The sequence below is a fragment of the Eulemur rufifrons genome, chromosome 8 (assembly GCF_041146395.1).
Source record: "Eulemur rufifrons isolate Redbay chromosome 8, OSU_ERuf_1, whole genome shotgun sequence".
Lineage (NCBI taxonomy): Eukaryota > Metazoa > Chordata > Mammalia > Primates > Lemuridae > Eulemur > Eulemur rufifrons.
Genome location: NC_090990.1, coordinates 95248397 through 95306016, shown reverse-complemented (window position 1 = coordinate 95306016; position 57620 = coordinate 95248397). Strand labels below are relative to the sequence as shown.

The window sequence follows — 57620 nt, the reverse complement described above, 5'->3', positions numbered from 1 at the left end:
AGTAGAACTCCATTGTATACATATACCACATTTTATTAATCCACTCATGTATTGATGGGCACTTGGGTTGTTTCCACATATTTGCAATTGTGAATTGTGCTGCTATAAACATTCTAGTGCAGATGTCTTTTTTATAGAATGTCTCTTTTTCCTTTGGGTAGATGCCTAGTAATGGATAAAATGGTAGTTCTACTTGTAGCTCTTTGAAGTAGCTCCATATTACTTTCCAAGGTTGCACTGATTTGCAGTCCCACCAGCAGTGTATAAGTGTTCCTATTTCAACTCCAAGTCGGAAGAGAATTTTCTCAGCTAAAGATCCTCAAAATTGTATCCTATCCACAGAGCACAGCAGAGCTTGCAGCCACCTGGCAAAGGGCCTTAATTCAGCAGCAGGGCCTAAAATGACAAGAGTTGAAGCAACCATTTCTGGGCTAACAAGCAAAGGAAGACCCAAATCCAAGAGGGTCCTCTGGGCACACACACAAGCAAGGGTAAAGATCCAGGACTAAAGGCCCAGAAGCAGCAATATAGCAGGACGGTTAGGAAAGCAAACCTTTACCATCCCCTTGGGGAAGCTCCATTTCCTCATCTGGAAATCAAGGGTGTTAACACATCTCACAAGGTTATCAAGAGGATCACATGGGATGGTTTATGTGTAACACTTTACAAACTGTAAAACATTGCGCAAACACTAGATAACATTAACTCCTTTGGAGTTGTGGAGCATAACATCTGCTCCCTGGTGCCTGATCCCCAGATAATGGGGCATCAAAGGGGATATCCACAGCCAACCCAAACTCCCCCTGAATAAGCATTGTTGTGTCCAGTGGTCTGTAAGTTCAGGAGAAAGAAGCATGAGGGAGAGGGTACAGGTTAGAAGCTGGCCTAGGATCTCTTCTGTAATTCAGAAAAGTTCCTGTTTCCAGGAATCACTTATCGATCCTTGTGTCTGCTAATTAATGCCAGCCCTTCACCAAGACTAGGGTTGGAGTGAAATATTTCAGTATCTCCCTGGTAATAAAATGTTTTAAACTGGACTTCAAAAAGTGTTTCACCAGCCTGAGCAAGAGTGAGACCCCGTCTCTACTAAAAATAGAAAGAAATTATATGGACAGCTAAAAATATATATAGAAAAATTAGCTAGGCATGGTGGCACATGCCTGTAGTCCCAGCTACTCAGGAGGCTGAGGCAGGAGGTTTGCTTGAGCCCAGGAGTTTGAGGTTGCTGTGAGCTAGGCTGACACCACAGCACTCTAGCCCGGGCAACAGAGTGAGACTCTGTCTCAAAAAAATAAATAAATAAATAAATAAAAAGTGTTTCAAAGCTTTGTTCCAGTTTCCTCCACTCAAAGTGGTTGACCCATTCCTTCTCCAGAACGAACTATGCTTTAATAAACTTTGGCACTTTGCCTCCTTGCAAAAAAAAAAAAAAAAAAAAGGCCAGGGGCAGTGGCTCACGCCTGTAATCCTAGCACTCTGGGAGGCCGAGGCGGGTGGATCGCTCGAGATCAGGAGTTCGAGACCAGCCTGAGCAAGAGCGAGACCCCGTCTCTACTAAAAATAGAAGAAATTATCTGGCCAACTAAAATATATATATAGAAAAAATTAGCTGGGCATGGTGGCGCATGCCTGTAGTCCCAGCTACTCGGGAGGCTGAGGCAGTAGGATTGCTTGAGCCCAGAAGTTTGAGGTTGCTGTGAGCTAGGCTGACGCCACAGCACTCACTCTAGCCCAGGCAACAGAGTGAGACTCTGTCTCAAAAAAAAAAAAAACTTTGTTCCAAACTTTTAAAAAATATTAATCAAAATAAATTAAAATGATTTTAAGGCAGCACAAACAATATATACAAATTAAATCATCCAGGTTCAACAAGGCCCCAAGATGTCAAACTACCACAATAAAAAAGGAATGGTGGCTGGGCACGGTGGGTCATGCCTATAATCCTAGCACTCTGGGAAGCCGAGGTGGGAGGATCGCTTGAAGTCAGGAGTTCGAGACTAGCCTGAGCAAGAGCGAGACCCCATCTCTACTAAAAATAGAAAGAAATGATCTGGACAGCTAAAAATATATAGAAAAAATTAGCCGGGCATGGTGGCACATGCCTGTAGTCCCAGCTATTCAGGAGGCTGAGGCAGAAGGATCGCTTGAGCCCAGGAGTTTGAGGTTGCTGTGAGCTAGGCTAACGCCATGGCACTCTAGTCTGGGCAACAGAGTGAGACTCTGTCTCAAAAAAAAAAAAAAGAGGAATGGTTAATGCAGCCCCACTCCCATAGACTGAGGTAGGTGTACCCTAAATACACTTCTATCACCAGATTTCTTAAACTCCATTGTTTTGTTGGTCTTTTGGCTGTTTGACTTAGTTCTGGTGGACAAGGATTCTGTCTCCTTCAACTTTGTATTCCCAGCTCACAGTACAGTGCCTAGCCCAGAGCTTCTGAAATCGCATATCATAGGACCCTGGTATGGCATGAATGGGTCACAGGTGTCCCAGGAGATGCTGATAATGGTAAATTTGCTACAGTGATGCAAAACCCACAATCATGTTTTCACAACCATTTAAATTTTTACTTCAGGCCGGGCGTGGTGGCTCACGCCTGTAATCCTAGCACTCTGGGAGGCCGAGGCGGGTGGATCACTCGAGGTCAGGAGTTCGAGACCAGCCTGAGCAAGAGTGAGACCCCGTCTCTACTAAAAATAGAAAGAAATTATATGGACAACTAAAATATATATATACAAAAAAAAATTAGCCGGGCATGGTGGCGCATGCCTGTAGTCCCAGCTACTTGGGAGGCTGAGGCAGGAGGATCACTTGAGCCCAGGAGTTTGAGGTTGCTGTGAGCTAGGCTGAAGCCACGGCACTCACTCTAGCCCGGGCAGCAGAGTGAGACTCTGTCTCAAAAAAAAAAAAATAAATAAATAAATTTTTACTTCAGCTAAAATTATATTTAAACATTATTTGTATGGCTCCCTCTGTATACTTCCTAAATTCAGTTCTTATTATATTGGCGAAAGACTTTAGGCATAACACTGACCACCCAAGAGTTTTCTCTATTGGCTACACCAAGGAGCTTGTCCCCAGGAAATACCAGGCAAAGGTTATCCTTTTATGCGTGTCCCACAATGCAAAGGTTTGGAAGCACTAGTCTAGCAGGATTCAAAAAAGGGATATAAATGAAATCAAATAAGATTATATGAATGAATTGATGAAAGAACTCAAAGTGTTTGCTTTAGCTCTTAGTGACTACAAATCACCAGCCTCTGTAAACCTTGATTTTCAAGCTGCAAAGAGAGAACAACACTTATCTTATAGGATTATGAGGATTAATAAGGAATGGTATAAGTGAAAGTTCAACTATAAAGCATTTTACAAATCTAATTATTATCACCTTTGGCATGAACAATTACACTACCATTTTCCTAACTGATCACTCTTCAACCTCTCCCTTTGGCCGTGTATCTTGCTCTCGTCAGCAAATTCTTCTTCAGACACTTTTTTTTCCCCAAATCACTTGTTGGATTAAAAACCTTTGGCAGCTCCCCTTTTCCTGCTCAGTCACAAGAACCTTCAATCACCTGGCTGCAACTTCCATCTGTTCTCTATGACAGGTCCTGGGGGAATCCAAGGCCGACCTGGCAGACACACCAGCTACCCAGAGCCAAGCTATATCAGGCAAAAGTTTACACAGAGAAGTCAGAAGCAACAACATAAAGGGGCAAGTTCAACAGATGAGGCAGGGAGCCAGAAGTCAGAGCTGCAGAAACAGCACTAGTGTCAGGTTTAGGGGCAAGATAAGGACATAAGCCATACGTTTTCATCAAGACAGGCTCGGTTATGCTACCCTGACAAACTTCAAAACTCCAGTGGCTTAACACAACAGAGGTTTATTGCTTGCTTTTGCACACTCTGTAGCAGGTCTGAGTGACTCTCCAGGGTAATTGTCTTCCACAGAGCAGCTCAGTAATTTCACCATCAAGCCTTTTTGATTGCAGAAGGGGATGACAGGGGGTGATAGATCTAGAGGATCATGCAGGCTTTTTTTTTGTTTCCCAACCTGGAAGTAAAAGGGTTGCTCACAGAAAAATTACTAGTCAAAGGGCCCTGCCTAATTACAAGAGGACTGGTAAATGTAGGTGTGGTATACAGAATCCAAAGATGTCACCTACAATCTCTCCCCTCCCTATCCTCCCTATATGCACATGCCACTTCTACCAGCAAGAAGTGCAGTCCTTTTCCCCTCTCCCTAAACCTTGGCTGACATTGTGACCTCCTTTGACCAATACAATGTCATGGAAATGATGAAAGGGAAGCCTAGCTCTTAAGAAGTGGTACCTTTTGTGTGGCTCTCTTGGAACCCAGCCTCCAAGCTATAAGGAAGTCCAGGCTATCCTGCTGAAGAGAAAGGGGCCATGTGATGAGGCCCTGGAGGGTGAGGCACCACATGGAGAGGGAAGTATGTAGAGGAGAGCTGAGGAGGCCCTGCCCAGTTCCCAGTTGAATGCACCCACAGGAGTGACCCCACCTGACAATTTGTGTTGCTTCCTCAACACAGAAATAGAGAAATAAGCTGGATGCAGTGGATCACACCTGTAATCCCAACACTTTGGAAGGCTAAGGTGAGAGGATCACTTGAGCCCAAGAGTTTGAGGTTGTAGTAAGCTATGATGATGCCACTGCATTCTAGTCTGGACCACAGAGTGAGACCCTGTGAAAGAAAAGAAAAGGAAGGAAGGAAGGAGGGAGGGAGGGGGCAGGGGGAGGGGAGGGGAGAAAAGGAAGGAAGCAAGGAGAGGAAAAGAGAGAGGAGAGGGGAGGGGAGGGGAGGGGAGAGGAGTGAGGGGAGGAGAGGGGAGGGGAGGGAAGAGGAGAGGAGGGGAGGGAAGAGGAGGGGAGGGGAGAGGAGGGGAGAAGAGAGAAGAGAGGAGAGGAGAAATAACCTACATGTCCACTAACTGATGAATGGATAAATAAAATATGGCAAATCCACACAATGGGATGTTATTTTGCGATTAAGCAGATACATGCTACAAAATGGATAAACCATTGATATGAAATGTCCAGAATAAACAAATCCATAGAGAGAGAAAGATTCGTTCAAGTCCTGATGCTATGGAAAAAACAATTTAAAAATTAAAAAATGAAAGAAAAAAAATTTAACAAAGATAAAATTTTTATATTAACAAAAAAAAAAAGAAAGAAAGAAAGATTTGTGGTTGCCTCGGTCTGAGGTGGGAAGAGGGGAAATGGAGTGTGACAGCTAAGACTGAGCAGAGACCCCTTTGAAGGGCCTGCAGGGCCCCCCAAAGATGGAAATAAAAGAAAATCTTGAATTCCTGCAGGGGAAGTTTGAGGCACCTGGGTAGCCTTGAAATGTGAATGTTCAACCTGGTAAGAACAAAGGCCCTCCAAGCAAGCCAGAGTCACAAGGTGCTTTAATCAGAAATTATCTTCTTATGCTGAGACAGTTCTTGGGTAGAGAATCACAAAAACTGTTGAGTCAGTTCCCACAAATGGCCACTGGTCTGGTTAATGTCAGTCAGTTCCCCCAAATGCAGAGGCTGGAAGATATCTCAAAGACCAATCTTAGGTTTTACAACAGCAATGTTATCTATAGAAGCAACTGGGGCTGTCACAAATCTTACACCAGTCAAGGATACATGACTCTTAAGCAATGAGCAATTATAGGAAAGTAAGCTACGAAACAATTGTTAATTAACTTTTAGCTATGTCTGTACTTCTGTAGAAATCAGACTTTCACCATGGTTCTTGCCTTATGGCCTTATATTACTTTAATATAGGTGATTTTGTTAACATGTGTTCTTGAGTTGTTTTTCAGAAACCTTCACCACATGGAAAATGCAGATAAGGGGGGACTGAGGAACGGAACTCTGATCACCATTGTTCTAAATTTCCCCCGAAGAGGCCTGTCATACCCATTGTAACATTCCTTTCTGCTAATCCAAGAATCTCTGAATCTATTTATGTGCCCCACTTCAAGATAATCCACTTTTTGGGGCCAGGCCTGCCTCAAACGCATCCCTGCCTTTAAAATCCCTGGCTTGTGAGCCATCAGGGAGTTGGAGTTTTAGGTGTTAGCTGCTCATTCTCCATGCATGGCACTGTTACCAAAAGCTGGGCCACTTGTCCTCAAAGCCACATCAGAAGAATGAGAACACCTGTTTTGAGGAGAAAGAAAGAGAAATTTTATTATTTTGCGGGCAAAGGAGGAGGATGGAGACTCCTGTCTGAAATCCCATTGTCCTAATATAATAATAATAAGCAGAAATACAGAGCTTTTAAAGGATGAGTTCTCAGTTTCAGGCAATTATTGTGCAACTACTGTTGGTGATTCTGATCATCCCATCTCCACTGAAGACAATCTTGTGACCTGGGGGGCAGCATGCCACTAGCAGGCCTTGTTCAGCGCCCTCTGCTGGGAAGCTCCGGCTGCCCCCAAGCCGCCGGCTGCTGTCTGCCCTTCACGACAATGGGCGGCGGCTCCCCCAGGACCACACATTTGGGTTTGGCCTTGGCACCACTTACTACCCGCGCAGGTTGTGGAAGCGAGGTGGGGGAAAAGCAGGCAGTGACCTGCCAAAGCCAGGAGCCTTGGCAAGAGCCCTGGAGGCGAGGCACATCAGAGACCAGAAGCAGGGACCCACAGCAACCTTCCCCTGGCCGCCGGCTCCCAGCTCGCCCCCTTACTCTCAGCCCGGAGCCACAGCTCTTTAGCAGCGGCGGTGATTCCCTGGGCGGGATCCAGGCGGGGGAACGAACCGCTTCCCTGGCAACCTGCAGACCACGGCCCTATAGTGCCCCAAGTGCGGTGGGCACTGGCACCTCAGCCCTGTGGAGCACACGCGCCTGGGACTGGGGGCAACAGGCCCTCTCTCCCCCAGACCCCTCACGGCCTGGCGGCGGGCCGTGCCCTGGGTTCCCCTTTTGCTGGGGAATTCAACTGTTTAACTGAACCATTAAGTTCATCCCAGTCCTTTAACCTTGTATTAGGTCACTAAATATGAAATGTCTGACCCGGAGAAAAAAACAACGGAATCAAACATTTTCTACCCAATAACCCAAAACATATGGGATCTTGTCTCTTTTACCTGAACCTTTGACAAAATAATTGTTACAAGACAGGAGTACAATTTAAAGTTTGATTTAACAGCACTTTTCCTCACACTCCAGCACATACATTGGGATATGATAAAAACCATTTCCCTTAGACATAGATTCGCAGTTATAAGTTAACCATCCAGCCAAAATTTTTCCCAAGGCACTTTTAGACAGAACTTTCCTATGTTGCAACAAAACTTTATAAACAAACACAGACAATATAGGGAATCCCTAACACAAAATGCCACTGCCAAACAAATGGGAACCACGAATGAGAACCATATTCTCAATTGAGAATCAGCATCTCCTAATCCAAAGGGGACAAACACGAACCAAATTCTCTGAGACAAGAGAATCAACATCTCCCAACCGGCTCTGGTTCCCTGGGAACCACAAACGAGCTCAAACTGGTACACGGAAAATTATTTTTCCTCCCCTGAACTCAAATTCTCTTTGTATCAACTTTACTATCTTCTAGTTCCCTCATTAATGACTTAAATAAACCTTTGACATACACTTACTTTATAGTTGTATCAAAGTCGTGTTTTTAACGTTTTTCAGACTTTATTTTGACAGAGCCCACCAGCATGGTCCTATATAAGTTATTCTTTTAATATCAAAATTATAACATAATATATACTTTAAATAAAATTTCTAGAAGAAAAAATAGTTTATAACTTTGCCACCCTAAGAAAACTGTTTTTATTTATTCTTATCCTCTATTTTTGCCCATAATGCATATTTTCACATGGATGTAATCATAAAATGTATGCTATTTTGTATTTTGCTTTCTGTTAATATTATATGTCAAAAAAATCATAAAAATTTGTCATGTTCTTTATAATTATTTTAATAGCTATGTAATATCCCATTGGCCTGTGTGCTCTAACTCAACAATTTGCTCATTGTTGAGAATTTGGTTTCTTTCAAATTTTTTACTCTTACAAATCATGCTACAATGAACATCTTTCACATGTATATGACCTTTTGCTTCTGTATAACTATTTCCTTAAGGCTTATTCCCATGAGAGGGATTACTGAACTTCAGGGTATGGACAATTTTATGGCCATAAAATATGCTGCTGTGACACTCTCCAAAAAAGGTTGTGGCCATTTATACCAACACCAGCAGACCATTAATGTACAGTTTCCCAAAAGCTTCCTGCCCCAGTGATAGAGTGGTTTTGTTGTTTCTTGCTTCGCTTTGGAGGGGTTTTTTGCTATAAATTAATAGATGTAAAATGTATTCTCATTTTATTCTTTTTTTTTTTTTTTTTTTTTTTTGCCCTTGTCACTTTTCTGTGTAGATTTAATGGATTCTGATTTTAAATGCTGCTTGTAATTTCTTATTTTGTTTTTTGTCAAAAGAAAAACAGGCACTCTGGGGCACCTAACACAAGTATAATTCCTAAAGCAGAACTGCCACATAGCCCTCAACTATTGTAGAACAGGACTGAAACAATATTTTAGTTAATTCTGTGATGACTTGTTTTGCTTATCACCCTGTGTGAGGCAGAGTGGCCGACCTTCGGGGTAGGATGGCCACAGGAAGGAACATTTGATGCTGAGCTTATTGGAAAAATAAAAGGGGTAGTCTTTGGTCATCACGGCCATCCGGACCAAGCCCCCTATATTATAGTCTGGCAGGACTTGGTCCAGGATCCGCCACCTTGGCTAAAGACCCTCCTGCCAGCATCAAGGAAGAAGACACAGCCCTAGTTACCAAGGAGGTAAAGAAAAGTGGGGTGCAGGACCCGCAGCCACGGGATCACCTGTGCTGCCAGACTCTAATCTATATCCAGCTTTAATAGACCTAGAGTGGCATACACCCCCACCTTATAATCCTAGAGTGGCCCAGGCGGCCCAGGGGAGGACGGGACCTCCGACGGGGGGGGGGGGGGGGGGGCCGGCTTATGGCACTAGACAACGGACTGGACAAACTCCAGGTCTGCAACCCGTGGGGGCGCGTCCCTTGAGGGCCGTAGGACCCCCGGGAGTGGATGGGGAGCAGGCGTATCAGTACTGGCCCTTCTCCACCAGTGATCTTTATAATTGGAAATCTCAAAATGCAAATTTTTCTGAAAATCCGAGAGATCTAATTAACCTTTTAGATTCAGTCCTTTTCACTCATCAGCCCACATGGGACGACTGCCAACAGTTGCTTAAGGTTCTTTTTACCACGGAGGAGAGGGAGCGAATTCAGGGAGAGGCACGAAAGTTAGTCCCTAGAGAGGACAGCAGACCCACCATCAACCCTCGAGTCATCGACCAGACCTTTCCTCTTGAACGGCCGCCTTGGGATTACAATGAGGCTGAAGGTAGGGAGCGTCTCCGGGTCTACCACCAGACTCTAATGGCCGGTCTCCGGGCGGTGGCACGGAAGCCAACCAATTTGGCTAAGGTAGGGGATGTTCGGCAGGGGCCCGAGGAAAGTCCAGCGGCATATCTAGAGAGGATTATGGAGGCTTTCAGACAGTACACTTCCATAGATCCTACGGCAGGAGAGAGCAAGGCGGCAGTAATGATGGCTTTTGTTAACCAGGCAGCCCCAGACATTAGGCGTAAGGTGCAGAAAATAGAGAGGTTAAGTGAGAAAACTCTGAGGGACCTGCTGGAAGTAGCAGAAAAAGTCTATAACAATAAGGAAACACCGGAAGAGAAGTTAGAGAGAATGAGACAGGAAGACAGAAAGTTCCAGGCAGGCGAGGCACGTAAGGCAAATAAGGAAATGGCCAAGATCCTACTTGCAGCCATGGGAGGGGGTCAGTTAGGGGCAAACGACCGAGAACGAACTCGGAGGGAGAGGCTAGGCAAGGATCAGTGCGCCCACTGCAAGGAGCATGGACATTGGGCTAGGAACTGCCCCCAAAAGAAAGGGGGACATGGGGTTGGACCCTCTGGAAGGGTTATGGTGCTGGGGCAGGATGAAGACAAATAGGGGAGACGGGGTTCGGTGCCCCTCCCCGAGCCCAGGGTAACTTTGCAAGTGGAGGGAAACCAGTTAGCTTCCTGGTGGACACGGGGGCAGAATACTCGGTGATTACCAGAACTACTGGAAGACTACCCAATAAGACTAGCTGGGTGCAGGGGGCGACTGGAACTAAGCCCTACCAATGGACCACGCAAGGAAACTTAGATTTAAGCTCGGGGCAAGTGAGTCATGCTTTTATGGTCATTCCAGAATGCCCCACCCCATTATTAGGAAGGGACATACTCACCAAATTAAAGGCCCGTATCTACTTTGAAGAAGAAGGAATAATAATAACCGATGATAAAGGCAACCGTATCAGTAGCCCCCAGGTTACTCAAGTCCTAGACCTTGGCTCAGGCAGAGGAGTACTGACTGTATCAGCCCACGAAGATCAATCAGGAAGGGGAAATGGGCTACTGGCTTCACAAGTTTCCTGAAGCCTGGGCTGAGACAGGGGGAGCAGGATGGGCAAAGCATCAGCCACCTCTCTATAGTGAACCTTGGAGGCGGCCGGTAGCATACCTATCCAAAAAGCTAGACCCGGTAGCAGCAGGATGGCCGGCGTGCCTGCGCATCATTGCAGCTACCGCTTTGCTGGTCAAAGACACCGACAAGCTCACCCTGGGTCAGCATTTGTACATTACCACCCCTCACGCCACAGAGGGGATCTTGAAGCAGCCGCCGGGGTGATGGATCACAAACGCGAGGCTGATTCACTACCAGGGACTGCTGTTAGACACCCCTCGCATCGAGTTCTGGACTCCTGCCATCCTGAACCCAGCCACACTTCTGCCAGATCCAGTGCCAGCAACGCCTGAACATAGCTGCCTTGAGATTCTGGCCGAGACCCAGATGGCCCGGAGTGACCTGCAAGACCACCCCCTCGCAAACAGTGACCTGACCTGGTTCACGGATGGGAGCAGCTTTGTCCGGGACAGACACAGGTATGCAGGGGCGGCCATAGTAGATGAGCAAGGCAGGCTTATCTGGGCCACGCGCCTTCCACAGGGGACCTCGGCCCAGAAGGCTGAACTGGTCTCATTGACAGAAGCCCTTCGCCAGGCCCAGGGGAAAAGGCTGACGGTATATACTGACAGCCGCTATGCCTTCGGGACAGTGCATATACACGGAGCCCTCTATAGAGAAAGGGGCTTCGTTACAGCTGAAGGCAAAGAGATTAAGCACAAGCCAGAGATACTCCAACTACTAGAAGCCATCCTGTTACCCAAGGCAGTGGCCGTAGTCCATACCCCGGGGCACCAGAGGGGGAACTCCCTTGAGGCCAGAGGCAACCGGGCCACGGACGCTGAGGCAAAAAGGGCTATGGAGGGACCGGTACTAACCGATGTTCTGCATCTGAGCTTGCCGCCCCCTGGGATGGGGGAGATGCTCCCCCAACCAGACTATTCCAGCATGGACATAAGGTGGGCCACAGAGAAGCTGCAAGCAACACCGAACAAGGACGGCTGGTTCCAAGATGGAGGGCGCCTGATAGTCCCTGAGACCTTAGGGCATCACCTACTAGGGCACTTGCACTGGACAACGCATCTTGGCAAAAAGAAGATGTTACAGCTGCTGGCCACGGCACAACTTAGATTCAACTCACAAGAGAAGACAGCAGAAAACATCGTCAAAAACTGCCGTGTCTGCAGGTTATGCAGCCGGGGAGGACTAGGGAGACCCATACAGGTACCAGGGAACGGGGGAGGCAACCAGAGTTATTTTGGGAAATAGATTTTACAGAGATAAGACCAGGGAAATATGGGTACAAATACTTACTGGTCATGGTAGATACCTTCTCAGGGTGGGTAGAGGCTTTTCCTACTAAAGGAGAAACGGCTTTAATAGTGCCAAAGAAAATATTAGAGGAAATAATTCCCAGATATGAGCTGCTGGAGAGCATAGGGTCTGACAATGGGCCAGCCTTCACAAGTCAAGTTAATCAGGGACTAGCCCGGGCGCTGGGGACAGATTGGAAATTACATTGTGCATACAATCCCCAGAGCTCGGGGCAGGTGGAAAGAATGAACAGAACTCTAAAGGAGACTTTGACTAAATTGGTCCTAGAGACTGGCGGAGACTGGGTGACCCTCCTTCCCTTTGCTCTGTTCCGAGCCCCGGAACACCCCCTATCATTTAGGTCTAACCCCCTTTGAGATTGAGTACGGTGCTCCTCCACCAGTAGTGCCAAAAATAACTTCTGGGGTTACACCTGAAGCCCCAAGAGAGGTGCTACAGGCTGTACAGGCTCTGCAGCGGGTTCAGGGCCAGATTTGGCCCACGCTCCAAGCTTTTTATCAGACAACCCAACAGGGGAGGAGAGAGGATACCGGGCACCCCTACCAGCCGGGAGACTGGGTATGGGTAAAAAGGCATAATAACAAAACCCTGGAGCCCCGGTGGAAAGGACCGTTTCAGATTATCCTTGTTACCCCCACTGCCCTAAAGGTTGATGGACTGCTGGCCTGGGTACACCACTCCCATGCGAGACCTGTTGACAAGGATGAACAGGAGCAGCAGCAAGTTCAGTGGAGAGCCTCGGCGGATCCAGGGAACCCACTGAAGACCAGGCTGACTCGCATGGTAATCGGGCCGCAGCAGGACCAATGAAAAAGACACATGGACTAAAAATGCTTGTGGTGACTGTTATATTCATAACCCTTATAGAAAAAATAATGACTAATTCAAATCCCCACATGCCCTATAACCTCACATGGGAGATCACTAACTTAGAAACCCATGAAGTTTATAATAGGACTTCAGGAACGGCCCCATTGGACACTTGGTGGCCGGACCTGTATTTTAATCTAGAAAAACTTAGCCCTCTAGAGGACCTGCCAAAACCGGTTCGAACATGGGAAGAGGACGACATGGGAGATGAGGAATGGGCAAGGAACCAGAGGCGGATATCCATGAGCTGAAATGGCTTTTATGCATGTCCAGAGTTTAGAACCGGGACAATGAAACGCGAGTGTGGAGGAGTCGGGTCTCTCTTCTGCGCAGCCTGGAAGTGCATGACAACCAATGACAGAGAATGGAAATGGCAGGTGCAACCTTTTTTCATTGAAATGTCTTTTGTCCAGCCATGTTCACAAACCAGGTACGCCTCTGACTGCAACTTGATACGAGTAAGGTTCACAGATGAAGGAAAAAGGGACAGACGGTGGGTTTTGGGATTGTACTGGGGAATATTTCTCTATCAGCGCCCAACATTTGGCATTATGATACAGTTTAAACTAAGAGTTTCTCCCATCTCGGGTGCTGTGGGACCCAATCCAGTGTTGGAAGAAACCGGTTCTAACATTTTGGGGATGCCAGAGGGAAAACAAAGTAGCCCACACCCGACTGTCACCCCACCCACACTTTTAGAGACCCCGGGGGCAGAGGTGAAAGCGCCAGTAACCCCCAGAACAAAAGAGTCAGGGAAGGATTGGCAAAGCGGAAACGAGAGCATGAACAGAGGGAAGGATGATTTGAGTCATGGTTTAATAGCTCTCCTTGGCTGACTACTCTGCTCTCTACCTTGCTGGGACCTTTGTTGGTGCTCTTGTTCATTCTCACGTTTGGACCGTGTGTTTTAAATAAGCTGGTTGACTTCGTCAAAAACCGAGTCAGTGCTGTACAATTACTGGTCTTGCGACAGCAGTATCAGGGCTTAGAAATGGAAGACATAGAAGGCTCATAAAATACAAGACCCCACGCACGAGCAAGAGTGCTCATAGGAACAAAGAAAAGGGGGGAAATGTAGAACAGGACTGAAACAATATTTTAGTTAATTCTGTGATGACTTGTTTTGCTTATAGCTAACAGCCAAATTCCGCTTTTGTATACAAGGCTTGCTTGCTTAACGCTTGGTTGCGACAGAGAGCTAAAAACATGCTCCAATGCAGTTAGAGAAAAACAACCACGAGTTGCTTCCTGATAAGGGGACCAAGGCCTGATCAACACGTAAACAAGCTTGTGAAGGGCGTATGTCCCCTTATCAGAAGTAACTGGCTGTAACGAATTCCAGCAAAGAGTATAAAAGACATGTACTCCCGCTGCGCGGGGTCCCTGCCCATGGAAAGAGACCACTGCGTTGGTGCTCGAGGCTTGGACCCTAGCTAGCTAGTCAATAAACTCCTTTGCCTTTTGCAGCCTCAGTGACTCTGTCATTCTGTTCCCGGGGCCGAGGGAATCCAGCTCTAACACTATGTGAGATCAACCTAGTGAAAATACAAGCTGCAGATTTTCACAGCACAAAAAAAGAACCCAAAAAACCTTGTAGTCCTAGAGAAAAGTATGAACCCCCACAGGATCTGACTGTAGCGGCCGCCCCTGGGCAAGAAATTGGTTTTTGCCCAGAGTCAGCGAAACTGGACGTGCTTCTTGAGGCCAGAGATCAATAGGTCCTGCACACGGTCTGTTGATCATATAACCTGTTCCCTGTGACTGATAGCCAAGGGCCTGTGGTCTTGCAAACAAGCCAAGGCGTCTCATTGTCTGCACACAGTGATGAGGCCAGGAGGTCAAGATGCAAACATTCACCTCCCTTGAGCAATCACTCTTAACGAATGGAACAGATTACATCAAGGCATCAAAGAAAGTCATGCACCAGGAAGTAGCTGCGGGGCAGAAAGTATAAAAATAAAACGACTGGCACTTTACAGTGCTGCAGCCTTAAACCGTCTTCGAGTCTCTGTGTGTTTTTTCTGTGTCTGTTTGTTTCTTTATGTTTATGTGTTCATCCCCCGTTCTGTAATCGGGCCGCGACAACTGGCGCGCAGCGAGCAGGATGCTATGTCGTTCAGAACGGAGGGACCGAAGAGGCACCCCTTTGGCCAAAGGTAAGCGGCATCCAACAGGGGACTTTCGGGATAAGATGGGGAACTGCCCCTCAGAACCAGAGCGTAAATATAGAAAACTAATTCAGGGACTTTTGCACTCGGTAGGAGTGGACGTAAAGGAAAATACTTTAAAACAATTATTTGCTCTGGTACAGAAACATTGTTATTGGTTTCAATGTCAGTCAGAAGTGCAACTAAATCTTCACAGTTGGGAACAAGTAGTTAAAGCCTTTCGTGTCGCCCATCAGAGAGGTGATACGATTGATTTAAAAGTTTGGACCGTCTGCAGTGCAATTACTCAGGCATTACACTTGCTGCAGGCAGAATCAGAAAAAGTTTATGCGGGTGAAAAACCTGAAAAGGAGCCCTTGCCATCCCCGGCTCCCTCCCCTAAAGAGCTCAGGGATGGGGAGGAATTACTAGATAAAGACCCTCCCGATGAATTGCCTAAGGAGTTACCAGATAAAGACCCTCCTGATGAACTGCCTACTCATGCAGATATACAGGAATTAATTTCATTACTCAAAAGGAATAAGGTAACTCCGGGCCCCTCTCCTCCATCTCCTTTTTCAGCTTATCCAGTTCGGCCTTCTGCCCCTCTAGTGGGACGAAATTTTAAAATTCCTTCTACTCAAGGAGTAGATGATGATTTTCCCCTTCCCCCTGACTTTGATGATCATCCTCTGAAACCAGATCCTAACGTTATTATTCTCCCATCTTTTGCATTTCCCATTACTCAACAAGAAATACCTCCCGGTTGAGATCCTAATTTTCCTAATGGAGGATGGAATGTACAATACCAGGCTTTGCAATATAAATTTTTAAGGGAACCCAAACAAGCTGTTCAGGCATATGGACCTCAGTCCCCCTTTGTTACTGGTTTGATTGATGCTTATTCTGGTGCTAATATTTTGCTGCCTATAGATTGGGAACAGTTGGGAACAATGGTTTTAGAAAGTCCACAGTGGCTACAATTATGTAGCTGGTGGATGGAAGGAGCTAGAGTACAGGCTCGCCTTAATGCACAGCAGCAACCTCCGGGGCCCACAGAGGAACAGCTCGCTGGGACAGGACAGTATGCTACCTTAGAAGCTCAGATAGCCTTGGGTGATCCAGCCATAACTCAGATTAAATTGATTTTTTTTTTTTTTTTTTAAGACAGAGTCTCGCTTTGTTGCCCAGGCTAGAGTGAGTGCCGTGGCATCAGCCTAGCTCACAGCAACCTCAAACTCCTGGGCTTAAGCAATCCTACCACCTCAGCCTCCCAAGTAGCTGGGACTACAGGCATGCGCCACCATGCCTGGCTAATTTTTTCTATATATATTTTAGTTGGCCAGATAATTTCTTTCTATTTTTTTAGTAGAGATGGGGTCTCACTCTTGCTCAGGCTGGTCTCGAACTCCTGACCTTGAGCGATCCACCCACCTCGGCCTCCCAGAGTGCTAGGATTACAGGCGTGAGCCACTGCGCCCGGCCTAAATTGATTTTTTTAAAGGCTTGGAAAAAAATTGAGACCTCTGGCTCTTTATCCCCGTCCTTTGCTAAAACTATGCAAGGACCCACTAAACCTTATACTGATTGTAAGGTTTCTTTGAAGTAGCCGGCGCCAGAAAAAGAAAGACGAGCAGAGTTGAAAGGGATAAGTAAAGAGGCTTTATTGGGGTGCTCCCGGGTGGGGGTAACGAGCCCCTGAGAGAGGGACCCCAGCGAGCCTCACGGGACCCACAGGTCCCAGAGAAGCTGCCCCGCCCAAAAGTCTGAGTGGGTTTATATAGGTTTTTAGGGCTGGGGGATGGGAGTTTCTTCGGCCAGGAGATGTCGTTGCGAGGAGTGAGGAATTTCTTTGTTTCAGCTTTGGGGCGGGTATTGAGGGATAGGAGGGGCTTCTTTTTTCATTAGAGAAGGGAGAGGTACCTGCCACCAGCCTTACATTCTGGCCTTTTAGTGATAATAGGGCGCCGCAGTCTTTCTGGCTACTTCCTGCTTTTGAGGGGCGTAGTGGGAGCTATGGGGCGGAGTCGGCTGGTGGAGGGATGACTGGAAGAGGAGAGTAAGGGTGAAGAAGCATCTGGTTTACTGCTACTCTGGATAATTTCTGCAGGCGGCGTTGGAGAAACTGAGCCAGAGAAGTCAGTTGTCTCTGCAGGGAAGTTAGTGACGTGGACGACATGGTTTCCAGGGATAGATGTAGGCGATCTGTAAAGTCTTGGGCAGCCCTAACACTGTGGCCCAGGGCGCCTCCTGCAAGCCCTGAGGCTGCGATGGAGGAGACCAAGTTGAGACCCACCATGACCAGCAAGAAGATGGCTCGTTTTGAGCGGGGTCCCAGGAGAAGCTACTCGAATTCAGACTCACCATATAGAGTTAATTGAGGGATGACTATGACAGGGAAATAAGGACCCAGGGTGGATGTATTAATGCAGCGGGCAAGTGTTCTGTTGTATCAGAAGAACTGTCCTGGAGCAGAAGAGGTGGTCATGGTCATAGTATGGTTAGTGAGACAGCGTCCATCAAGTTGTAGGTTGGGGTCAGTGAGGGTGGTGAGAAAGTATATGTGATCCGCATAAGGTGGCCTGTGGGCTCAGGTTCCCATAGGGGAACTCGAATGAGTGGAGTGGAGTATGAGGGACCCGATGAGGGAGTCTTTTAGAGGTAAGAAAAGTTTAGGGGAATAGCAGCCAGTAGGGAGTCACTGAAGGGAGGCACAGAGGAAACAGTGGGAGACACTACAGATTATTTTAGAGGCGTTTTAAGAAGGTGAGGGTACGTTGAATAATATTTAGCCAGGAGGTAAGAGGGGGATGTTTAGGGTGGCAGGAAAGTTGTCCTGCTAGAGTTTGTTCTGCTTCCAGCATATTGATAGATATTTGAACCTTTGTGTGGTGGGCCAGGACATATTCACGGCTGACGTAAATAGTCTCTGAAGGTTAATAGTCATGTATTTTTTAGTATATTTCACCTGTGACTTTAATTTTCTAACGCTGGTCTCAAGGGTCGAGGATATCCATGTGAGAGATATCTGAGTCGGTCTCTGGAGGCTGAGGTAGATATCTGTCTGCGTGGGCCTGGAGAAGTTGTCTGAGGAGGGAGAGATATGAGAGATAGGAGGCCAAAGGTGGGGGTTGGGCTGGAAGATGGTGGTTAATGAGAAAAGGCCGGCCATATATGAGTTCAAAAGGGCTAAGGTAGGTAGGATGTCGAGGGGCTACCCTGATCTGGGTGAGAGTTAAGGGTAAAATGTCAAGCCATGATTGGCGGGTCTCAATAATGAGTTTGGTGAGGTGGTCTTTGATCAGTCTGTTAGCTCTTTCCACCTTTCCTGAGGACTGCGGCCTGTAGGGAACATGAAGTTTCTACTCGACATGGAGAGCCTCACAGACCTGATGAACAACCTTAGAAACAAAAGCAGGGCCATGGTCAGACTGAATGGAGGAAGGAAGGCCGAAGTGTGGGATAATTTCAGTAATGAGAGTGGAGGCAACAACAGCAGCAGTTTCATTGGCAGTGGGAAAGGCTTTAATCCACCCTGTAAAGGTATTTACCAGTGTTAAAAGATATTTGAAACGTTTGTGAGGTGGCATATGAGTGAAATTGACCTGCCAGTCTTGTCCAGGGAGGTGACCACAAATCTGGTGGGTGGATATAGGGGGTTTGAAGCCCTCTTGAGGGTTAACAGAGGCACAGATGTCATAGTTCAAGCAAACAGTTTTGATGAGAGAATATAGGGCAAGGTGTGAAAATAGAGGCTGTAAGAGGTGGAAGAGGCCCTTAGTGCCAATATGAAGTGAAGAGTGGACCTGGCCAATGAGTTTTAGGGCCTGTGCCTTAGGGAGAGCCAGTTTGCCATCCTTAAGAAGGACTCACCCTTCAGTGGTGGTTGATCTCACTTGGGTGAGAAGGCTGTCATGCTCCTCTGGAGTGTAGCGAGGCTGGAGGGAAGGAATGGAAAGGAAAAGAAGAGGAGCTAGACTAGGGTGTTTTGGGATGTTAGACTACGGGCAACAGTATTAGTATAGTTGTTTTTCTTAGTGATGGGGGACCCGTCCGTCTGGTGTCCCTTGCAGTGTATGATAGCTAATTGGGTAGGTAACTGAAGGGCCTCGAGAAGACAGGAGATAAGGGTGGCGTTAATAACAGGGGAGTTTTTGGTGGAGAGAAAGCCCCATTCTCTCCATATGGCAGCATGGCAGTGAGCTATCAAAAATACATATTTGGAGTCTGTGTAAATATTTACACTCCTGCCTTGGGCTAGGTGTAAGGCTCCGGTGAGAGCAATGAGTTCTGTCTTTTGGGAGGTGGTGTCCTCCGGAAGTCAGGAGGCTTTTATTACCTGAGAGGTAGAGACAATGGCATAGGCCGCCTGGCGTCTGTCGTCCTCACCTGTGACAGAGCTGCCATCAACAAAGAAAGTTAAGTCCGCTGTAGGAAGTGGCTTGTCTGACAGATCGGGTGGAGACTTTAACCATTTCTGAGCAGGAGTGTGAGGACAGGGTAAACAGGGAATGGGGAGCAGAGTGGCAGGGCTTAGAGTCGGGGACTGTGATAAAGTAATGGTGGGATTTTTTAATAAACAAGAGATGGAATTCCTGTACTCTAGACGGAGTGAGGAGGGCTAAAGAGTGGTGAGTCAGAAGGTCCTGTAAGCGGTGGGTGGAGAAGACATGTAAGTTCTGTCCCAGGGAGAGTTTGAGGGCCTCCCTAGTGAGAGTAGTGGCCGTGGCTAAGGCGTGGGGGGGGGCAGTCCCGGACAGTGGTGTTTAGCTGTTTGGATAAGTAGGCCACTGGGGTGGAAATGGGAGTAGGTCCCAGAGGTTGGGTGAGGACTCCAAGGGCCAGGCCCTGGCACTCATCCGTGTAGAGGTTAAAGGGTTTTTCAGGATAAGGGAGTCTTAGAGGGGTGTTTGTAGGAGAGAGTCTCGAAGTTTTAGGAATGTGCGGCAGACAGCCTGAGGGTTTAACAGAGGGCCAGTGGAGGCATCACGTGCTGCCTCATGGAGGGGCTTGGCAAGGAGAGAAAAGTTGGGGACACAGTGTCGGAAGAAACCAATGAACCTGAGGAAGGATAGAATTTGTTTAGCAGTGGTGGGAGACTAGAGGTTGTAAAGAGCCTGCTGGCGATCAACAGTGACATGTTAGGAAGTGGGGGTGAGACTAAGTCCAAGGTATGTGACAGTAGGCTTAGACAGCTGAACTTTGGAGGGGGCCTGTCATTGACATAGTAGCAGCATTCCTCCTGAAGAAAGATGTAGGTCCCTCCTTTTTGGTTATCAGTAGATTTAGAATCAAAATACTTTTGCAGTTTCATTAAGAGTAAACCAGTATTTTAAGAATACCTTGCGATTTTAACCAAACCTTTTTTTCTTTAATTATAGCTGACTTAACCATACATAAAATTTTTTGTAAATTTCTTTTATGAACTCCATCACAACCTATACAGACCATCTATGACATACTTGGGCTTTCTTTTTTGTCTTAAATTTTTTCTTTCTCAATAACTAGCCATTCTGTTCTAGGACAAAAAGTCACTACACAAGATCCTTCTCCACACAAATTATTCTCTCGCTGATTTTTTTTTTTTTTTTAGTAAAAATATATTTTTATGTTCACAGTCTTTTTACGTCTCTTTTTTACGTTACTGGTTACCTTCTATCTTGGTTTTATTTTTCCCTCCAAATCCAGGCTTTGAATTAATTTTTAAACAACCTCTGAATTAAACAAAATTACACATATAATTTCTTTAATGTAAACTCGGGGTCTACCAGTTTAGACAGGAGAGGGTATGTAGGGCTTGGTAAGGCGGGAGAAGCTGTGGGCGGAGCTGAGGAATCTGGAGAAAGAGAGAGAGAGGAAGAAGGGCGGAGGCTCTGGTGGAAAAGTGGAGGATGGTGTCCAGCTTGGTTAATAAGTCCCTTCCCAATAGTGGAGCAGGATAGGAGGGCATGATAAGGAAGGAATGGGTGATGGGACGGTCATCTATTAGACAAGTTAGGGGACTGGTGATGGGGGGTTGAGAGGGATTGCCATCAATATCCACAACCGACATCTGAGAAGGATAAGTAGGCCCTGAAAAAGAAGGCAGGACAGAGTAGGTAGACCCCGTGTCAACCAGAAAGGACACTGCCTTACCCACTACCTTGATTGTTACCCTGGGCTCAGCGAGGGTGATGGGGTCATTGAGTCAGGGTCTCTTCAGTCTTTGGCAGCCAGACCCCAAGCTGCCATCGGCAGGTCTAGGGATGGAAGGACTGACCCTCTGGACTTCTGTCCCAAGGGGCAGTCACTTTTCCAGTGTCCCTCTTGACCACAGCCGGGCAAGGCGTCATGGGTGGAAGTGGCTGCCGGCACCACTTGGCCCAGTGGCCTTCCTTACCGCACTTGAAGTAGGTGCCTGGCGGAGCGTGGCTGGTCACCTTAGATGAGGTCGATGGTTTCTCGGGTCTTGCCGGCCTCAGGGCTGCAACCAAGGCTTGGGCCTGCAGGTGTGTCTTTTGGCGGACACGGGCCTCCCTTTGGGCCTCTGCCTGTTTATCTCGGGAATTGAAAACCTTAAATGCCATATTCACCAGGTCTCGGATAGGGGTCTGAGGACACTCCTCTGCCTTTTTTGTGTTTCTTTCTGATGTCAGGGGAGGACTGAGTAATAAAGTGAGTTGTAAGGACAGTAGTTCCCATGGGGGAGGTAGGCTCTAGGTGGGTATGTTGGATAAGGGCGTCTGTAAGGCGGCTGAGAAAGGCCTCAGGGTTTTTGTCTGCCTGTTGAGTGATTTCCCTGAGTTTGTCGTAATTTACAGCACGGTGGGCGGCAGCCTGGAGGCCGGCAAGGACACACTGCAACATGCGGTCTCGCTGTTTCCTGCCCTCCTGGCCGGCCGGGGTGTTGGGTTGGTATTCCCACTCCAGCTCTTTGCGAGGGACAGCCTCGGCCCCTACTGGCATAGAGCAGTCCATGAGGTGGACATTGTCAGCATATTCCTGAGCCGCTGTCCAGACGCACTCCCTTTTATCAGTAGTAGGTGTGGAGGATAGTATAACAAAAATATCATGCCAGGTAAGGTCATATGCCTGTGTCAAGTAACAGAATTTTTTGGTGTAGGCTGTAGGGTCATTAGAAAATGAACCTAGGCGCTTTTCAATCTGAGAAAGGTCAGAAAGGAGAAGGGAGCATGTATGCGTACAAGCCCTTCGGCGCCTGCCACCTCCCGTATCGGACAGAGGAGGGGCTGGTCCGAGGGGTTTGCGTGGGAGCGAGCGTGCTGGCTGACTGGAGACGTCGGCAGCAAGCGGCTGGGAGATGTGGGAGGATGGGCGGGTGCCTGTGGGTATGGTGGAGGTCGAGTGGAGGGGGAGGGCTGCGGGAGTCTGGTGGATCGGAGAAAGCAGAAGGGGCGTCTGAAGAGACATCCGGTGGAGAGTTAGAGGGAGAAGAGGAGGAGGGGGGTGGGGGATCCAGCACAAGGAGGACCTGTTCGGGGTGGCAGGTCAGACAGAGAGAAGGACGGGAGCGCAAACAGAAAAAGGCTTGGACATATGGGATCTCCGACTATTTGCCATTCCTGTGACAAAAGTTATTAAGGTCTTGCAGAATATTGAAACTGAAAGTCCCATTTTCAGGCCATTGGGAGTCATTGTCCAATTTATACATTGGCCAGGCAGTGTTGCAGTAAAGAATGAGGCACTTGGGCCGGATGTCTAAATCCAGGGCATTCAGATTGGCCAGCAGACACCCCAGGGGCGTCTCGCGGGGAATTTTGGTCACCCATGTCACCTCAACCAGGATGGGGAAACAGCCAGGAACAGTATTCTTGGCTACGGAGGCAGCAAAAGCCTGGGGGGACGTCTCCGCCCGAGACTAGTGTGCCGGCACGGAAAGGGGTGAGAGGAATTCAGGCGTCCCCGAATAGCCTCAGCCCCGGAACGGGGGAGCCTCCGACGTGGGCCCATGGTTTAACGGAGAGGGAACAGATTCCCGGAAGGAAGGGAGGCTCCTGGGGTATCCGGGTTGGGATAACATGGGGTGACTCACCCAGGCCAAGGTCGTCAATCAGGGACTGGAAGGCAGTCAGCAGAGGTCCCAGTCCGGAAAGTGAGAGTTCTCGGAAGGGGGTGGTGCCGCCAAGGCCCCAGAGCGGCCTGCGCAGCCAAACGCCCCTCCCAGGTTTCGGCACCAAATGTAAGGTTTCTTTGAAGTAGCTGGCGCCAGAGAAAGAAAGACGAGCAGAGTTGAAAGGGAAAAGTAAAGAGGCTTTATTGGGGTGCTCCCAGGTGGGGATAACGAGCCCCTGAGAGAGGGACCCCGGCGAGCCTCACGGAACCCACGGGTCCCAGAGAAGCTGCCCCGCCCAGAAGTCTGAGTGGGTTTATATAGGTTTTTAGGGCTGGGGGATGGGAGTTTCTTCGGCCAGGAGATGTCGTTGTGAGGAGTGAGGAATTTCTTTGTTTCAGCTTTGGGGCGGGTATTGAGAGATAGGAGTGGCTTCTTCTTTTTTCATTAGGGAAAGGAGGGGTACCTGCCACCAGCCTTACACTGATTTCTTATCTTGGCTAAAAGATGCTGTTCAGCCCAGTGTCCGCTCCACCGAAGCAGCTTCTCTTATAATTCTATCCTTGGCTGTAGAAAATGCCAATCCAGATTGTCAAAAAATTTTACGCCCCTTAAGGGCCAGTGGAGCTTCCTTAGACGAATATGTCCACGCTTGTGCCAGAGTTGGCGGCGCTGCTTATCACACTGCCTTGCTGGCGGGAGCTATTCAGAAAGGCAACAGTAAACCCACCTGTTTTAACTGTGGAAAGGTTGGGTATACAAGGAAAGAGTGCAGGCAAGGAGGACATAATAATTCTGGTCCTCCCCCACGAGCCCCTAAACCGCAGCCTTCACAGCTGTGTGGCAGATGTGGAAAAGGACATAATTGGACTAGTGAATGTCGCTCAAAATTTGATAAGGATGGCAATCTGCTCCCTCCCATTAATGGAACAAGCGGCGGCATGCAGTTGGGAAACTCCACGAGGGCCCCCCCCCCTCCTCAGGGCCCCCAAAACAATATGAGACCACAGTTCCAACAATACCCAGTGAGCGATGGGACTGCCCATCAACTGAGCAATCTTTAAAAGTAACTCAGTTATACGCTGCCACGTCTGGTAGTGCAGCTGCTGATCTTTCTGTTGCACAAACCTATACTCTAACCCCTGATGGTGGCGTTCATAAGTTGTCTACACAAGTTTTCAGGCCTTTGCCTGAGGGAAAAGTTGGATTGGTCATTGGGCGGAGCAGCTGCACGGTAAAGGGAATATTTGTCCATTTAGGAGTCATTGATTCGGATTATACTGGCGAGATCCAGATCATGGTCTCTGTTTCCCATACTACTCAGGTTTTTGCTGGCACCCGTATAGCCCAACCTTTGCTGTTACCACATGTCTCCTTCCCCACCCGTAACACGGAGCGAAAAGGGGGGTTTGGCAGTACTGAAACTAAAGTTTTTTGGGAGACTCTCATTCAAGATTCCCGACCTGTTCTCTCTCTCACCATTGCCGGCCGCACTTTTGAGGGCTTAGTGGATACGGGGGCTGATGTTTCTATCATTTGTCTTGCTCAATGGCTCCCTCCCTGACTGGCCAAAAGTTACCGTCCCTACTGTGCTGTCTGGGTTGGGACAGGCTCAATGCGTGTTCTGCAGTAAAAATGTTTATGATTGTTTAGAACCTGAAGGCCAACAAGCTTCTTTGTAATTTTATATTACTGAAAATCCTGTAAATTTATGGGGTAGAGATTTGTTACATCAATTTGGGGCATTTGTAACTATCCCTCACTTGTCACCTAATGTTAAAAATATGATGCTAAAGATGGGTTACAATGCCATCCAACATCCTGATGCACAGGATTCTTTAAACTAATTGCCACTGCTCAGGAAATTCCTCGAGCACTCCCCCTACGGTGGAATACAGAGAAGCCTGTATGGGTTGAGCAGGTGGCCTCTTACAAAGGAAAAGCTCGAGGCATTAAAGTCCTTCCTAGCAGAGCAGCTTGCTGCCAGTCATATTGAACCCTCCACCTCTCCTTGGAATCCTCTCGTTTTTGTTATTAAAAAGAAGTTTGGGAAATGGCAATTTCTCACAGATCTTCAGGAGATTAACAAATGTATCCAACCTATGGGCCATTTACAGCCCGGTTTGCCTCTGCCCTCTATGATTCCCACTGGCTGGTCTTTGATGGTCATTGATCTTAAAGATTGTTTTTTCACCATTCCTTTACAGTCTTCAGATTGTGAGCGTTTTGCTTTTACCATCCCAGAATATAGTAATGGCCGCCCCACTGAGCGGTATCAATGGAGGGTGCTTCCTCAGGGAATGTTAAACAGTCCTACGCTATGCCAGGAATTTGCTGATCATGCCGTTAACCCCGTACGTGGCACCCACAAATTGTAATCTATCATTACATGGATGATATTCGCCTTGCAGCACCCTCTCAAGAGGTGCGGGATGCGGCTTTCATAGATCTTAAGGAGAGCTTTAAACTCTATCATTTAATAATTGCCCCTGAAAAAGTTCAGGATACTCCACCCTTCAATTACTTAGGGTATTGCCTTTCAGAATTACAAATAAGACCACAAAAGTTGCAAATTCAGAGAGACAATTTAAAAATGCTAAATGACTTTCAAAAACTGTTAAGAAATATTAATTGGCTTCAACCCTCACTTGGTATACCCACTTATGCTTTACAACATTTGTTTGCTATTTTAGAAGGTGATTCTGCTCTCAACAGCCCTCGTTGTCTCAGCCTGCAGGCCGAAGCTGAGTTACAGTTTGTGGAGCAACGCTTGAGCTCCGGTTTCCTTGCTTTTCTTAACCCTTCCCTTCCCATAATTCTTTTTCTTTTTCACACGTTTCACTCCCCTTCAGGTTGTTTAGGACAGTCACATGAAATTCTGGAGTGGATATTTCTCCCTAACCAACAAAACAAAAAACTTTTACTCTATGTGGACAAATTAGCACAATTAATCACTCGAGAATGTCGGCGCTGTCGTCAACTCTCAGGAATAGACCCCTGCCGAATTGTTACTAATTTAAGTTCTAAAGATATACAAACTAACTTTGAGTTTTCCACTGCTTGGCAGGTGGCCTGTGCAGATTACGTTGGTACTTTTGATAATCATTACCCCCCACATAAGTTATATTCCTTTCTGCAAACTCACTCGGTTCTTCTTGTTTCTCCCATTGTTTCTAACCCCCTACAAGGAACCACTTTTTTTACTGATGCTTCAGGTTCTGGTAAGGCTGGTTATTGGAACACAATGGGCCAAACAAAAGGTTGTTATTTCTCCTTTTCCATCAGTACAGCAGAGTGAGCTTTATGCTATCCGCCTTGTTCTACAAGATTTTTCCGCTGAACCCATTAACATTGTTAATGACTCACAGTATGCTGTTTATGTTACTTCTCACCTTCCTACTGCTTCACTGCCTCTTAATCCCCAAACTACATTACAACATTTGTTTACCCATTTACAGGAACTCTTTTGTATGTGTCATCATCCTGTTTTCATTGTTCACATTCGATCACATTCTGGACTCCCTGGGCCATTATCCAAGGGCAACGAAAACATTGATTCTTTACTTATAGCTTCTGTTCAACAGGCGTCACGGGAACATGACCTCCATCACACTAACACAAAGGGACTTCAACACCGTTTCTCTCTTACACGTAAACAAGCTCGTGCTATTGTAGGTTCTTGTGCTTCTTGTGCGCCCTTAACCCTTCCTTCTTTACCACCAGGTTGTAATCCATGAGGCTTCAGAAGTAATCATATTTGGCAGATGGATGTTACTTATATTACATTTTTTGGCTGTCTTCGTTATGTTCACCATACTATTGATACTCATTCTCACTTTCAGTGGGCTACTGCTCAAAGTTCTGAAAAGGCTGATGCTGTTATCACTCATCTATATTCTTGTTTTGCAGTAATGGGCCTTCCGGCTATACTCAAAACAGACAATGCCCCTGCCTATACTTCTAGTAAACTTGCTTCCTTCCTTCAGCTATATTCCATATGCCATATCACAGGAATTCCCTTTAACAGTCAGGGTCAAACAATCATCGAACAGGCCAATCACACCCTAAACCTTCAATTACAAAAACAAAAATGGGGAGTCCCTAAGTCTCCTCATTGTCATCTATTAAGAGCACTCTTTACCCTTAATTTTTTAAATCATTGACAGACTTTAAATTCCTCTGCAGCTGGAGAGTTAGTTAATATATGGATTGGTAATATGTCACTTAACCATTCAGCTTCTGCTCCACTTCAGGTTGATCTTCATACTAATGTCTCTTGGCCTTTATTGGCTTGTGTGTCCTATCCTTATTTGCTACTGCTAGGTGTTGCTCGGTGGAATGAGTCCACAGGAAATATTTCCTGTCTTTATATACTTGCCTTAACCGCTCTTCATGGGCTGACTTCAATGCTAGTTCACAAAGTTTATATGTTTTAAGGGCTAGGACAGAACTTTGGATTCCAGTTAATTTATCCTGGCCTTGGAGTGAATCTGCCTTAATTACCACCTTTTTAAACAAAATAACTTCTTTGGGCCACAGAGTTAAGAGAGCTATCAGTCTTATAATTGCCATTGTGGCAGGATTAATATCTATAGCTGCCACAGCTGCTACAGCAGGAGTAGCGTCACAATAGTCTGTTCAGACCGCGGACTTCATCTGTAAATGGCATGAAGACTCCCACCGACTGTGGCAACACCAACAGGAAATTGATAGTCGTTTAGAAGGAGAAATTTTGCACTTACAAAGTACTGTCCAATAGCTGGGAGATCAAATTCAAGTCCTTACCGCTCAGTCATTTTTGCGTTGTGATTGGAATTCTTCCAGATTTTGCGTTACGCCTATTCCTTTTAACAGTAGCAAACATTGGCGAGTTCTGCACCAACCGCTGACTGGAGGGCATAACCTGACTGCTGATATGCAAAGTTTAGAGCAAGAAATAACCAGTACATTCCAAGAGAATTTGCCAGAATTTAATGAACAAGATTTCTTTCAAGGTTTGGCAAATGGCCTGTCACAAGCTAATCCTTTAACTCCTTTTAAGTCTTTCCTTAACAGCATAGGAACTAATGCCAGAATTTTAATTATTCTTATTCTTTGCCTGTTTTTAGTCTACAGATGCTGGCACTCCCGAAGAATAAAAATCAATCAACACAATCAAAATATCATGACGGTCTTTGAACATACTCGATCTCAAAACTTAAAAGAAAAGGGGGAGATGTAGGGGCCGCCCCTGGGCAGGAAATTGGTTTTTGCCCAGAGTCAGCGAAACTGGACATGATTCTTGAGGCCAGAAATCAACAGGTCCTGCACACGGTCTGTTGATGATCGATAGGTCTGCACACGGCCTGATGATCATATAACCTGTTCCCTGTGACTGATAGCCAAGGGCCTGTGGTCTTGCAAACAAACCAAGGCGTCTTATTGTCTGCACATAGTGATGAGGCCAGGAGGTCAAGATGCAAACATTCACCTCCCTTAGGCAATCACTCTTAACGAATGGAACAGGTTACATCAAGGCATCAGAGAAAGTCACGCACCAGGAAGTAGCTGTGGGGCAGCAAGTATAAAAATAAAATGACTGCAGCCTTAAACCGTCTTCACGTCTCTGTGTGTGTTTTTTTCTGTGTCTGTTTGTTTCTTTATGTTTATGTGTTCATCCCCCGTTCTGTAATCGGGCGCAACATCTGACTTCAAAACAGGATTCAGAGATCCAGAGACTGTGGGTAAAGTAAGACTGAGTTATGAATAAAATGGCCAGTGGAAACATGGAGTAATGCCTAGATTATTTTTCCTATACAAATTAAAAGCATGCTCAATAGTGAGAAAAGAAGATAACTTTTATCTGAGGAATATGAGTTCTTTTAAAGTATCAGGCCCAGAGAGACATTGAAATGAGACAGCAATCACATCCTACTTCCCCCTTGAGCTATGTATCCATCTCTTGAAACTGCTTTAATTAACCTAATAATGCAGCATCTGTCACTATAACCCACACCCTACAGTTTAATAATGTGTAGCCAATCACTAACCATTGTTATTTCTGTAAACCAATAAGAATTCTTTATGTTCTGATGCTGTGAACAAATAAAAAAAAAATAAAAAAAGAATTCTTGACAAACAGCTTTGTATCAGCCCACTCCCTGTCCCCCTTTTTGCCTTTAAAAATTCATTTGTAACTGCTGCTAATTGGAGTGTATATTCAGGGCAACTTCAGCCTGTGTTCCCAGCTTGCAGTCCTCAAGCTTGGCCCAAATAAACTCTCTGTTTCTATTAATTTTGCCTCAGCCTCTTCCGTTTAGGTCGACAGTAGTCATCATCCTTAAGTACAGCTATATCAGTTTGCTAGGACTGCCATAACAAAATACCACAGACTGAATAGTTTAAATAACAGAAATGTATTCCCTCACAGCTCTGGAGGCTGGAAGTCCAAGAGCAAAGTGTTGTCAGTTTGGGTTTCTGCTAAGGCCTTACCTTGACTTGTAAATGGCCACCCCCTCACTGTGTCCTCACATAGTCCACCCTTGGTCTGTATTTGTATCCTAATCTCCTCTTTTTATAAGGACATCAGTCAGGTGGAATTAGAGCCCACCCTAATGACTTCATTTAACCTCAGTTACCTCTTTAAAGGCCCTATCTCCAAATACAGTCACATTCCAAGGTACTGGGGGTTAGAATGTCAACATAGGAATTTGAGGGGACAAAATTCAGCCCATAACAACAGTGTTAGCAATAATATTTGTTACAATTTTTGATATAAAAGCTGATACGATTAAGGGCCCTGGAGGGATCAATTCAGAAAATCACATTCCAAATAAGCACAAAATATTTAGGGGAAAAAAAAATCCCTCTTTATGCTGCCCCCCAAACGACATTGAAAGGGGATAAATCCCTAATCTCAGTACCACTTTTTATAATCCCCTTTTTCTTCTCCCTTATTTTCTCCCATCCCACTCCCCTAGCCCATAGAAAACTAGTGAGCACACTAATCAGCTTCCCTGCCACTCCCAAAGTCTTTTCAGTTTAGCCCACTCTATAATTCTGCATCACAAAAATTCAGAACCAGTCTGGCCAGGATCTACTGTCCCCTAGATAGGAGGTGGGATTGAGGCAAGGTAAAGTGTGAGAAACCAGGAGGAAATCGGGAGGTGAAGACTGGGCTCTCAGCAGACCAGGTATGTAACAGAGGTAAAGGTCTGAAAAAGGACAATGAAATCTTTTATGAGTTGTCTCTTTAAAACCTCCCACCCTTTTTGGGAATTAAAACCTGCATGCCTTCCCAAGCCCAGTAATCAAAGGGGCAGAAAAATGTTCTTTGCTGTTTGTTTTCCAGTATCTAAAACCACAGAAGATGGCTCAACAGAATTGTCCAGACAAGGGTCACAAGATCATTGTCACCAGAGATAAGGTCCACCAAAACCACCAATTACAGGTAAAAAAAAATAGCCCAAAGCCATGACATGTGACCCCAGTCATGTAGACCCGAGCCAAACTGCCAAACACTCCCCTCCTCAAAAAACCCTGTTTTTCTGCTTAAAGCCAGGAGAGTGGTCTTTTAAGATGCTAGTCTGCCACCCTCATCATTTGCTGGCAAATTAATTAACTTCTCCTTCCTTTTTCTCAAAGCACTTGTCCTTGTTCTTAGTTCTCACTGATTCGGCCTCGGGGACAAGTACCGAACTTTCTGTAACAGGTGACTGGAGGAGTGAACACAGCTATGTCCTCCCACTCACCCTCTCCTCCATGATCTCTTTGGGTCCTCCATGGCATCAGCAGAGAAGCCAAATATCCCCATGGACTCCCTGCTGTCACCCTTTCTACCCGCAGCCTACAACTCCTCCCAGTGACTTGAAGACATCACTGGGCTTCACCTTTCTTTGCACAAGAATAGGGAATGCCATCTTCTTAGAATCAGTAAGGCCTGTGACTTAAATCCCCTCCAAGATTAGGTCTTCCACACTGAAAACAGAACAAGAGGACAAGAAACCACTGTATGTCCCACTTTGCCCATCCAAAGCAACTCGTGGCTCAGCTAGAATTCTGCTGTTCATTCATTCCTAACTGGGCCTGGGAGCAATAAACAGGCTTCCCAGCCATAGCAGTTCCCCTTATGGCCCACTTGGCCACAATGGAAGCAGATCAAGAGATGAAGTCTCCATTCCAATGGCTCAGCTAGTTCCCTGAGAAGTGGCCCCAGTGAGAGAGGAAGAGCCCCTTGAATCCACTGACAGGGGCCTCATGCATCGATGCTTATGTCTAGATTTGAGCCTTTAGGCTATGCTGAGGCCTAAGGACCCAGGCCCCTCCACCCTAGCCCAGCCATGCCTCTTGGCCATACTGGGATTGATTAGATGCTGCAGACATCGTCCTTTGTCCTGGGCTCTACATATAATACACAATTCAAATTGCTTATCTCCTAGGTTTTTCACTAAAAACAAAGGTTACTAAGAGTTAACATTGTAACTAATATATATAATTAAAAATACTAGCTATAAGAGAAACAATTTTATATACAAAGTGTATAAGAAAAGTAGGATATGTTTTTGGTAAGAAAGATTATTTTAAAACATGAAAATGTGGTTTTTGTTAAAGTAATTATGTCTACTTTAGAAGTTTGTCTGGAGATAGGGTCTCACTCACTCTGTTGCCCAGGCTGGAGTGCAGTGGCATAATCATAGCTCACTGCAGCCTCAAATTCCTGTCCATGCCACGCCAAAGGGTCTAACGCCACCTGGTGGTAGCATGTATACCTGCTGGAAAAGTGCTTTACTTCACAGCTATTTGTACTTACTATTTACCTACTAAATTACCTGCTCCTTCTGCCCTAAACGAAAATGCATGCATCCTAACCCCTTTCCTTTGGGTTGCAGTACACGCCACATGCCAAACTTTGAGTGAGATGAGTACTAAAACAATTCATACCCACACAATTTACTGTCTACATTAACATGACTTTACTATTTGAAGGTCTACGTTAAGACCTTACCATTCCAGAAAACTCTTCCTCAAGAAGATGAAGTTGCACATAATTAGAGATCCCAACTAAGTATGCATCATTAGCATAAAATGGCTCATCAAACAAGAGTAGCGTGGAAACCCTCACTGTTTTCCACCAATCCTAACTTGTTACGCCACAAATTATTCCCAATCCTAGCCAACACCCTCTGTCTCCTCCCACATTAAAAGATCTACCTTAAACGGACCAAAAAACTCATAAATACCCTGCCTTTGCCCTTCCCTACTCTACGACATCACTAGGCATTACTAAGTATATTTCTCTCCCTTACTACAGTAAGCAATGAATTTAGTTTTGCCTCACCAATAGTTACTTTGGTGGTATTTAGGGGGACCAGCATTGGACATAAGACAGAGAGAAGTGCTGGTCATTAAGTTCCAGGCAGAGAAAGGTAAGGGAATTGGCCTTTGTTATGCCAGACATTGGGCTTCACCTTTTTACCATCTTGACTTCACAGTTTCACCAGCTTAGTCCTTCTGCCCATTGAGACTTTAAAGTTTTGGAGGGCAACCTCCAGCCCAGCTGGAACCTGACTCTATTCTGAGGTTAAGGCCTAGAGGTTCTCAGCACCTGCTTCCACCACTAGCCCAATTCTTTTGCCTTATCCTGTTCCCCCTTTCTTTCCTTTTCCCTTTAAAAAAACTTTTTTTGAGAGAATTTACGTTTATTGAATAACTGATGTGATAGAACCTGCAATTTCTGAATTTCAAATAAATAAATTTCACTCTTTGAAGATTTGATCTGTTACATTTTAGCACCAATGGACTAGTAACAGCCTGACCTTGACCTGACAATCAGTTGACAACCCTCCCCACTAGCCCTTCAGTCAGCTTAATAACAAGTCCCTTGCTGTCATTCTCCCAGGGGGTGGCCTACTGCCCTCCTTTCTGTACTATTTGGGCAAACCGACTGGTGATACCAAAAGTAGTGTGAGCGAAGCAGTCCACATGCTAGAGAGACAATTTTCAGTGTAGGAATCCGGGCAATTCCCCGGCTTCTCCACACATTTATCCCAGCATAGCTCCATAGTGCTGCACCTGTGCCACGAACCCGGCCTTCTGCTCTTTGGCGCCACCAGGTGGCTGCAATTTCTCTTCGCCTGCCTCACTCAGCTCTGCTATTGTTCACCTAAGTCTTTTTCCTTTTTTCCTTGGCTCTTCCACATGCCTAAAAGCCCTAAAGGTGAATAAAAAGGTTTTCAGCTAAAATGGAAATTTCCCCTGCTTCCAAGAGAAATGCTTTATTGACTCAGACCCCAGATCCAGCCTATGCCTCCCAACATGGAGTCTCTTATTCAAAAATTTACCAAAAAGCCTTCCGGAGCTTTTATGTAGAGTGAGGTGCTGGGCATGGTGTAGGGAAGATTTCCTATAGCTCTTACTGACATACACAATCATGTTTCTGTAACCTTGTTAGAGGCAGCTTAGGAGTGGTCTTTAGGATTCAGGCCTGTTATCTGGGTTGGCATTCTGGCTCCCAGCACTCACTGCTACATGACCTTGGGCCAGGTACTTGACCTCTTTGTGCCTCAGTTCCTCATCTGAAAATGAAGATCAACGAATGTACTTTATATGTCTGAAAGAGTAAAGGAGTTAGTACTTGTAAAGCTTTTAGAATAATGCCTAGCACATAATGAGTACTCAGTGTTAACTATTATTATGTCAAGCACTATGCAAATATAGCTTCAAGCTCCCACCTTCCAACAAGAGTGCTGTCCCGTGTGGAACACCTTCAGCTATATCAGCTCTTCTGTGGTTCCTAAACTTGTAGCTCCCCAAGGGAATATATAACCATTTTTCACCTAAATCTGTTTATTCAAGCTCTGAAGAATGCCCGTCTTTCTCACGTCTCCTTCATCTCTGATGGTTTATACAACGTTAATCCCATCCTTTCTCATCCTGGACATCCTTAAGGAGTTCAACCTGTCCTCCACGTGGTACCTCTCCACTCCCCCTTCCTGTAAAAAGACAGAGACATTGGCTTCAGGTATCCTGGGTGTAAACAAAATTAGAGGTCACGATCCTATTGGGAATGTTGTCAAAACACTGGTGGCCTAGCACTCTGGGAGGCTGAGGCAGGAGGATCGCTGGAGGTCAGGAGTTGGAAACCAGCTTGAGCAAGAGCAAGACCCCGTCTCTACTAAAAAATAGAAAGAAATTAACCGGACAACTAAAAATATATGGAAAAAATTAGCCGGGCATGGTGCCGCATGCCTGTACTCCCAGCTACTCGGGAGGCAGAGGCAGGAGGATTGCTTGAGCGCAGGAGTTTGAGGTTGCTGTGAGCTAGGCTGACGTCACGGCACTCTAGCCCCAGCAACAGAGTGAGACTCTGTCTCAAAAAAAAAAAACAAAAACAAATAAATGGGGTTAGCTGCTTTTTTTCCTTTAACTTACTTTCAACTAGGTAAGTTGAAACCGCCAGTCTGTCGCCTGTTTTTATACAGCCTGGGATCTAAATATGGCTTTTACATTTTTAAATGATTGAAAAAAATCAAGATAATTATTTCATGACACATGAAAAGTATATGAAATTCACATTTTAGTGCCCATACATGAAGTTTTATTGGAACACAGCCACACTCATTCATTGTCTATGGATCCTTTCCCAGTGGCAGAGCTGTATAGCTGAATAGAGACTGCATGGCCCTGCAGAGCCTAAAAAATTCATTCTCTGGCCCTTTACATAAAGTTTGGCAATCCCTGTCCTAGAATATCCAGTTTGAAATTGGCTACAGACAGCTCGTATATGAGGTACTGCAAAGTGATTTACATATGTTGCTTCATTTATGTTTCAAAACTTCATAGAATAAGTATTATCACCATTTGTTAGATGAGAAAACTAAGGCTGAGAGGCAAAACTTTTGCCAAGGTCACAGAAGAATCTGGAATCAAACAAGGTCTGCCTGATTCCAAAACTAGTATCTTTTCCACTGTACCACATTCCCTCCTTAAATCTCTGAGGGGCGCTACATTTGGATTTATAACTGGTCTCCTTTGGGTATCCATCCATTGGTCCTAATTTTATCCTGAAGCCATCTACACGGTAACCTTCAAATATCTAGACTGTAATTTTGTCTTGCCTGAGTCTGTTATTCTCTGGGCTTCACACTGATCTTTTAGAAATTTCAGTATGGCAGTTTTAGGTTCCTTCACCATCCAGGTCATTCCAATGAACATATTTGTCTATAATCCTTTTAAAGTTTGGCACCTAAGCAGACCCTGATACAGGAGTATAGTGCCATCAACAGAGTACCTTCCTAGGTCTAGATATTCTGCATCTCTCCTCCTTTATACATGAAGAGTTGATGTTTTCAACCTAAAGGCAAAGCCTTTTTAAGAGACAGAGTCTTGCTGTGTTGCCCAGGCTGTAGTGCAGTGATGTGACCATAGCTCACTGCAACCTCAAGCTCCTGGGCCCAAGGGATCCTTCCGCCTCAGCCTTCTGAGTAGCTGGGACTACAGGTGACTACAGGCACATGCCACCATGCTCCACTAATTTTTTTAAATTTTTTATAGTGATGGGGGTCTCACTTTGTTGCCCAGGCTTACTTACTATTGAATTTCGATTGGTAGGATGGAGTCTATCGTTGCTGCCTATTGAGACCTTTTTGAATCCTCATTCTGCAAGTTGATGAAGTTGCTGTCCCTTCTAACTCTGTGCTATTCACTAATGTGATATGCATGTCTTCTGTTTTTGATCTGGATCACTAGCAAAAAATGCATTGAGTTTTATCCTTTATTCCAGAAGGTGGCACTCACGGGCCCTCCATTTCATCAAGAGCCTCACACTTAATGTCTCACTGTCTAGTAGATCCTGTTGGGATGGCAGACTCAAGTGAGATTTAGTCACAGTTTGGAGGAAACCCCAGGTGCACATCATTACTTTTAATGTCCTCTCTCCTAACACTGACATACCCACCTCTACAGAAAAAGGTAGCTTCTGTTTTCGGCTCCCCTTCCTTCTGCAGCCTTTTCCATTCAGGGTCACTGTGAGCAGGACAGGTTATCCAACCTCCCTGTCCCAGTGTCTTAATCTCACATCTACCACTTGCCTAGTACTGGTTGTGTGAATTCGGGCAAGTTCCTTAGCATTTCTGTACCTCTTTTCCCCATCTGTGAAGTAGGGATAGTAATGGTATCTAGTAAATAAGTTAATGGATCATAGTAATAAGGAAAAAAGTTCCATATCAGATTTTACAATTGGTACCAGAGAAGGGGTAATAAACTGGAAGAGCTAGGGAATTAGAGATTTTTTTTAATGTAAATGTACTTTTTCTTTATTTTTCCTCTTTATTAAGCCATTCCCATACCCCATGGACTTTATTGTCCCTTGATTAAAAAATAGACTAACTCCATGTTCCTCCACTGTCTCCTCCCCTGTCCTTGATCTTCTGTCCTGTTAAGACAGGAATAATGAGGCAGGGTGTGGTGGCTCATGCCTGTAATTCTAGCACTCTGGGAGGCTGAGGCAGGAGGATCACTTGAGCTCAGGAGTTCAAGACCCCCTCTCTACTAAAACTAGAAAGAAATTAGCTGGACAACTAAAAATACAAACAAAAAATTAGCCAGGAGTGATGGCGAGTGCCTGTAGTCCCAGATACTGGGGAGGCTGAAGCAGGAGGATCACTTAAGCCCAGTAGTTTGAGGTTGCTGTGAGCTAGGCTGAGGCCACGGCACTCTAGCCTGGGCAACAGAGTGAGACTCTGTCTCAAAAAAAAAAAAAGAAAGAAAGAAAGAAAGACAGGAATGATGCTGGTCAAGGGGTACAAACTTTCAGTTACAAGAGGAACAAGTTCTGGATATCTAAGGTAGAACATGGGTGGTGAAGGATGTTTTAATTAATTTGACGATTGTGGTAATCATTACATAGTGGATATACATATCGCATCATCATGTTGTATACTTTGAAGGAAAAAAAAAGACAGGAACAACGAATACATCCTTAACAGTCATTTTATCCCAAATCATGCTGAGTTCACGACTCCTGGGAAACACCAACATCCATGGAATTGACCCCATTCTCCATCCCCCAAATCTCCCTTTCACATAGGAAATGTCAATTTTGGGGCCACTCCCATTCAAGCACAGGCCAATGAAAAAAGATAAATTAAAATGTAGCTATCAGGGTGATGGAAGAATATCCCCCATCTTTTCATTAACGAGACTATCAGGAAGATTTTGAATGTCCATGTCACGGTGGAAGTCCCAACTCGCTTAAAGTAGAACTTCAGGATTTAAACAACGTCAATGTGAAAAATAAACATTTATTACAAAAATTAATTTTGACATTCTAAAATGAAAGCAGACAAGGTGTTTTCCAGCTCAAAAGGGCTGCTGTAAGCTAGAGGTAAATTCCAAGGCTGGTAGTAACTGACTCATACTCAGCACAAGTGGCCTAGAGTGAGGAACCATGCAGCTCACACTTCCGGGGGACATGAAGCACCTCTGCTTCCCGTGGCCTTTCCCTTTCCTCCCACCCTGTCTCCCAACCGTGATGCAGAACTGAAACATGCTTTGAAACTCTCATCCTTACTGAACCATTTCATAATCTCTACTTTTATTGTCTAGTTGGATTTTATTTCCTCCAGAAAATTTATTTTTTATTGGTACATGACCCTGAACTGATGGCTTGATTTGTATTTTGTTTTTTTCTTTTTGGATCCTTGATAGAAAACTCAATTCTGTTAGGCATTTCCAGATGAGGGGACAGAATCTGGCAAAGTGTCACTTAGTATCCTCCACAGAAAGAAATAAGCAAAATCAACCCTAGAAGACCCCTTATTTGCCCTCTTGCTAAGTTAATAAATAGAACGGGGGATCATGGTAGACAGGGAACTAGATTAAGGGCAGAGAGGGGTCCACACAGGGAGGAGGAAAGCAACGACAGCCAGACCTATCCTGCCTATTCCTGTTTACTCACATGCAGGCTGCCGCACGATGGGGTCTCAAAATAGCTTCTCCTGAACTCCACCCAACTAAATAAAGTAATAGTTACTACTTTAAACTACTACTAAAGAAGTACCTCTCCAAATGACCTCCGAAATCTCCCTGCCTCAGCTCTGGAACAGTTGTTCCTGTAGCCTTCGTGAAATCCAGTAATGCGCCTAGTCAGGTGAGAAGTGCGAGTTGGGCACTTTCTCATCTCACTTGCTGGAACAGGCCAAGTATAACCCCAAGCAGAGTATCAGCTCCACTCTGGGTACCCTCCTCCAGCAGAAGACCTGGCCACAAGAGGGCTCTGGAATGAGGGCCTAAAGCTCAGAAGCTCTGCCTTGAGATTAGAACCAGGAAGGGGCAGGACAGGGCACTGAGAACCAGCCCCAAGTTGCTGAGAAACAGGGCTTTGAGGCATTTTCCTGTTGTACAAACAAGGGGCCCAGGGACCCTCAAGGACCTTATTTCCTGCACTCCCCACAAAAAGAAGCTTTGACAAACCAAGCTTTTATTTCCAGCAACATCCAGCCAATACAAACACACAGAAACACAATCTCACCAAAGAGCGAAGCCCTCCAACACACACCCAATTTCAGCATATAGCTAAGACCACATGCACACATGCATGCACACACACAAGCTCAACAAAGAGCTAAGACTACTACATTCATCCCCACAGTCCTACAGACACATCTTAAAAGGGTCTGTCCAGTTGCTCCAGCCAAGGGAAGGGTGATGGCTTGAGCTGCCAGCTCCAGCTTTCTTTTCTTTAGATCTGTGGTTTTAAATCTTTTGGGCTCCACATCCCTGGAATTTTACTAGGCTCTCCACAAGAGCTCCCATTTTCCCATAGACACAGTCAGCCTCAGTCTGCTTGTGTTCAGGAGGAGGATGGGGCAGGAGGATCCGAGTGGCACTTCCCGCAGGAAGACAGAAGAGAGTCAGCTCCAGAGATGGAAGAGACTTGATGTCATCGCTGCTCCAGTCTCGTCTCCATTCTGGAACACCTGGCACCAGTCCTCGGCACTGGAGGAGCCTAGCACTTGGCTCAAGATCCCTATTCGAAAGTCACTATGGGCCAGGTGGGTAGTGACTGCAGATTCCCAGAGCCCTGCCACTCTGTCTACTTAGAAGGGGAATCAATAGCATACCCAGGATTCCTGCCTGAGCTCTCATAGGGATGGGGAATGAAATCTTTAAACAAGTCCCAAGCCACTCAGCAGTGGGAAGAAAAGGAGGGGAGGCATGAAGGAGGAAGGCACACATAGCTGACATTATTAAAAACACATCCTAAGATAGAAGTGGGGGGCCCTGTAGGGTCTAGAAGACATATAAGGCATCCTGTGAAACTACAGACATCAGGGGCCAGGGTCTGGTAGCACCTGAGTAAGGCAAGTACAGATGACAGGAGATGAGCCAGACCAGGGTCACACCAGGAATGATGAGGTCTGTTTGAATTCTCCCTGGGGAAATAAAACATCCAGTCAGCTCTCAATGGTCTTCTTTAGCAGATCATTCCCAAAGCATATAAACACAGGCTAGAAACCCCCTCACTCCAGCCGGGAGGTCTTTCCCTCGCCAGGGCAGCCATACTCACTTCACTCCGAGCACTAGGCTGGCTGTAAATCACCTTTTTACTTGAAGTCCTGTGGACAAGCCAGAAGACGGAGATGCTTAGTCACCTAGGCACTCATTAACCTCCCCTTGCCAACGTTAGAGGCCAGAGCTGAGAACTCTGCAGAAGCACAGAGTGCTCAGTAGGGAGGGAGGGGGGCATGCGGGAAGAGGACAAGCCCAGGGCCACAGTGAACAGGGGTAGAAATCCAGATGCCTTTCCTCCAGGTTGGCTGCCTCTGCCTTCAACCCATTCCCCTGGGCCCATCGCAGCTTCAAACTACATGCTTCCATGTCCTCAACCTCAGAGTACCCCAGAACAGCACCTCACTCACCCTTTCTTTGCTCCTGAAAGAGAAGAAATGGGATCATGAGTGTCAGCAGGACAGAAGACAATTTGGCATGGGAAGACAGGGTATGTGTCAGATGGGTAATCAGTGCATCCCTCGGATGGCACCCACACACGTGGGCACAGTATCAGAGTCAGCACTGACATGATAAACAGACCATGGCATGGGGACAATACAAAGAAGAGCCTGAGGACAGATACTTACTGTCAAAGTAGCCTCGGCTATAGGCAAACCAGATGCCAAAAATCAAGGCTCCCAGGAGAATCAGTGTTACAAGGACAGCTGCCACGATACCCCCCACATTCAGCTCCACTGTGAGATACAAATGAGACGTCAAGCACTTGGTTGCTCACTCACAGTACTATGAAAAGCAGACCCTGATCCCCACCCCAGGTCTGAGTCACACTCACTCACCAGCTTCCATGCGCACAGCATCTGACCTCTCGGATATCTTAACCTCATTCTGTGCCTGACAACTGTATTCTCCAGTATCAGAGGCTGAAACAGGTTCAAAAACCTGGAGGGAAGCAAACAATTTGGTTCCTGCTTAAAGAAGCCAAGAGCCTGTCTTTTATGTCTCCTGCCCCTAACTCCAAGTTCACCCTGTTGCTTATTCTTCCTCCCCACCTTCAGGGGTTCTATAACTGTGCCCCCCACATATCTTTTACCTCCACCCCATTCATACCAGCTCCCCTGACTTGGAATCCAGGACATAAGAAGAGTTGCTGAAGGCACGGCTAGTCTTGGGATCCGTAGGCATCTGCACCCCATCCTTGAACCAGTAGTATTCAGAAGGTGGGGAACCGTCTGATTCTGAGCAAGTCAGCACTGCCCGGTTCCCAATGGTGGCAGAGGAGGGGATGTTGACTGTAGGCTTGGATGGAGGCACTGTGGAGGGAGGAGGAGAGAAGGCGCTAAACACAGGGCAGGGGCTGCTGGAGTCTAAGTAACCAACTAGGGTGATACCCATCCAATCAGCTGAGCCTTCCACCCTTCTCATTCCCTCAGTTAGTTGCCACCTAACCAGAGGCTCATCCGCTCTCTGGCAGTGCTGTAACCCTAAATGGCCCCAACCTGTGGGCATTCTCACCATCCACAAGCTCCAAAGCTTATCAGAGCCTGCTGTGGGTTTAGAGAAACAATTGGCTCCAGGCCCACCCAGAAGCCATGAAGTACATACCAAGCACAATGAGCTGGACGCTGCCCTCCCCATAGTTGTTGCCACCTTCCTCAGAGACCATACAAGTATACGTCCCAGTGTCTTTCCGGGTCACAGAACTGAAGGTGATGCCACTCGGCAAGAAGGTAACTCTGTCCTCATAGGAAGCTACAGGGAGAGAGGAAGCGGGTAGGGACAGAGTGAACTGGAGAGCTAAGACAGGCCTACGAAGGTGGCACCTCTTCTTTCCCCAGAAAGGAGAATGGGAAGGCCATGGACACTTGAGCCCCAAGGTGTGCCCCTCCCCTGGAATCCAGGCAGTCAGGAAGGAGGTGGAGCAACTCACCAGTGATCTTGTTGTTATAGCAAACGAGGCTGGTGGTGTCACCTCGGACAAACTTCCACTCCACACGGGGAGAGGAAAAGCCCGTGTAGGAGCAGGACAACGTGACAGCTGCAGACAAGATCAAAATGAACCAAAGAAAGGAGCAGCAGCAAATGCACAAGATGGGGAACAGCCCCCAGGCACAGGCTGGGCTGGATGCTGCCCAGTTCCCCAGGGCCTGGCAACTGCTCACCCTCACACTCCCCCTGTCCATCCTCCCAGCCCTTCCCAACTCACGGTTATTCTCAGCAACTTTGACTTCAGGTTCAGGAATGTACACTTTACTCCTGCCCAAGGAGCCTGAGGAGGAGAAAAGAGATAGGCCTCATCAGGGGTGAACAGAAAAAGGCCACGGAGAGGTTGGAGTAGACCCAGCCGATAGGGGCTTCTCCATGCTGATCCTAAGGTGAAGGGATTCAAGAGACTCAAGCGCCTCCCAGCCCTCACACCTTCTCACCATCATCCTAAGTATCTTCTTTAATCACTTTATGCTACAGTCTCGCAGGCCAACACTTAATCAATGGAATCTTCCAAGTGCAATTTCTTTCATTTCTAATTTTTCCCTCTGTGACTCCCAATAATGGAATTAGATTCCTACTAGCCCAACGGCAGTTTCCAGAAAGACATTTCACGGTTCAGAGAAAGCTTCTCAATAAATGGTTGCAGCCACTTGTCAAGACAGTCCTGGAGGGAAGCCAACAAAAAGCTGGAGGCAAGGGAGGGAGGAGGAGTAATGAGGATAATAACAATACTCGACATTTGTAGAGCATATATAAGGTGCTTTTTAATGCATTTTCACATACATTATAGGACACGTTTCATCACTGGATCCTTGAAACAAGCATGACAGATCGGCAGGACAAGTATTATCATCCAAATTGTACATGAGGAACTGAGACTACGAGAAGTAAAGAAACGTGCCCAGGATCACATAGCTGGTTCTGAGATGGAGCAAGGACTAGGATCGGGCTCAGGTCACCTCATTAGAATCTCCTCCTTGCCAAATGGAGAGAGAAAAGGTGGGGTGTGGTGGAGGTAGAGGAAGTGAAGAGTAATGAGGCTAATTAATAATATGGGGGAAGCACATCGGGGTTCACAAAAGGGGCCCAAATATGCCAAATTATGGAGGATTCTGTGATCGCACGATGCATCTACAAACCTGCACTTACACTATTGCTTTCGTTCATGTTTTCAAAGCTCAAATGCAAGAAGTATGCTTTTATTTATAGCTTCAAGTCAGGGCCCTGCCTTCTTAGATGCATAAAGACTTCTGCAATGCAAGCACATCTGTTAAATTCAATTTTTCCTTTAATTGCTCACATAATTGAATATGGTCTGTTGACCTCTGAGACTCTCCTTCCTCATCTGAAATATGAGGGGTTTGAACTAGATGTTCTGTAAGGTCCTTTAGGTTCCTGTTTTCTTTTGGCATTAATGTTTAGAGAGTATATTTAAATACATGAATTTCAATCTAATAGAACAACAGTATACATTAGTCCAGGTAAGTATTCTCTCCAGTTTTATAGATAAGAAAATTAGGTGCCTAAAAGGTTAACTGACTGGCCCAAGGTTTCATAGAAAGGAAATGGCAGTGCACAATTAGCATACAGGTTACTCCTATATCCCTTTTTTCCTCTTATACCCTTCTTTTTTGTAAACCAGGCTATTTCTCAGAAAAGCTATTGGTTTAATGAAGACAAACTATGCACTAAAATGTCATTCGTTTTAAAGTCTGGTCCTTTTTTTCTAAAAAATATTTCTAATAATATTACTTGATATCTGTATATTTGTCATAACATTTTAAATGTCAAATTTATACTCAAAATAACAGATGTGAAAATTAAATCAAATAGCTTTTATTGAAAACTATTCCTGAGGATATGGAAGTCTCTTAATCAACTGTCACTAAGAATGCTGCTAATGAAATGCCTTAATTTTTGCTCAAGTCAGCCTTTGCTACTTTGATGATGGAAACTTTTTTTCCCCTATTCTTAAATTTCCCATTCTAGCAGGTACAACAAAAAAAGAAAGAAAATAATATTCTTAAATTTTATAATTTGCCACCCGTGACATGCCCTGTGATGCTCAAACCAGATCTGTCTTCAGGAACGAAGGACTTACTGCTCCAGCTGCCAGGGGTGCTGCCAAAAGGTCCTTAGCTGTTGAGCCCTCTTTGAAAATTCCCAGAAACTGCCTTGCCCTGGGGTCTGCCTCCCACCAGATGCACGAGTAGGAGCACTCAACGTTTGACCAGTGGGGTCAGGGAGAGGCACATCACCCAACTCCCCAGCCAGGGACAACATTGAAGAGCCACTCCTACATTAGAGCTCCCTGGGGTAGGCTGAGGCCTCAGCAACTCGGCCTCTTTTGGCCTCTCCCTCTGCCCAATCTTGCTTCTTTCCAGTCCTTTCCACGGGTGTGGATCCCAACACACTCCCTAATAAATGTTTTGTACAATAATTGACATCTCAGAGTCAGCTTCCGAAGAACCCAACCTGTGACACCACCCAAATGAAGAGAGCATCTAATTACCTTTCTTTTTTTTTTTTTTTTTTTTTTGGAGACAGAGTCTTGCTCTGGAGAGTTCCATGGTATCAGCCTAGCTCACAGCAACCTCAAACTCCTGGGCTCAAGCAATCCTCCTCCCTCAGTCTCCCGAGGAGCTGGGACTACAGGCACGTGCCACGACAATTTTTTCTATTTTTAGTAGAGACGGAGTCTCGCTCTTGCTCAGGCTGGTCTGGAACTCCTGAGCTCAAGCAATCTTCCCACCTCGCCCTCCCAGAGTGCTAGGATTACAGGCATGAGCCACTGTGCCTGGCCAGCACCTAATTAAACTAAACAAGCCTTTGAAATAAAGACATACACACCTACACACACAAATCACAATACATGAATTTGATGATTATTCCCCCATCACTTCTGACTTTTTTGAGTCCTCTAAGATTATCAGATCTAAAACACATTCAGGAATGTACCACAAATAGACACAGACACATTGGCCTACAGGCATATTCCTCTTTTCCTCATTATTCCTGACTGGCATTACCTAGTCTCTGCTTCTCTACTTTTGTTTAAAATACAGGTAACTTCACCTCATGTCCTCTCTCCTCCCTCTACTGTAGGAATGCCTGTCTGCCTGTGGCCTGACTGTGCCAGTACTCAAAAGCCTACTATGTGCCCCCTGAAGTGACTGGGGAAAGGGGAGGGGAGAAGAGAAAAAAGGAAATTAAGAATAAAGAATTTTTATTTTAAAAAAATTTCTGGGCCGGGCGCGGTGGCTCATGATTGTAATCCTAGCACTCTGGGAGGCCGAGGCGGGTGGATCGCTCGAGGTCAGGAGTTCGAGACCAGCCTGAGCAAGAGTGAGACCCCCATCTCTACTAAAAATAGAAAGAAATTATATGGACAACTAAAATATATATATACAAAAAATTAGCCGGGCATGGTGGCGCATGCCTGTAGTCCCAGCTACTCGGGAGGCTGAGGCAGTAGGATCGCTTAAGCCCAGGAGTTTGAGGTTGCTGTGAGCTAGACTGACGCCACGGCACTCACTCTAGCCCGGGCAACAGAGTGAGACTCTGTCTCAAAAAAAAAAAAAAAATTTCTGTTTTAAAAAGGAGACAGAATTCTACTGTGGCTGCATATCACATCATGGGTCAAGTCCAGCCTTACCTCCAGGCCCTTCCCATTCACCGCAGAACACCTCAGCCATCCTGGCCCACATTCCCCTTCGCATTGCTGAACGTGCCTCTGGAAACAGACTGCCCGCATTCATTCGGATCCCAGCTCTGTTACTTACTAGGCTATGTGACCTGGGCAAGCCACTTAGCCTTTTTGAACCTTAATTTACTCATCTCTGAAATGGGGATAATAACAGTTGTGAGGGTTAAACAAGGTAATACTGTACAAATTAAGTGCCTAGAACAGTGTGTGACCAACAGGAAGCACAAATAAGTATTATATCTTATTATTATCATCATTTACCCATAGGTCCTTCTGTACACACTTCTCTTTCTGACTTCAATGTTTTCAACAAAACATATAAATAAATACAAGTACAAATACTGAGAAGTGCTTACACTCCAGCCCACCAAACCATCTCCCCTGTCATTGTAATTGCCTTAGAAAGGCTGACTCCTTTCTAGAACCTTCACATATAGACCAGCAGAGCTAGGAGCTTTCTCTCACCGAATCCCATCTACATCAGGGTAGTCAGCCCATTCTCCTCATCTATGTTATCTTTTCTCTTCCCTCCTCACAGTCCCCCTTGGGCCTATATTTGCCATACCATACACACACATACAACAACCTACTGATGCACATGGTAAACCAAAATACAAGGAAATTTCATCTCTTCCACTGTGAAGTTTACTCTAAGTTCATAACAAGAAAAGCCACAAAGTTAAATGCATCAACAGATTTTTGATCTGCTCAGGTTTCGGGCCCATGTACAGAAAATCCATCCTCTGTCTCACTGCCAGACAAAACGCTAACATTTTTTGAGTACTCAATATATGCCAGGAACTTGTTGTAAGCATTTTACATGTACTATCATTTAATCCCTACCACAGCCTTCAGAGGTGACTGATTTTGTTATTACCACTATTTTCTACAGGAGGAAACTGAGACCCAGATCAGTTAAGAAACTTGCCCAAGACCACACAGTGAGTAATGGTGCAGATTCAAACCAACACAGTCCAATTGCAGGGGCTGTGCTATACTGTACTACACAGCCTCTCTAAAAATGCAAATCTGCCACATGCTTCAAGCTTTTGATAATTCCACATTGCTTATCTGATAAAATCCAAATTTTTCAGCAAGCTAAGAAAGTTCCAGCACTATATGACCCCAGATAAGCTTATCATCTTCATCATCCCTTCTACTGTTGCAATTTACCCCCTAGCAATACAAAACTACCTAAAATTCCCAGCAAAGACTGGGCTGTTTCACAATCTCTGCCTTGCTCGTGCTATTTCTGCTATATGGAACACCCTTTTCCTCTCTTTATCTGGCCAGCAGCTATTCATCCACATTATTTTCTGTGAAATGACCTCACCAGAGCCTTACCTAGGCCTCTTTCCTAGGTTTTCATGATCCCATGCAAAACACTGTCAAAGCACTTTCTGCATTATAATGACATCGTCTATGCACAAGTATGTCTCCCATGGTAAATCCCCAAGGAGCAGGGACCATGAGTTATTTAATATTCTCAGTATCCAACACTTAGCATAATGCCTGGTACAAGTTGACATTCAATAAATGTTTGCCAAACAAATTTGAGCATCAACAAATTAGGTCATAGCAGACCATTCAGTAAGATACCTACTTGTTAAGGTTTATCTACAAATATAAATTTTTAAAACTGGCAGAAGGGGTAAGCCCAAATGAAGAAAAAACAAACTTCAAACCCGAATCTTTTTAAAATTTCAATACTACAAGGTTTTTTAAAACTTTTCAGCTCAGAAAAAAATGAACGCTCTATTAATCCTTTTTTTTTTTTTTTTTTGAGACAGAGTCTCACTCTATTGCTCAGGCTAGACAGGCTGGAGTGCCGTGGCGTCAGCCTAGCTCACAGCAACCTCAAACTCCTGGGCTCAAGCGATCCTACTGCCTCAGCCTCCCGAGTAGCTGGGACTACAGGAATGAGCCACCATGCCCGGCTAATTTTTTATATATTTTTTTTAGTTGTTCACATAATTTCTATTTTTAGTAGAGACAGGGTCTCGCTCTTGGCTCAGGCTGGTCTTGAACTCCTGAACTCAAACGATCCACCCACCTCAGCCTCCCAGAGTGCTTAGGATTACAGACGTGAGCCACCACACCCGGCCCTATTAATCCTTTTTTAAAAATTAGTTTTATAACTTAAAAATAAAGTGTTTTTTAAATTTGCTTCATCGTTTCCAAACAGAATTAACATTCTCTGTACATGGGCAATTCCCACTTGTTTTGCAAAAGGACTGATTTCTGTACCCAGGCCACAGTATGTCTGCAGGTGTTTGCATGCACAATGGTAGAGACTGGTGTGCAGAGCCAAAGTGGAAGAAGTGCCAGGAAGTCTTCTAATGCAAGGTCTAAAATAGCATCAGGAAGTGAGGACAAGATGTGAATCCATTTAAAACACCTCCATTGTCTTCATGACCACAAGAGCAACCAAGAAACTCCAAGTAGGCCCAAGTCAGCTGAAGAGAAGACCCCCGGCCAGAACATTGCTCTTTTTACAGAAGTTATCTTCAAAATGACTTACAGTTGTTATGGACTGAATTGTTTCCCCAAAATTTAAATATTGAAGCCTTAATCCTCAGTACCTCAGAATGTGACTGTATTTGGAGCTAGGGCCATTAAAGAGGTAATTAAGCTAAAATGAGGCCATTGGGGTATGCCCTAATCCAATCTGACTGGTATCCTTTTAAGAAGAGATTAGGAAACACAGAGGACACACATCAGGGGTGTGCACACAGAGGGATGACCAGGCGAAGAGACAGCAAGAGGAGGGGCCATTGGCAAGGCCAAGGAGAGAGGCCTCAGAGGAAACCAACTACACCAGTACCTTGATCTTGGATTTACAGCCTCCAGAACTGTGAGAAAATAAATTTCTATTGTTTAAGCCACCCAGTCTGTGGTGTTTTGTTATCACAGCCCTAGCAAACTAATTCAGTGGTCTACGCTGGGCATCAGCAGTGGACATCCTGATGGAGTCCCCAGAGACTACAGCCTTAACTTAAAAAGGCACAGTGACATTTCTGCACAATGAAAGAATCAGCATAACCCTGAAAGCCTTTACAAGGTTTGTCCTACACTTTTAATTCATCATATCTGGATTCTATTAATAGACGTAAATTACTAGGCTTGACAAAAAAAAACACTAAATAAAATAATAGCAGCTAGCATTTATTAAATATTGTACTTACTAGTGCCTGATACTCTTCTAAGCCCTTTACTGGTTAACTAATCCTTGCAATAATGCTATGAGATACTATTAATATTATTGTTCTCATTTTACATATGAGATAATTGGGGCACAGAAATTAATTAGTTTGCTCGAGGTCACAAAGGCAGTAGGTGGCAGAGCTAAGGTTTTAACCCAGGTAATCTGATTCCAGTACATGACACTGCATAAACTACCACAACTATGTAAAAATACATATTGCCATTTCAAAAGTCAAGGTAGATTGATTTGAACTGGCATACAAATATGCCCAAAATATAAAAACAATATGTAGAATATGAACCTATTTTTATTAATAATAAACCCCAGTATATACATAAAAAAATCTCTAAGAATAAGCCAGGCATGGTTGCTCATGCATGTAATCTAGCACTTTGGGAGACTGATGTAGGAGGATCACTTGAGACCAAGAGTTTGAGATCCCCTCTCTACCAAAAATACAAAAATTAGCCAGGCATGGTGGCACGCGCCTATAGTCCCAGGTACTCAGAAGCTGAGGTAGGAGGATCACTTGAGTCCAGGAGTTTGAGCCTGCAGTGAGCTATGATAGCACCACTGCACTCCAGCCTGAGCAACAGAGTGAGACACTGTCTCAAAAAAACAAAACAAACAAAAGAATAGACTCTAAACACTAGACGGTGCACATTAGTTGAGATGGGAACACAGGCAGCTTTTGCATTCTATGTTCTACATTTCTGTAATAAGCAAGTATATACTAAGCATTATAATTTAGAGAAAAAGTGAATGGGACAGAGGAATAAAAAAGAAAAACAAAGGCTGTAAAAAGAATGAAATCCTGTCATTTGCAGCAACATGGATGGAACTGGAGGTCATTATGTTAAATGAAATAATGCAGGCACAGAAAGACAAACACATCATGTTCTCACTCCGGTGTGGAAGCTAAAAAAGTTGATCTCGTGTAGGTAGAGAGTAGGATAGGTACCAGAGGTGGGGAAGGGTCGGGGGTGGATGAAAAGAGGTAGGTTAATGGGTATAAACATACAGTTAGATAGAAAGAATACGTTCTAATGTTCAATAGCACAGTAAGGTGACTATAGCTGACAATATATTGTATATTTCAAAACAGCTAGAAGAGAAGATTTGAAATGTTTCTAACACAAAGGGATGATAAATGTTAGAGGTGATGAATATCCTAAATATTGTGACTTGATTGTTACACATTCTATACATGTATCAAAATATCACATGTGCCCATAAATATGTACAAATATTATGTATCCATCTTACAACAACGAGTAAGAAATATGAGATTACTACACCATCAAGATTCTGGAAAGCGTATGTGAGTCTGATAAATTTCGAGGAGAAAAAAAGGGCAAAAGGAAACCAGAGTACAGGTAACCTGGAGACACGGTGGCTGAGAACAGGAAAGTAGGTAGGTAGAATGGCATAGGGGTAGGCAGTGGAAGAGAAGGTGAGTTAGGCAAAGAGAAGGGGAGGTGGTCAAAATTACCACAAGGCATTAGTAGTGAAATCATCCTCACATATGTTCACATACTTCAGACAGTTGGCAGTGAATAAATCTGTAACACTGAGCATGTATCTGAAAATCACTATGTATCTGAATAATAATAAAACAATAAATTGTAGCAAATTGTATTTTCCAAAATGGCCACACCTATCTATATATTTATCTCTTCCCACATGCTTTACTTATATTGTAACTGAGGTAGAGTCTAACATTTCCTCCCCTTGAATCTGGGCAGGGTCCTGTGGCTGCCAAAAGAGTAATGGTGCAAGTGACATACTAAGGCCAGGCCTTATATGCATTTTCTCACTAAATTTTCACAAAAACCCTATGAGGCAAGTACTGTTGTTACCATCCATTTTATAGATGAGAAAACTGAGGCTTAGAACGGTGTCCCCAAACCATGAGGCTACAAATAGCAAAGTGGGAATCCTAACCCAAGTCTGCCTAATTCTGAGGCTCCAAAACTTATATGCTATACTGCATCTCCATTGGACAGGCACGGAAATCCCATCCATCCTTCAAGGTCCTGTTCAAATGTCCCTTGATCTATTATGTCATTCCCCAGTCAAAATTAATCTCTCCCCAATTTCTAGAAACATAGCCTAGGAAAATAATCAAAAGAAAACAAAAATAACCAAAGGTAAATTTAAAGATTTATGTACAAAGGATGATTTAATGTTTAGTACAGCAAAGAAAAAAAAAATCTAAATGCCCAACAGTAGGTGAACAGCTGAGTAAATTATGGTATAGCCATACATTAGAATACTATATACTTACTTAAAGCATATTTTGGCATATATAGACACAAACACCCCACACATTAATTCATAGAAGAGAAACTAGAAACACCAGTAACAAGTGTTTTTCTCTAAATAGGAGAAAATCCTTTATTTTCTCTATAGTCCTCTGTATTTTCCCATTTTTCTACATTGAGCATGTATCAATTTTTTAATAAAAAGCTTATCTTTTTAAAAAGTTACTCTCTTCCCCGCCCCCCCATGACCCCAAAACACTTTGTACTTTGACGACAGCCCCTGGCACCTTCTGCGCTGTACCCTACTTAGTCATTATGTGTCTGTGAGTTTCCTGGGTTCTGTTTGTATCCTAGCACTGCGCTTTGCCTAGAGGACGGCCTCCATGAACCACACAGAAGCACTGCTGGGATGAGGTGGTGGTCACAGAGTGTGTTAAGGGTCCTCCAGACACTTGACAGAACCCACCAACAATCATCTCTTGTACACGAAGGGTCAAACCCACAACAAAAAAGCTGCTTCTTTCCACTGCTTTACTAAGAACGCTTTTTCTCTATATATCCTTTTAGTTATTAGAATTTTCCTTAAGTTGCTGTTGTGCCATGAATTTGTTTAAATTCTTTTTTTTTTTTTTTTTTTTTTTTTAAGAAAGGAAGGAAAAGGAGGGAAGCCAGCTAGCCAGTCTCTGTGGTTTTCTCTAAAAATTCATCCAAACTTCCCCTCTGGGCATATGAGTCTCATAGGACCGACCCTCCAGCTGTAAGAGAGCTAGAGCTCTGGAATAGGGAGGGATGAATCAGGGCCTCCTAAAGCCACCAGCTACCTAGTTTACCTAATATATGCAAATTTTACCAATACCTGGGCTCCCCTCAGAGCTTCTTAACAGCAGATATTAGTCATTTTTCCCCCTAATCTCTAGCACAGTACTCAGAACACGGTAAGCACCCATGTTTGTTAAATTAACAATTTGCCCTTTCTTCCCCAACGCTCACCCTGTAGAGACTGAACTAACTCCTTTAAGGGTTGCCTTCCCACTAAAGACCAGGAAGCACCACTGGGCCCGGGGAGATCCACAGCTGCCAAGCCCTTTCTGGAGGTTGGGGTGGATCAGGTAAGGAATGCGTGGGCAAGAGGAAGGATCTGTGAGCCCAAAGACAGGCTGGGCTATGTCTAAACAGCCATCCTTGGCTGCACTTTCAGTGACATCGATCAGCTGGCTGGCCCTCTGAGGAGGGCAGAAAGTGGTGATGGCAGTGTCAGACAGGAGTGCTTTCACTCTATCACTCCCTCCTGCCCTCTCTCGGTAGAATTTCCAGTTCTACCTGCTCAGCCCCTCCCCTCCCTTCCCCCACCCATCTCCCCATTGCAAGGGAAAGTGGCATGGGGCCCAGGACTCACTCCAAGGGCCTGGCATCAAACTTCCTGTCAGCCAGCTGCTTCCTCCTATCCCACCCCCACACTGTGAAACAAATGACACAGCTGGACTTTAGACAGAGAAACCCTGCTTATCAGGGAGTCCAGGCAGATGAACTCTGGGTTTTCCATGCTAGGAAAACCCCACTATGTATATACTCCCACTGCTTTCCACAACCCTTTCACAGGGCTGAAACCTCGTCCTCAATTACATTTGATGCATGGTCACCCAGGTCTTTCCTGAACCTCTGAAAAGGAAGCAGGTTTGAGTTTAAGGATCTCCACGGTCTCTCCTCTAAGCTAACAGATGTGAAAAAACAAGCCCCATTATTTCCTAGTCTATCACATACAATGTGTGTTGCATTTAAATCTATCTTTCGGTGGGGTGGGGTGGGGGGGGTGTCAGCCATTTCAGTCTCCATTGAATAGGTGCCCCTTGAGCTCAGTTGACTTGGAGTGGGGGTAGGGTGGATCCTAGCAGCCAAGGCCACAACCCTTATAAAACCAATATGAAAACATCTCCAAGATACAAACAAGATGCAGTAGAACATGTATGATTCTTTTTGTGTAAGAAAAGGGAGAAGACACAAATATATATTTATATATATTTGTATCTGTATAATGAAACACTAGAAAGATACATAAGAAACCATGGGGGATATGGGGTGAACAGGAGCAAGGTGAGAATGAGACACTCCACTCCTTTGATATCATTTTGTTTCTCAAACCATGTCAACTAATTTATTCTAAATAAATATTTTTTTACATCACAGCACCTCTACCCCAAATTGGAACTGAACAAGAGACTCCAGAAAAGCCCTGATCACAAAGAACTGAAGAGAAACATCATGAAGTGAAAGTGTTCTGAAACCGGGAGGGAAAGATTAAGGTCTTGGAATTCCACTACCACTCATTTCCTAGTTCCAGCTGTTGCCAGTCACCAGTTTCTAGTCCAGAGGGAACAATTGTTTCCTGGGAGTAGAGGGAGGGGAAAGGAGGAGTGACTCACCAATCTACAATTCTGAGGTAAATGTGCCCCTCAAGAGCAAAGCTAGAAGGGCTTGAGTCAGAAACATCAGTAGGAAACACAGGACTCAGAATGACCCAGACATAGGGCAGCAGTTTCACCCTTCCAGAAATGCCTCAGAGGTGATACCACACTCTAGTGGTGACACTACTCTCGAATAAAGGGGAGAGGAGCAAAAGCCAGCATTCCAAACCAGGCTTCCCTTCCTCTCCTGCAGTTACAGCAAAGGTTGACCTCTCCACACTCCACCATGCTAAGCAGAAATACCTCTCCCTACCTGGGAGACAGCTGAACCTTTTCTCTAAGCACAGGTCCTCCAGGGAAAGAGAGGCTGGTACTCTGGGTCACTGCTTTTACTTTTCCCAAGCCTAGTTCTCCCAGTGTGTAGCCTCTGGATCCCACTCCAGCAGTCAGCCCTTCCTCTCCACTAGGTTCCCCAGGCTGGGGTTGGGTCTTCATTTGACTTGTCCATGGCATCCTGCCCTTTCTTCTTCTGCCCTGACGGCAGGGCCCACAATGAAGAGCAGCCCTATGAAGTGGGCACACATGGGCAACCTACACATGCCTCCCAGGGGCAGAGGACAGACTAGACACCCAAGAAAAAGCCCCTACCTTTTGACTCTTACCATTTGGAATCTCTCTGCTTTCCTTGACCTACTCTACTGGCGGCAGCATTTTGGCATTCTTCCTTTTTGTTTGTTTCACCCACTGAAAAACAGAAGACTGACTGATATTCTTCAATCCTCACAAAATCCGAAGGGGATAACAGCTGCCCAACAATAATCCCTTCGTGTATATGTAGTATAGCTATTATCCTGGTAGATCTTCATGACAAGGGTAGGACAAGTATTACTACACCCCCTTTCCCCCCACCCCCAGATGAAAAGACATGAGTTGCTAGCCTAAGATCACAAAAAAGGCAGAGAGGGAGCCCAGCTAGAACCCAGATGGGGTGGCCTGGCTCCCGTTTGTGTCCTCATTTGCATTAACCAAATCACTTCTGACAAAGTCAAACCTGCTTTAAAAGTTACAAGGTCAGTTCCTCTACCCCGTGGACATGTTACTTCCCAGAATCCACTGTCCTGTCAGGCTAATGCAACACCACCTCAAGTTCCCTCTGAACCACTGTTGATTGGTGCCCTACGACACCCCCAAGTTCAGAATGCTGCTTTCAGAATCCTTCCAGTGCCAGTATGTGATCATTGTGGGAGTATCATAAATAAAATAGAAAATTAGGGGGAGAGAAAAGAAAGGAAGGAGGAGTGGGGGTGGGGACAAAGCAGCTTCAGGAAGCTTGTAAGCCTGACAAATACTGTCATTGACAAAACTGTTACAAATGCAGTCACTGTCCGAGAACAAACTTCTAGGTTTAGGGGGGAAAGTATTCGTGCAGTACAAGGGTTGGTAAAGTCTTTAGTACTGAGTACCACACAGAACCCAAAAATGACTACAGGTGTCATTAGCAGTTCTAAGAAAAAGGCAGAAGTGGAATAGGGAAGGGGTAGGAAAAGAAGGGAAAATGAAGAAAAATGGAAATAGAAGAGTCAAAAGAAAAGAAGAAGTGAGAGAAAGAAGAACCTAATGGGGAAGAAAAAAATTAAAAGGTAAAACAGACAGTAGACTCTGAAGCAGTATCCCAAACAGTTCTTGTGCATAAAGTACCTGATATGCTAGATCCAGGAGTAAAAAAGGAGTCAGGAGACTTGGGTTCTATTCCCAGTTTCCACCCCTGACCCTCTTGTCAACCTGGAAAAGTCATTTCCCCTCTTTGGACCTGTTTCCTTATCTGTACAATAGAAAGGAGATGTGATTCCTAAGCAGCAAAAGAGAAAAAAAAAAATTTTTAAAGTTAAGAACAAATATTATTAAAAAAAAAAAAAAAAGAGAGAGAGAGAGAGAGAGAGAGGATTTGATTTGTGTCTGGTCTAATCCACCCCAAGGTTTATGTTTTTGTGATAAGGAATAAATGAGTGGTCAATACATCTAAGGGCAGGGAAATCTATCTCTGCCCTTCAAAAACTGAGTAAAATGAATTTCCTTTATAAGATACCAGTGCTGATTGTAATAATTCATTTCTTTTACACTTCCCAAAACATGAACCTTGAGGGGAAAAAGAGACTCCTATAGAACACACACTGACAAAACTATACACACAAGCACAAGAATCAGACAGATAAACATAAAGGTGCTGACATAGGTTGACTAATGCACAAACCAACCGACTACACACTCGGCCTCACACAAACCCATCCAGAGACAGAGGCATGCCCCAGCAAGCAAGCCTCATTGTTTCCCAGGAAAGGGAGTTTACAAAGGAAACAAAAACTCTCATACACAACCAGGGGGAGGGCAGAGTTCTGGCTCTGAGGAGAATCCAGCCAATCAACAGACACATCCTCCCTCTGGGAATAGTCACTCGGTCAACATTTGTCAAGGACTCCTGAGGTATTTACCCCAGAAAGGGACTTCGCAGGTTTCCAAAGTCTACGCTGTGCTCTGAGAAATTTCAGATTTCAATTTCCTTTTCAAACTCCATATGCAGACACTTCGCAACCACGGCAATCCTAAGACTCAGAGGGGCTAGAGACCCCTTCATCAATAGCCAGGTAAAGAGACCATCCCAGTCCACCTCCAGTAGACAGAGATCTCTGAGGACCCTTAAGGAGCCAAGGGAGTCAGGAGGTGAGAGGCTCACGGTGAGAGGCTCCGTGGGCGTTGGGTGCGTGCTGGGGGGCAGAATGGCCTTCCCAGGTGCGCGTGGCGTGGGATGGCGGGGTAGATGCGTGCAGGAAGGGTCCTCGCGCCCGCCGGCCCTCACCAGTATGTGAAGAGAGGGGAGAGTGGAATCTGCCCTTCCCGTTATTTTTGGGGTGTGTGCAGAAGGGTCAGCCCCCTTCCAGTGGGTCACAACTCACCAGTGGCGGGGAGGGGAGGCAGCCACTCCTCCAGGTGTGGAGGAGGGGAAAGAGGGACCAGCAGGGGTGGAAAAAATTCAGAGGGTGAGGTAAGCAGGTTTCCGAACTCCTCCTCTCCCGAGGGCAAGGGGCGTGGAGAGCGCCTTCCTCCAACCTCTGACCCGACCCGTCGATTTCTCCCGAAACTGCGGGAACTTACACAAGATAGCCAATATGAAGAGGCGCAACTGTTTCTTCCCAGCTTTCGCCTTTGTCCCCATCACGATCAGGACCCCGATTCCACAGCCGCCCCGGGAGCACAGAGAACAGACGCAGCTCCGCGAACTTCAGCGCAGGGACTGAACTCCGGCCGCCAGGTTGAGCCCCGCCCGGCCCTTCCCTCCACGCCCGATTGGCCGGCGCCCCGCCCCTGCGCATTCCGATTGGTGAAAGGAGCCGCCGCTCCGTTGAGTGATGTACCGTAGCCAGGTGCAACCCCGCCCACTACTCCCTACTGGGGCGGATTGGCGCCTTTCCCAGCTCGAGCCGCCTCTGATTGGCCCAGGAGACTGTCATGTAAGGAGACGAATTCCTCACCTTCGCCAGGTGAGGGCCTCCGGAATGGGCGGTGTTCCTGAAGCGGGGACTTTCTGACTGGCTGGGTTCTGAGTTGGAGCTGCAGGTCTAAAGGAGTGCCTTTAAGGAGGGGGCAGGGAAAGTAGTCGTGCTGCGGAACTTACCGAGACGGGCGTGGTTTTGGATTCTTTTGTTTATTGGAATGTAAATTGCTGTAGGAACCTTGGTCCTGTTCCTTGGCAGGTAAAAAACACATTAATATGGGAGGTTGGGAGGAGAGGACCGAGAGACAAGTGGATTGATATCTTGACACCGCCTCCAAACCATCTGCCTCTGTCCACCCCACTGGCGGTATTCACAGGCTTTGAGAGATGAGCTGCGCGGAGAGGAGGAAAAAAAAAACAGAAAGGAGAAGGGAGCGCTCAGCTCAAAAGTGGGAAAAGCAGAATCTCGTTATCTCTAGAACTTTAAACAGATGTACACAAAATACACCCAGATAATACCAACTGACCTACAGATGCTCTAAAAACGTCTCTGGTTGTCTGTGGATATGTCCTTTACACATTTGATCTATCCACAGGGCTCTACATTTCAGAATTATTTATCTTCTCACTGTGACTAATGGGGTGCTAAGCCTTCTTTTTCCTCTAGACTATGTTGATACCCAAGCTTTCTGTTTATATTGTTACATCATTTTTAATTGAAACTCATACTCAACACCTTTACTCTTTGTAGTTTCTATTTTATGATGATTTAATTTTAACTGTACTAAATATATCCAGGTTGCCTGTGGAAAAAACTTCCTGAACATCATCTCATTGCAAGTGAAAATCCTACATTTTTATCCAAAAGAATGATATTCTTGGACCTTTTGCCTCTTTCACTGTTGCTCTCATTCCTTTGCCCACATCTCTCCACTTCTGGTTCCACCCATTTCAAAACAATGTTTATCAAACACCTACTGGGTGTCATAGGGATTACAAATCAATATAAACCACAATCCCTGACTTCAAATGGTTTACAATCTGCTTCCAAGACTAATACAGGAAATATGACAATATGTAACCCAAAGAGAAACATTGTATTACTAAATTGAAACAAGTATTTG

General features: G+C 45.5%; 1 protein-coding gene and 1 pseudogene across 1 annotated transcript; both read right to left on the bottom strand.

Annotated features, from left to right (window-relative positions):
* Positions 1-32791: 32791 nt before the first annotated feature.
* On the bottom strand, positions 32792-33362 carry LOC138390318 (mitochondrial import inner membrane translocase subunit Tim8 B pseudogene; annotated as a pseudogene).
* Positions 33363-36891: 3529 nt separating this feature from the next.
* Positions 36892-56844, bottom strand: F11R (F11 receptor). The gene is made up of 10 exons (XM_069480342.1): positions 56157-56844; positions 41647-41709; positions 41371-41478; positions 41046-41192; positions 40551-40753; positions 40280-40382; positions 40070-40177; positions 39851-39863; positions 39499-39547; positions 36892-39364 (listed from the first exon to the last, which is right to left on the bottom strand). The coding sequence occupies exons 1-10, from the start codon at positions 56215-56217 to the stop codon at positions 39329-39331; spliced, it is 891 nt and encodes a 296-aa protein (XP_069336443.1). The 5' UTR covers positions 56218-56844; the 3' UTR covers positions 36892-39328.
* Positions 56845-57620: the final 776 nt, after the last annotated feature.

Bases quoted from the DNA above. Each gene is read 5' to 3' on its own strand.
- F11R (XM_069480342.1), bottom strand. From the start codon at position 56,217: ATGGGGACAAAGGCGAAAGCTGGGAAGAAACAGTTGCGCCTCTTCATA. The intron at 40,754-41,045 runs GTATGTACTTCA...CTCCCTCCACAG, and splicing joins CGTCCAGCTCATTGTGCTTG to TGCCTCCATCCAAGCCTACA. The intron at 40,383-40,550 runs GTATGAATGGGG...GCTTCCCTCCAG, and splicing joins ATTCCAAGTCAGGGGAGCTG to GTTTTTGAACCTGTTTCAGC.